Source organism: Fringilla coelebs, assembly GCF_963513975.1.
Source record: "Fringilla coelebs genome assembly, chromosome: 11".
Lineage (NCBI taxonomy): Eukaryota > Metazoa > Chordata > Aves > Passeriformes > Fringillidae > Fringilla > Fringilla coelebs.
Genome location: NC_140037.1, coordinates 13801541 through 13873629, shown reverse-complemented (window position 1 = coordinate 13873629; position 72089 = coordinate 13801541).

Here is a 72089-nt window from a genome sequence, read left to right as displayed (position 1 = left end):
TTCATATCAGGGACCAGAGTAAGAACAGGTGAAGCAAATACAGCACAGCACAGGTAGAGATGAAAACATCAACTGTTTTTATCTATTGAACTGTCAGATTGCAGCGAGTTACTTGCTCATGTGAGATGTTATCATGTCTCCTTTTAAAGGGTTCAGAGCTTAATAATAAAAATAGCTGTGAGCTAAGAAGTCAAACACAAAATTTACTATATGTTTATTTTACTTTGCCCTTATGATTTTCCCTCACAATTCTGGGTGGGAGGAAGTTTTATTTCTAAATATAGCCCAACACATGCCTTCCAAAAATGTTCATGCCCTTGAGAAGACAATAATTCACAACTAGCCTAAATTTTATTGAAGGGCAAAATTTTCTGAAGAGAAATATTGGTGTCTCTAGTTTTATAGCTACAGAAAACTCAAGTCTGAATTAGCTTACTGGTGGTCTCAAAATTTCTGGCTGATCAGATTTAAAGACACAGCACGGGACTTTAGTGAACAGTTTAATAACATGGATTACCAAGATCAATTGTGATTGTAGGGAGTAAAATAAAAAACATTTAGGCTCTAATTATCAGTGGTCTACATGAAGGGGCCTATCAAAAATTTCGAACAGCTTTTAGAAAAGAAATTATTTTCACAGGTGAAAACTAAAGACCTATTGCACAGGAAGCCCTCTGTGTCATGGGGCTGTGCTGATTTGAGGATTCACAGCCTCTTGTTGCTCTCCACACAAATTGAAGGACAGGGATGCTCATACACAAGAAATAAGGCAATGCTCTCTTTTCTCCAGTGGCCAGAGACCCAGCAAAGTGGAAGAAAGGCAAAACACCTGCTACACACACAACTCCTGGGGGCACTTTGAGGTTTGAATGTGGCAGAATTCCCCCCAAGTTCTGAGTTTCTGTCACTAATATTCAATATTCAGTTTCTTTCTTGTGTAGTAACTGCAGAGAGGAAAAAAAAAATAACAGCAACACCTGATCCCAGCCAGCCAGGCAAACAAAGATTTGAAACTGGTCACAGAAAAGGAAAATCTGAACCAAAGAGCACATCCATGAAGAAGAAAAGGGTCATTTCCCGGGTACACCAGATCCTTTCCCATGCAAAGATGAACAGCACTGCTTGTGCTGTGCTTTTAACACCGTGCTTCAAATGCCAAGCAGGTGATGGTCAGCAATGGCTTGGTTATGTTGCTAATTTTATGATGAGCTTTGTGGAGAAAAAGAATGACTCTCACTAGTCTTGACTTTTTCAGTCTGTTCATAATCTGTGCACCCATTTCCAAAGCCCTTGGTTCAGTTGCTTTGCTCTTCCCAAATTTAACACACACAAAGCTCTCTGTGCCATATGAAGCCATGCAAATGGGGATGCTGCCAACAGAAACTGCAGACAGACCAACAGAACTGTGCTTCATCAGCATCCCTGCCATTTGTTCAATCCCAGCTGATAAAACAGTATAATTGATTTAAACCATTATAACAGATAGTGCACTTCATTTGAAATTAGCAAACAAGAGTCTGGTACACTGGAAATTAAAATAGGCATGCTGCCTAGAATAGAGAGACTGAAACATAATATTTTTTAAATCTCATACTCTCCAGATAAGGAGCATTTAAAATTTAATTTATAACACTTCTATTTTTCCTAATGTGTCCATATTTAATTTTTTATTAAATTTTTAATAATAAGCTTATTAACCTAGGAATTATTTACTTTTATCTACCTTCTTATTGGCAAAAGAAGTGACTGTGATTGGGACAAGGAACCACAATAGAGTGGTAAATAATAAAGAAAGATGTGAACCTATTTTCAAAGTATCTTCACACCTGTTTTCTAACATTTTAATTAATTTTCATATTTTGCACATCATGATTTTATCTTCACCTTCACAGCATCATGTATTTATTACAGTTAAACAATCAGTGTCTTTATTTTCTAATCTACTGGGCTGTAATGTTTTAGTCTGTATATAAAGTGAAGGGACTATCAAGTTAAAATCTGATTATTAGAGTACATTAGATATTCTGCATAATTATGGGCCCAGTGGAAGGCTAAGAAGATAATGCATTACAAACCTCATTTACTAGGGGTTATTTTTTTATTACATAAATGAAGCTTTCCTTATCTTAAATTGTATCTCACTAGAATTCTTGCTGAGCTTAAGAACAGTTGTCCTTTTTTTTTAATGAATGTTGTTGCACTTTGCCATGTGTCAGCAAAAGGGTTCTGAAATGTAAGGACTGTAGAAAAAAAATAGCAGCAAGACCTTCGCCACTAAGGACCTAATACTTTATTACTTGTCAAGAAACATAAAAGCAAAATAAATAAATTAAAATGATGCACCACTTTAGTGAGAATGGCAGCCTGTCATATAAATTTAATCCCAAAGATTTAAATTGTGTTCCACAGTAGCATTAGAAAAAGATAGAATCCAATTAAAACCATGCTGGATTTCAAGGACATTGCGATATTCACTCTGCTTCTGTCATGTAAAATAAATTTAGTCCTGATTCAGTGCTGAGTACAAGGAATTAGATTTTGTAATGATCTATTTCCTCAGGTATTTTGCAGTACTACCTTAAAATACTGGAAAAGAGTCAACAAATCTGCTGAGCCAAGAGATATATTTATAAAGAGGCATATTTACAAAGTAGATCCCACCATTAGGCAAATAACTTTCAGACCCAGATTGAAGTCCCCAAAACCACAAGCAAAATTGAGCATTAAACAGTTTTCAGTAGGTGGGACACAGAAAACAGAGAAAGCAAAACTGCATGGGATAAACAAAGTACTGCACATTTTGTTAAGGGCAGGGACAGCTGCACAGCAGAAGGAGCTCACTTTGCCCCTTTGTCCTGGCTGCCACTCTGCACCAGAGCAAACAAGAGCAGGAAGAGAAGATGTCACCTTGTCCCAGCCCAGCTGGGCAGGCACAGCAGTGCCAGGCAGAACTCTGGGCAGAATTGGGGCAGAACCTGTCGGCTGCAGCACAGGCACAGCTCAGGAGAGAGGGCCCAAAGCAGCATCCCTGCAGAGGAGGGAGGAGGGCAGAGCCAGCATGGGGACTTACAAAAGGAGCAAAAGTCAAGGAGAGCCCCAGAGATGCTGAATGGAGGAAAGGCCATTCCACCATCCTATCTACACCCATTCCACCATCCCACCCACACCCATTCCACCATCCCACCTACAGCCATTCCACCATCCCACCCACGGCCATTCCACCATCCCACCCACAAGGCAATGGAGGGGGCACACATCCTGACCTTGAAGGAGTCATTGATCTCCATAACTTGACGTGAGAATTCTGTCAGGTTGGGTTTTTTTTATAAACGGGTTATTTCTCACCAAAGTCACTCTTATGACAAACACAATTAAAATGTATGCACAAATTCAGTTAGGAAAAACTTAAACTAATTATTTGTAGAAACCTCATTATAGGAAAGGTATTAAAATAATTTTCTCTGCATGTATTTTAAAAAGGATATTCATACAGCATGAACTACAACTACTGTTTGGCAGGGAGTATATATTTTACTAGACAATTAGGGATATACCTATAATATCAGGGCAATATTGCACCATAACCCAGTCTTCAACAGCCACAGGGCTGTGCTTCTTTGTTTTAAAAGAATTTAACACAGTTGTACCATGAAAAAAATCTGTAGCTTGTGTGTGCCTCTATGCATCTCTTAGAAGGAATGAAATAAATGCACTTTGTTTCCTATACATAGATCCTATTACAAATCTGTTTTCACAAATTGCAAAATCTCTACAGCTCTGCTGTATTTTAATTAGGTCACAAGAGGGAAAAAAAAAATCTACAGACACATTTCTAATCTCAAATAATGCACGCAACATGTTTTCAATAGAAATTCTCTTTTCAGATGTGATTGCTTTTTTATCTTTAAAGTAATTTATTATTTAATTCTTGGACAACACACATAGTATACACTCCACACACATGTTCACTTAATGAATTGGTTTATGAAGAATAACTAATAGTGCCAAAAGTGTTTTAGCACAATGAACAGTGGAATGTCTCAAACTATAAACTAGGATAGAGAATGCACCAAAGCAATATATTTTAATAACACTTTCATTACCAGAGATTAATATTTTTTTTCTACGGTGTAATAAATGTATTTGTTGCTGAAAAATTATATTCTAATAGTTGCTTTTTAGTACAAATATTATCTGATCAGGTCTGGAGACAAATCCTTGCATAGCACATTACTGAATTCAAATGCAACATAATTTTTGAGATTTAGAAGCACTACTATGGTTACAAAAATCTCTTATAAAAGTGCAACTTATCCAGCAACTTAAAAAGGAGAAATATATGTTCTGTGTCTTCAGTTCAGCATAAAGAAGATTCTAGTTTTTATCATGCCAATCTACTACTGTCAAAGTGAAAAACCACTTTTCTTCAAGTCAGTCTTTTCCTTTTATCCTCAGTGACCTTTTTAGTAGTCTCAGGTCACAAACCATACAGCCTGGTGACCTAAGATTAGCCATCAGTGAAAAATAGGCTACATCTCTACTCTGGCCCCAGAGAGCAGGGAGTGCTTAATAGAATCTCCAGGGTAAATGACACAGTTTTCTATTCTGTGTGGGGAGGAGGGAAAGTCCACCTTGCAGGGCTCAGACTTGGGTTGCCAGGTCAGATCCAAACTGCTAAGGGGAAGCACGTGGCCAAGTGGAGCATAGTTAAATAACAAAAATTCAGATCAATTGTATCTACCAAAAATCCATGCAGAGTTTGGCATTTTACACAAAGCTACATAAAGGTATCTGAAATATGCTCTTATGCTGAATTGAAAGGTTATAATGGGTATAACACTGCTCTTCTCACACAATCAGGACATACAAGAGGCATCAGAAGGCCATCCAACATTTTCTATGTACTTGTCCAAGTGAATTGCAAAGGATGAAAAAAAACCCCTGCAGTCAATGAACTGGGTGCAACCCAAGCCCAACCAGAGAATAAGAACAAGATGCATCTTCTGCATCTCTAGAGCTGTTCAAGACTACAGATCAAGACTTTGCATTTTTCTGCTTTTGAGGAAACATAAAGAGCAGTTAGGCATCTCATGGTGTGACTCCTATCCCACATTGTTAATTGTGTGCCTTATTTGTAAATGAAAATTTGGGTTTAGAGTTATTACAATACTACATTTCCTTTTAAGCAGTGCTACAATTTGCTCTCTTGCTGAATATTCCCGCATTTTACTGGACAATCTATGTAAAGGAAGGCCTTTAATAAAGTAGATACTGAGAACTAATCCTTGCATTTTCTCTTCTGGGAGAAGTCAGGAAAGAGGTCAAAAAGTAGCATCCTTCTCATCTATTATATCTATTATTAGTTTAATTTCCTGAACCTAAATGAAATAGGCTTCTCAATTTCCACAGTGATCAAGACGAGAGTCACGTTCATATGACTTTTATCTGTAACACTTTGTTTTCTCATCTGTGACAATAACAGCCTGATAAACTCTTAAATTGCTCTGCACCACTGAAGCCTTGTGACAGGAGACACGTTTTCAGAAAAGCACATATTTGAACAACATTAATAGATTTGAAGACAACTTATTTTTCAAAGCACCAAAGACAGCTCACCAATTATCTTGTTGAAAACCAAAGTCTGATGACAATTAAACAGAACACCAGATGTACAAAATGACATTCTATCCTGAAAGTCATTCAGCAGCACAGTCAAACTTAGGTACTTTCCATAAGGAAACTATATACAAACTGTGAATAATGTACAGAACTTTGACATTTACCAGTACAAAATTTCTGAGCGACTTGTGCCCTGTGGAGGGTCAAGTTTTAAAATGCAGAGTTACTGAACATGAGGGCAGAATCTATTAACACCAAAAACATCAAGAGGCTTTCCAAACAAACATTTCAGCAACTGTTCAAAGCTACGCATTCCACATCACAGTGAAGTGTTCATCAAAGGGAAAATGGAACAGCCTGTAAGAAGTGATCACTTCTGGTTCTTTATTGTTCACAATATAACCTCGTGCCGTTGCTCCATTTAAATAGCTGCACATTTTGTCTCTGCAGACCTCAGGAAGAGTTATATGGCACCAGCAGTCAGTAAACAAAGCCTGCATTGAATACTGACTAAATTGCAAGCTAGAAACCAATATCCCTTTTCCCTGCTTCCCCAAACCTTAGGGGCAAGCTGCAGTGGGGAATGAGGTGCCTCCAGCTGCAGGATGAGCGGTGCAGCTCTCACACTCCTGCTGAAACGTGTCCACATGTTTGTATCACACACAGCCAGGGAACAAGTCACTCAAACCACACTGGAGTACTGTTGAGAGAGAGACACTTTCTCTTCCTGTTTTGTTGCTGCTGGAAAGAGAAAATTATTTCTATTCCAGCAGAAGGAGCACAATACTGTATTTTAGACTTCAGGTCTGCCGGTATTGCTGAGTTACCAGGTCAGGTCACAATGAAGGCAGTAAGACCAGCTTACTAAACCCAAGAATTTTAGAGGTCAAGACTTTAGAACAATAATACTTTTGAAATACTTTGAAACATATTGCAGCTTCAAATTTTTTTTTTTTCATAACCAGGATGATTAGCTTGTCATAACAGTGTTATTTGCTAGGTTTAACATCTAAAAAGATACAGATATGTTCACAGTAATTCAAGAGATGAGGCTTTAAGGTAAAAGAAACAACCTGGGTCTTAGGATGAAATGACCGGCTGTGTTGGCAATTACAGCTCTATTCCAAATCCTATTGCTCTTGAATCCTTTTTTTTTTTTACAATACACCACTTTATATCAGGTATCACTTTAGTTTCCTCTAATTTTCCTTCAATCACTTATCTTTAAAGTGATTTAAAATGCTCCTGGCATTGCCACTCACAGGTGCAATGAATTTGCAAAATATTGCAATTCTCTTACAAATTGTCACATTAGGGCTTATGACCTGTTCCTATAAATGTGTTGGCTGGTGACTGGTTTTTTTGCAGTGGGGTTGAGGCAGGGAGCATTCAAACCTGTTTTCTTCCAACAAGGGTGTGAACATAAAGCACCATCTTTTCCTTTTAGTCTCTTCCAAATAATCAAGAACCACTTCTTTGGTCCTAGTTTGCACCTCTGGAATTACTTCATAAAAAATTAGACACAAAAATATTTTAATATAAATAGAAAACAAGTCCCACTGAACAACACAATAGGACTCAGAAAGCTTCCAGGATACCAAGTTTATTTGTCCATAGCAGTGGCTCATTTGGTAATGAACTGGGAAACTGATAATTCATGCTAAAGGCAGAATTTTAATAAAGCTATTACAAGTTTATCATTTGCTACTTTTCAGCTCTAAGTAAATAAAACACTTTTGCTCCATGAAATATCCTTATCTGTGGAAGCACAGAGAACTAATCCTCTCTTTGATCTCTGACAGATGCCTCTACCAGAAGAAAATTTGAAGTGGGATGCACATGAAAGAAAATCCATCTGGGGAAAAATGTCATAACTACCCAAAACAAGTGTGCCAGGTACAGAAACCCATTGTAGAGACATGAAAAAATTAAATTAACATTAAGAAATGGATGTAAGGAAGACAATGTTTGGAACCATAACATAGATGACCCCTTCAAGAAATTACAGAAAACAACAGGGTTCTTTTCAAACTGAAAAGAGACTCTCAGTAAGTTCAGAAGATGTACCTCCAGAAATGAGTGTGTCAAAATGTGATCTTCCTCTTCAGATCAGCAGCTAAAGGTTACCCTTGTTATTTTTAACAGCTAGCCCAAAGATCTGTAATCTTCTATGAAACATGTCCCAAGATCAGAGAAAGATGTTTATAGGATTCACTAAATATATGAAGAATATGTATAATACAGGTGTGAAGTCATATCCAAGAAGAAAGGAAAATATGGACAGGAACTCTTTTTCACATATTGTATTTCCTTGTTGAAAGGGCAGTCTTGATTGCACCAAGATCTTGGAATAAGCAACAATTAAATATGAATTTGAGTAGTTATTAACATTCAAAACATTATGCTGGAAGTACTCTTGCTTAAATACACACACTAGAATAGGGCATTAAATATAAAAGATGAGTAGCCCACATTACCTCTTGTTCTAATTACAACATGTATATTTTCTGCCATTAAGAGAAGTCAGATCTGGTATGAATGAAGGTGATTATCACCAATCTGAGATAGCTGAAAAGCTAAAAAAGCACTGCTAAACAATGAAGGTCCCAAGAACTCTGACCAACCAATATTTGCTGCAATTATGAATTTGAAAGCAACTTTGGCTTCAGGTCATTGCAGAACACACTGTTTTTCAGCTGCAAATCTGCTGGCTCCTAGGAATGGGGAATGTTACAGAAAGCAGAGGAGCAGAGCAAAAGCATCTACAAGAAAGTCAGCACTCAGAAAATGCTGCAACTGTTAAGTGGCTTTTTATTCTTGGTGTATCTTTTGGTACAAAAGCTACATCCTTCCAGGTGAGGACGAAGATTTAAGGAAATGTTCTCAGAATTTTACATTTAGTCTTACTTTCTTATTAGAAAGAATTCCTTGAATATTAAATTCACTTAAAAATACCCAAACCCTAGCACAATACCCACATCCCTCCTCACCAAAAAAACCCCCAAACCTAGCACAAAACAATGAAAGAAAAAACAAATCAACAACAAAAACAACAGCAAAAAAACCCACCCAACCAAAAAACTCCAGAACCCCACAAAAAACCAAATACATGCTGAAAGAGAACCTTGTTCTCCAAGAACACCTTGTTCTGGATTAGGAAAATATTTTGTAAATAATTAAAAACCAGGTAATGTATCACTCATTTTTTATGCATTTTTTATAAATAAGCAACACTGCAGTGATGCCTCACTTTCATGAGTGCAAGAAAAGATTACCACAGAGTTGGGAGTTTTTTTTTAATTCATAGCCCTCTTTTACAGAGCACCCAACCAAAAAGCCTCTCTAGAATTTTCTTGGAACTAATTTTTTTCGAAACTTTCTGATTTTCCCTGGCTTACAGTGATGTGTCTGTGATAATCTCTCATGTTCACAGTCTCTCCCCCTTGCACATCTAGTCAATCACCTTTTTGAGCTTCCTCATATTAAAAAGCATGTCCTCATTTAGGATGGGGAAGTAGATCTGAGCTTGGGAGCGAAGCCAACAGAAGTTCATAAAAGAAGCAGACCCGTCTTTTGGGTTTTTAGAAAAATGCAGTGCTTACATTAAATTTATTGGCATTCCATCAAAATTCCACCACCACAAATGAAATAAAACATTCTTGAATTTTAAGTCCACAGAAGTTTCATACTGAGCTCAGAGAACAGTACATTAGCATAGTTATGAAGCAGGTACCAATTCAACCCTTATTGTTATGTTTAATTTAACACCCTATAACTTCCAGCAAATATTACACAGCCTTAAATTCATAACCTAATCTAATTCATGGCAAAATTTCATCTATTTCTTAACTACTTTTGAAACATGTATGCATTGCATTGTGGATCTGATCCTTTCTAGCTTTGCTCAGCCCAGATACTGCTACTCCCTTTTTTGTCAGCTGAAAATATTTGGGAAAAAATCAGTAGATGGTTAAATGAATGACCATGCTGAGACAGAATGAAGTCCACTTAGTCTGCAGTTCCTAATCCCACAACAGCCAGAAACTTGTGCTGAGAAAGAACTTAGGAGAAAAGCAATCCCATAATGACTCTTTTCAGGTACAGCCCCCCAGGCTCCAGGGCAGCTCAGGAGCCTCCTAAGCCAGAGGTGTTTTGTGTGCCAAGGAACCACAAGTGCCAGAATCTAGCTCAAAGCTAAGTCCTGCAGCTAGTAATCTAAAGTTCAGAAAACTTCAAACTGATAAAGAAAAACAATGTACATTAGAGAAGGGAATAAAAAGTAGAAGTTGTATTTAAAAACAAAAAAAAAAGGAAAAACATCTTCTTTCATGGAAGTCTTTTAATAAAAATCTTTGGAGAGTTAACTCTCCAAGGGCACTTTTTATTTTTCTTAAAGTGTAAATCCACAGCTCAGTCCTGCTCCCCTGTGTGTGTGTATGCACTCTCTCAACTCAGAAGGGAGGGAGGCTCCCTTAACTCCACAGCCAAATGTGTCAATCATGTACACACAGAAATATTTATCCCTATCCCTGTTAAAAAATCACAGAGATGTTTAGCTCTCCACATTTGCTGTATAGTGGTACCTTTGTAAAGTGAGATTTTTTTACCTAACTGCCCATCAGAAAAATCCTCCTTTAGCTGTTAGGTGTTATGCTTTCTATGCTGCATTACAGAACTACCATATTATCTAAGCTGGTTCCATGCATTGCTCCTTATCAGTGCTTAAAGCCACAGAAGTGCTGTCAGAACCCCATATTTCACTTCTCTTTAGCTGATTCTGTACTTCAGGATCTGTGCACTTCAAGCTCCTAGACTGCCATCTTCTTAACCATTCATGCTCAAGTCTACCTTTCAGTGTTGCAAATTCTCCTTTGCTGCTTTTTCTCAAGAGTTTGTAATAATGTCCCATCTTGAATTACATCACTGAAATTCTGGGTATTTCACTGAAACACAACAGATTATTATAATGCAGTTATGTTAACAACACTTGGGTGAAATTAGGGGGCTGTCAGAAAGTCATCTGGTGAGGGCTTAGCCAGGGATTGCATCCAGAGATTATTCTGATTTAACAATTACTGGAAATCTTTCTTCAAGAACTCTTTCAAAGCTCAGTTTAGTGACAAAAATAACTCAATTTTTAGTTATCATTAGAACTTTAACAGCTGATACCCTACTATCACTCCTGTCAGCTCAATTTATTGGTTAGTTTTGATCAGCAGGTGGCTCTGATTAAAAGAGTGATATCAGGAATCACTCCAAGGCCAACCAAAATCAGTGGAAGCTCAGGATGCTGCTGAGTGGATTCTGAATTGGACCATGCCTACCCTGAAAAAGCTCAAGTGGAGCTGCCCTTGCTGGTGGCATCACGGTCACTTAAGGACGTGACAAGGTAACTTAAGGACATCCCATCAGACAGACAGTACAAATGCACACAGCACTCATCTAGAAACACTTAGAAAAGAGCAACAGTTGGTGCTAAAGGTAGAAAATGATCTTTGAGAAAGCAGAAGCCATAAAAATAAAAAAACCCAGACAGCATCAGAACCAGACAAAATCAAAATCTGGCTGGAGCAGTATGAAAGGATAGACAGGCTAAAAAATGTTTAAAGCTGGAGAGTCTTTGGGTCCAGTTTTAGGTGTAAGAGAAGCCCTTAAAGAAGATAAGGTGATAGAATGAAAAGCTAGAATACATCCAGCAAGTGCATCTATAAACTCACTTCAGAGTAGTTAGGCATGAGCTCAAGTTGTCAGATACTCTGACATTGAGAACTGCATGTTTGAACCTCAGCATTTACAGAGTGTATATGCACATTGAAAACTTGTTACCTACCAGTGAAACACAAAAAGTAGGTGTTTTTTAATTTCAGCTTTAATAAATTTCCCTCTTTTCTCTCTTCCTTCTTTTTTTTTTTTTTTTTCCCTTTCTTTCTTCTTTCTTCCAAGGGAAAACCAGAGAAGCTCAAATATTTTACCTAAGGGTTTTTTTCCCTTCCAAAATACTAGAATGAAAGACATTAGCAGCCAAGAGAACCTGACAATACTGGAACTTTCTGAAACAAGGTTTTTGCATATCTCTCTTGGCAGCTGGCACAGAATGTGACAAATGAGAATTCTCACTCCAAGCTGCTGGCTGCCAGTCATGAGTTATCTTATTCCTTGCAGTGAGAGCAGACCACAGAAAAAACAGGGAAGCAAATAGGCCAGAGACACAGGGAAAGGACAACAGAAGGAAAAAAAAGAGGGGAAAAAAACCCCACAACAAAGAAAGCAATCAGATGATGAACACATTCATACTCTTGATGCTTTATTTAGCATCCAGAATTCTTGTGTCACATTATCATAGGCTCTAATGAAGGTTATATAAAATGAAAAACATGGTCCTTGCTACAGGCATGTTTTAATTTGTTCTTGAGTTCATTTGAAGTGTGTCAACTTTTAATTGTTCTTTTAGAGGAACTCGTGGCTTGCTGAAACTGCTTATTACAATACAAGGCCTACAGCTAAGCCCAAGTGGCACCCATCAGACTGTCTGCTTGTCACATTACCAACTTCAGAGCACATCCTGGCCAAATAAACACTTTTTCTGCAACCCCTAAGCTCCCATCAAAAGGGGAACTCAAGGGAGGAACAACATTTCTCTTACTCATTTCCTCCTGCTCAACACGCCATGTGTGCTTTTACTCCAATGTTTTTCGCATTGTCACTTACCTACTGTAATGTTCATTTTTTGTATGTGTGAATCTCATAATCTTTGAGTGATGCACTTGGGTTCAGCTTCAGATGTGACCTCCATTTCTCTCAGTATTTTGTTCCCTGCCTGGAAAAAGAGCCCTCTCTTTCCCAGCCTTTAATCCATTCATAGACCACTGTTTTGTTCCTGGAACCCAAGCATTTGCTCTGTGCACTCACAAACCCTGCTCCTCCCACCTCATCAGCTGGCAACTGGGAGCCAGGGCAGAGCCCAGGTGACATGGCATCATTTCCAGAAGATTGTTTCTGCATCTTCCCCAGCACCACAGCACTGCTCATCCTTCCACAGGGGCTGCATCTCCTCCTGCAGCCATGGCACCCTGGCTCCAAGCCTCTCAAATCACCCATGTCTAGTTTTTGTTTTTTAATGCCAGAAATATGCAGATGTTTCTACAGTAAGTTGCCCTGAAGTTTGAAGAAGTAACAGATAAAGAACCAGCTAGCACCACCACCTATTGGTGAAAACAGGGAATTTTGGGTTATTGATTTGTATTATATTATGTAAATATGTAGTTATTAATACTTCAGATTTAAAGGGCAGATACAATTTATTGTAAACACTAGGTGAGGATGTTTAAGAGTAAAAAAAGTCCTGAAAATGACAGGTAGCTTGTAAAAAGTCCTTAAAAAAACTAAGGAAAATAAGTCCCAAAGCTTTCTATAATCTTTTTCTGCATCAGTAACGAACACTGGGAGTGTGATACCACATACATGTGTTTTTCCCATTGTTTTGATTTATTAAAGTTTAGGAAGACTTAATAAGGGTTACTTACTGCCAGAGATGACCATAATTACAATCCCTGAAAGGGATTTGTGACTTTTCAGGCATGTCATGACAATACACAGGAACTTCTCAGAATAGCATTAGATTTTAAAGAGCAGAATAAAAATAGATGGCATCCAGTATCTTCTTAATATCTTGATTTTGTGAGGATTCTACAAAGATTTACTCCAATATAATTCAGGAAAAAAAATTAATCTTGTGGATGATTACTTTTTCCTTCTTAGATTCTAGAACTAGGATATTCTTACTTACTGAGTCTTATTGGGTATTAGCCCCTGAAATAAATATTTTTATCAGGATTAAAAGAGTATGAGATTTTTTTCAGTGACACTATTATCTCCTGCTTATCTCTTTCTCCTTACCTAGCACTGTCTCTGAGAGCAGAAAGTGCAGATTAAGAGACACCCCAGGATTGCACAGATAACTTTAGACTGCATATCATAGGATAACATGCTATTTAGTTAAGCACCAAATTTTGCTAAATGCTATTTATTGAAAACAGGGATTCCTCTGGTATTTCCTAACAGCATGAGATAAAAATAAAGAACCTTAACATCTTCAAATAGTTATGTGAAAAGCTGATTTTCCTTTGGACTGACATCTAAGATAATATTTGAAGACATTCTTTAAGATGGAATAGGCATTCCTGGAAATGGATCTTACCAGTACATGGAATAATAAGACCTGAGATAGCACACTTACCTAAACATGCACTAGTTCAGGAGTGTAATAAATGAAGAGAGGCTTATAAATATTGTTTTGAAAGATTAGTTAATTTTCTAGATCATTAATAAATAACAGGTTCTTTTGAAGCACCTGAAGAAAGAAATTTTGACTGATAACACTCATCTAGGATCCAACTGCTTAGAATAAAAAATGCTGTTGCTGATTAAAGCCTTGCTGATGTCTACTGAAGACTCTTTGTATGTTTCCCTACATAGGAAATGCCTGAAAAAATCTCAGATAAAGACACAGAACAAATAGTGGAGCTACTTATGCTCACTGGCAATAAAACAAAGGAAGCTTTAAGGTGCATTCCTCAGATAACCTTTTTCACAGGAGATCAGTTTCCTTTTGGAAGAAAGCTATTTCAAAGAGACAAAACACCAGATTATAAAAAATTTCCAGGAGTAATCAAAAATCAATCAATGTACAAAAAGCAGGTGAGAGCTTTAAACAAGGAGAGTATGGCTTGGCCATTGAAAGAGCAAGGGACTTAAGACCCTTCTACCTTGCCCAGAAGATGAAAAGCCATGTGACCATTCCCATGGTGTTCCTTCCCATCATGTGTCTGCATACAAACTGCATGACCCTGAGAAAGGTGAGGATCCCAGGGCTGTGTGAGCATATGGCTGAATCCATTAACTGTGCTACTGGCACAGCTTAAAACAGCCATTACACAAGTGTTCAAATTTTCTTGGACATCATCCATTTAATAAAATTCTGAAGACACCAGCACAGTCAGATGGTCGTGCTGCATGCAGAAACTGATTTCTGATGGCAACTCAGCCCCCTGACCTGGGAGCTCACATCCCCTGGAGGAGAGGCTCTCCCAAGGGGCAGCACAAACACCTTTTTTTAGTGTCCCACTCCTTCACCTCCCATTGCCATTAAGCCATCATTGCTCCTTGGCCCCAAGTGGGCATGGTGAGTTTAAATGACACCATCTTACAGGCAAATAAGGAATAATTCCCCACCCCCATGTCATTTTACACATATATACAGCAAAACCCATTTGCTGTTTCTTTGTTCAGTCTCATGTCCTGTTAATCCCAATAGGGAGATGCAGAAAATTTAATTCTCTGATGTGGAATCATCCCTGTCAAAACCAACTGCACCCTCAAATCAGCCTGCTCCTGTCTGCATACAGATAATAATTGCAGAAACACAAACCTCAGCATCCAGTGCCCCCCTTCACAGACTGCACAAACACAACCACACAGCCACAGCTCACGTGCAGGTTTATATATCCTAATCAATCAGGCTGATTTTAATTAATCCTAATTGTCCTATTAAGGTTCCTGGCTAACAACAACACAGCAAAAAGGATTCCCTAAGCAGCATAATTGACTTAATCAGCTCCTTAATAATTCTTCTTCAGGCCTTTAAAATGAACTAACCTCTGGTTCATTTTAATAAGCATATTGAGGAGGAGTATAAAGCCAAGTGCTTGACTCCAGGAGTCAGATCTCATCTCTGCAATGAAGAGCATGGCAGGCAACAGACTTGTTCAGGCCCACAGGCAGAGAAGGACTGCATCAGAAATTTGTGACCAGCTATCCTCCAGGCAATGGAAAAAGTTTAAGGAGACCTAGCTGCATTTTCCTACAGGGAAACACGGGATTTAATATTGGACTGCAATTACAGTTATTGATGAGTCTTCAAATGCTAATTGAAAGTACTGTAGGTATCAATATAGCCATGAAGTGAAAACCCTACAAATTAAAAACACCCAAGTTAAACTAAGGTGTAAAAAAATAGTTAGCTACTTTTACAGTATTTTTAATTCTGAACTTCTGCATTATATACATTTAAACTGTGCACATTAGTTATGTGTTGGAGGCCTACAAGTTCAAGCCAAAGTAATGAAAGGTCAATTGCAAAAGCAATTCTTTTGTACTGGCCTTCTGATTTATTAAACCTTTTAAACTATGGGAATACAGTAGCATGATATGAAGTAATAAAACAATATTTTGAAGCATTGATTTTGTTAAAGTTCCTCATGTTAAAGTGTCAGAGCATCTTTATGAAGCCAAGTTTGGCTGATTTCAGCTCACACAGTGATACCTTTTCTGCAGGCTGCTCAAAGTGCTCTCTGTAAAGATTTAATTTATGTGAAGGCCAAATGCGACTTGGGAAAGCAGAATTTGGAATTAAAAAAGAAAAAAGCTGAAACACTGTACTTTCAGCAGACAACCTTCTGCTGATGCTTAGCTTCTCTTTCTCAGGGAGAGCAAGAGGCTGGAGGTACCTGCAGATACAATTCCAAAATGTGACCAGTGGGTGGTTTAGCCAAAATACCCCACCCAAGCTGCAGGACCAGAATACTCCTGCTTGGGGGCTGAGGATGAGCTTCTCAGCAGAAGTCACAGCAGTAAAGAGATGGCAATGCTCCATTCCTAAGAGTCCCTACTTACATAAGAGGTTTATTCTAATGTTTGGAAATCCACGATTTCAGAAGGTTATGCAATTCTGGCCTCTCTGTGACATTTTATTCCCCAAAATGAAAGCCAGAGAATGGGTAATGATTATAAAGGGATTCCAGTCTGTTAAATTCAGTAGAGAGCAGTTTCCTTTAAAATAGTTACAAGCCTCAAGACTGAAAGTACTGTCCATTCAAAAATTAGTTTTCTAACAGTTCTTTTATAAATCAACTGAAGTATTTTTTTCTGTGACTTAATGGAGACTTACTATGAGCATTATTTTAAATTAAGTTCTACTAGATGGCAAGAAACCTCTTCTTCATCTTCATTGTCACACTAAAGGAATATGCAAGAGTAAAAAATGCTTTGAGTCAGAGCATTTGTCTTCCTAGCCCAGGAGTCTGTCTTGGATACAAGAAACAGAAAAGGACAAACAGGGATAATTCCTGGATTGCTGCCCATAAAATGAGTTTGTTTTTTGAACTTGCTGCTGCTGCCCACTTGCACAGGCTCCTGGAACACCAAATTCCTGGTACCAGAATCACTAACCCTACCTATCCCTGAAGAAACCTTGTCCCCCCATCTGCTTTATGCTGTTCTACTGGCATCTGGAATATCTGGAATTCTATTACAGCAACCAACCACTGCTCTGTATTGAGCTTACCAAACCCCTCTGCAGTTTGTAGATCTCTATTCTATAGTGCTCTCAGCTTTTCCCCCTCCAAAGTGGAGAGTTTCAGGTTTTTTTGGCTCTCTCTGCAGAGGGCCTGGCCTGCTCTGTGCTGCTGGGCTGGAACCATGTCCAGGAAGATTGGAAGCACCCAAGGTGTCCATGCACCAAGGCTGTGTTTTCTCTGTGCTTTCTGGTCTCAACAGCTGCATCAGCACTCCTGCAATATTCCATTTTCATTGATTTACTTTGACATGGCATTCAAGCTTATGAAAATACCTGAAAGGTCTTTGTGTTCCTAGAGGAAGTGCCTATGTCATCTCAACCAAGAATATTGAATAAAGACTATTCACATACTTTTTCTTGAGAGACTGTCTCTCAAACTAGGTGCAAAAAAGCAACCCAAACAACTACAAAATAACCAAACACCAACCCAAATTGTGCAAATGATTCCTGTAACTGTCTCCTTACACCTTACAACCACATTCTCGACAATTTCATCAAGTAAGGTAAGGTATCTTAATGTTTGTCTATGTACCACTGTTCTGAACTAGCAATAGCTATTTAAAACTAACCTCCTACAGAAAATAATTGCTTTGCCATGTTCTAAATCATCACAAAGGACCCAGTGACATTCAAATATTATTTGTCCTTCTACTGTATGTTTGAGCAAAACATCTCAGTTAAGCATTTTGAAAGTATTTAATCTTAATCTTTCAAACTCACTTTTATAATTATTTCAAACTGCTGTGACAGTATGATTAATTCCTCTATGAAAGGCAGGAAAAAAATAACACAGTGTTTAGGCTTTGCACACACATACAAATTATTGAACTGCTGATTAACATAAAGATTTTGGATATGGTAATAGCCAATTTGCATATACCCCTTCTAATATTTTTAGGAAGTTGAGATATTTCACATTTAATTTGCAACAAGATTATCAAAATAGAATTACAGAATCTGAAGGTGACTGCTCTTTAAATCCTCTGTTATTCAGTTGTGCAGGACTTATTTAATGGAAATAATACATTTCCAGGCTCCAGATGAATTTCAGAGTGCTCACTGTACATTAATAGCCCAAAGAAATTCAACATTAGGTTGCTGTTGAAATGAAACTCCTGTAAGTGTGCTACCAGTCTTCCATTCAATAAAGGTCAAGCTGTTAGTTGACTGTCATTAGGCATAGTCTCTTGACTGCTTAAAGGTTATATAAATATTAAAGTTTATGAAGTCAGCCAGGAAACTTTCTTTTCAAATATCTGGCCACATTATTTTTATCTTTTACCAGAAACAATTACACATCACGTATAATAGGGTGATGTGCTTTGCTTTTGAGACAAACAACTGGTTTTCCATAAATAATGGCTTTGTCTGAAATCACAGTGAGCAAATAAAAGGAGACAAATCTAAGTTAAAAGTTTCTTATTCTTATTAAAAAAAACCCAAAACACCCTATGACTTTATTTCATTTATCTAGACTCTGAAAGAGTGGCTTTCATTATTAGGTTACAATAGATCAAGATTTATGTCCACACTAACATTGCTCTCATTTCCATTTATATTAAACTGGTATTTGTTTTTTAAAAGAGGCACATGAATGAGCAGAAATTTGCCCAATCTCTGTTTGTTCAGCTTGCAACTTGCACAATAGCAAATTCAATCTTGTTAAGAGGCTTATTCTTCCATTGTAGAAGTTACCTGAATTGTAAGCAAGGTGGAATCTGCATAGGCTATAGGTTTATGTCAAAGGAAAATGACAAATTGGGGAAAGGCAGTTTTGCCTTGCACTAATAAATTTCGTATAACTGGTTCATTTCAAATATCCTTTTGCAAATTTTATTTCAGAGGTGGAGAAATGCCTTCATCTGACAATGGCAAATGGAAGGGCCTCTCACAACACTGCAGGAATAACAATGAAATTGCATTTCAGCTGCCAAGGCAATGAGTACCTGTTCTTGTCCACTGCTCAGGGAGGTAGGAACAAGCCCACAGTCCTGGTGTGAAACCCTGGCCACAAGCAGTTCTTGAAAAGCTGATCACTGATCTTAATTGTTCACCTGAACTACTTCCAAGCCTGGCTCCTCCTGGCTTTCTATTGTCCTCAGCAAAACAATTAAACTCTGTCCAACTGCACAGCTTGCACCAAGAAAGAAATAAAGCAGATTATCTCCTAAGGATAAAGGGGGTCTTGTTTGTGCAAGGTTCCTAAGCAGGAACTGGCAGTAACATTTACCTGAACAGTTATGGGGGAAAAATATCTGCTGAAACAAGTTTAGTATCTTGTAAACCACACTGATCTTCTTGAACTAAGATTCCAGTGGGAAAATCAAAAGCTTCTGATCTTTTGTTCTATTTTCTTCAGTACAAAGGGAAAAAAAAAATAATTCTTTAGCAATGCTGACTTATTTGAGAGCAAAAAATGTAGGAGCAGGTAACTCCACGAAGGTACGGGAAACCTAGGTTTTTTGTGCCATTTCCTGTACTAAATATTTATTTAATATTATAATTATGCTATTTAGCATTTCCACCCTGGACATGGCAAAACTTGGACTATACCAAAAATTCGTTGTTCAGCTGTGGAAAACTGGCATTATATTTATGACTCTTCAGGACCTCTGGCAAAACAATAACCAACCAAACAAAAAGAATGTCAGTCAGCTGTAAGATTGCAAACAAAGACTGCAACAAAAAGCAATTCAATTGTAATCCTTAAACATCACTTTCAATATACTGCAAAACACTGGATTAATTATCAAAGTTGTTACACACTCCACATCTTTCAGAGCTACAAAAATAATTGAATTTTCATGTGGAAATATCAGCTGCAAAGAATATCATCACTAGATATTGAAAAAGAAAATTAATTATTTAAATGCACAAGACCAACATGCTTAGACAGACAACAAAAGACTTGAGCGAAAAACACATTATAGCATTTCAATGTTTCATTTTTATACCATATTTAATGAGAAAAAATACATTGCAAGATATCAGCTGTGAAAAAATGTTACAAATTAATGGCTATTTAATGGGCCTGGAGAAGAAAACAGAAGTGGTAACAACATTATGAACAGCAGCAAGTCTCTGTGAAACCTTTCCTAAATATGCCAGCTCACTGCAAGGGAGAAACTGTTATACAGCACAGATAACTTGCTCCCTGAAGTCATCCTGATGACTAAAGCCAATCAAAATAAAATTAGATGGATAATCCCTCTCAGGTAAAGGGCAGTGATCTTTGGAAAAGCCAAATATTTAGATTAGTAATTTACTGCATCAGTGTTGCAGACTGTGATTGGTTGAAGGAGGAGAAGAATGGATCCTACAAACGTCCCTTTCTATTAAGCTTTCATTGTTTTGGGAGCAATGCAAAGACAAACCCTTTCCCAAGCTCAGGCATTATTTGCCTCTATAAATCTGCTGAGTTAACCTGGTTACATTTCCTATCACTGGTCTTTGCTGGTTTAGGGGTGTTTTTTGGTTGTTGGTTTTTTTTTTTTTCCCTGTTAATGGTGTTTACAATAACTGATGTGAGATTATTTGAAATAATGAGATAGAGTGCAACAAAAATTAAACTACACAAAATGTAACTGGGGCCAGTCCTGGATCTTCAACTTGCATCTTCAAGAAGTGCACAAGCACCTCACTTCTGTGTTGGACAGACCAGAACCAAGCATGTTTAGATCTTACATAATTTCTGAGTCTGGAAGATTTCAGGGACTCCTGCTGACATTTTAAAATGTCATCATTTATTTATTAAACAACTTGAAAATAGTTTAATGGTTTAATAAATAGTGCAGACTGACAAGCTTAGGACCTATTATATCCTCCAAAATGATTCCCCTGTGTGCTAGAACAAAACCTAAGGGGCAGGTAAAACTCCCAAACTTTTTAATATTGCCTAGAAGTCCACCACAACCTTAAAGAATAAAATCTTTACACAAGCATTCAGATCAATATAGACTGTGGACATTTCCCTCTCTCAGAGGAGATGGAATAGCTCAGTATAAATATCTTCTGGAGGCCAAAAGCTCATAGGGAGACTTTTTTCTTCAGAAGATTATTGGGTAGATTTTTGTATCTAGCATGAGTTTGGTACCCCTGCTGAGCTCCCATGTGGACAATCTAGTGCCCAAAAGAAAATTCTTTATAGGTGATAACTAATCAGCTTCAGATTTTTCCACATAACAAATTAATGTGGGTAGTTAACACACCATAAATTCAACATTGTTTTTTATTCCTGATTCTAGATAAACCCTAATTAAATGCTGCCAATGTAGTTATTTTAGACTATAAAGAGGCTGGCCTACTGAAATGGGTGAAAAAATTCGTGCTGATTCACATCTGTTATCACTAAGACATTCAGAGTCTATTTCCTCAGTTTGTAGTAAAAGGAGCTTTATTCTCAAAGTTGTCAGAGCTACAGATCCTAGTAAAAACATGAAGGTTAATCTCACTGCTTTATTGCTTGTTTTCACTTGTCCAGCAGGAAAGTAGAATTTCTTCCTTAACTGGAACATTTACTAGCACAAGTAGCCAAAGAGAGCCCAGCTCTAATGTACACAACCCTGCTGTCCCTGCTGTGGGACTGCCACAATTAAAAGCTGGCAGCTACCTGTTTCTTACTGAAAGGCACAGTTAAAACTCAACTACACACTGGCAGGTCCCAGCCTTAAGTGAAAATTTTCTCCTAAGAGCAAAGTTAAGAACTTTTTCCTACCCTATTTTCGAAACCATAATTCTAATGGAAGAATATACTGCTCATTACAGCAATATTTCTGATTAAGAGAGAACTGCTGCTGCCAGTGATTTCCTCTGTGATTTATTTTGTGATATGGAATATTAAAAGCAAGTGACATGTGACTGAATATTACTGTAGAACCAAACCTCCCAGAGGGTTTAATCAATACATTTTTATGTTTTCCTAACATATCTGCCTTGTTTTATTTCCTATGAGCATGCTCTGACCATGAAGGGTAGATGGATTATATTCCTGCAAATATGAAGAACTCGTGAACCCAATTATAAAATACTCTTTTACCCCACTGATATGGAAGAAAAAAAGGACCAAAAAATTCTTATTCTTGTAGCATACATGGAAAAGAAGTCAGGAATGTAAATGTAAAATCTTCTTTATATAGAACTAGCGCTGCATATTTCTATACTAGTAGCAAGTAGAAAACAGGTGTAGTCCTTGGTTAGGAGGTTCACATATTGTAGCTTTTCATTTTTTTTCCACCAGATGGCAGGTGAAAGTTTTTGATTCCATATAGAAATATGTTACAGCAAATTATACTATTTCTACATTACATAAGCGTTGTCCTGAGTCACACTAAACATTCTGTGTCACTCAGGGGAAGGTCAGTGCAAGGTTTTGGCACCTGGATTAGTGGTAACATCAATCTCAAAATTTAAACTATATCAACTTAAAGCTTAAATATGCTGAACCATTCAGATTATAATGCCTTGAGAAAAAAAAAAAAGATTAAGGAGAAAAACACACATATACATGATCTATTTCTGTACTTCACATTTTAACTACAGGCAAGAGGAACACACAGTAATTTTCTGCCTCCATTTTATTTGCTCACTTGTGGACTCTCAAGTTCATGCCCCTTCTGACTGTCCTACATCTCAAATATGGCTCTTAACCTTAGAAGCAAAGCTGTCATGGGAAAGTGCCCCCAAAATACCTCTTGCTCCTATTTTAAATGGAATTAGAAATTCAATAAAACAAATCAGAAAACTAATTATTGCAGCATCTCAGCTCCAGGGGCTAAACCCTGCAAAAATCAGTTTTCTCTGTCCACATGCAATGTCTGTCACAGAAGACAAAAAGAGTTCAGTTTTACTCTCTCCAAACAGAAGCCTCCTGGCTGGGGTAGGAGCAAGGAGCTCAAGCCAGGTTTGGGATCCCAGTGCTGTTACCCGAGGGCAGGCTCGGGCCAGGAGAGCCAAACCCTGCTTGGGTCAAGCTGCAGGAGCAAGCTGGGGGTTCTCCATCCCCAGGTGGGCACTGGGCCCCCACAGCCAGCCCAGAGCCACCTGGCAACAACCTTCCTGAGGCACTCCTAGGGCGAGTGTTGGCTCATCCCCACCAGCTCTGCCTCACCTGTGCCCAGCCTGAAGCCATTCCCTTCTGGTGACTGAAGTCAGCCACCCGTGTCCTGGTCTAGCAATCACTGCCAATTGGCCTGCCCATGTTCAAGCAGCTTAAAAAAACCATCATATTATATACTGAGCCTTTCCCATTGAAAGAATAAATGTTCATAACAAAAATGTCAGGGTTATGCTGGAATAAAGAATATTTCTTGCTGCAGTGGTGCATCTAAATTATGCTATCTTGGCTATTTTTACTGAATTTTATCACAATGCCATACAGCTTTTCAATATTTGGCCTTTATCTCCTCTAGTCTGCTACTTAAATATTTCAACAAACAGAGCCTACAAAAAACCCCAGGACACAGAGTGGAAAATTACCAGGTTGCTGAACCCTCAACCAAGCTGAGCAAGCTGTATTTATTAGATTCTAGACACAAAAACATATCTGGAAACTTAATGGTGATATTTATTAAAATTAAACATATTTTCAAAATAGATTTAAGCTGTATCTAATATTGCTTAATTAGAGTAATCCACAGAGAATATTTTTATCTCAGTGAGAAGATATGGAATTACATTCAGAAATCCCTGAGCAAGAGGATTTAAAAATACATTTTGGATTTTAGGCTGTTTTATAGTGTAAGCTATGTGTTTGATCATTTCATACATGTTATGTTCCTACCTGCAGCTCTCCTCCTACAGCTCTTGAGCTTCATCTAAAGAGTGACATTACCATAAAGACAGTGTTTATCTGGCTAAGGTGACCTAAACTAGGAACATTTAAGACCATATTTATCTTTGAAATCACATTTTATCATGACATAGTATTTACATGAGTTATATAAGGCATGTTTACAAATACACTTCAGGGAAAATGCACAACAGGATACTTAACTTCAAGGCAGATAATAATATTTATATTTGTTGAATTGTAAAGAAATATCACTGACTCATTTGTTTCTCTTTTAAACAAAATCAGCAGAAGCTGAGGTATGCTATTTTAAAGCTTGTCCTTTCAGCTGGATGTTGGACTGAATTAATCCAAGGTGCTATACAATAGGCATCTTCTATTAAACAAAGCAATCATAGCTGTTTTCATCATTATTACTCAAAAAAACACAAAAACATTGATAGGCCAGGATCGGGGGGGAGGTGGGGGGACCCCAAACCCTCACTGCAAGCATTAAAAACAAACAAAATGACTCAAATACAACCAACCAAAACTACCACCCCAAATTAGCTTGGTGGTGGCACAGTGGTGAATGCACGTGTAACAGAGTGCTCCATTTCTGATGGCAGCAGACAAACGAGGGACAGACGCCAAATTAAGCATAGAGCAAATTACTAAAGATTGATTGAGCAACTTCATTTCACCCATTGGTGATCAGGTCAAAAATAAAACTTCTGTTACCATGGCTTTTACACTCCAGCTGTTCAAAATGTCTCACTGTCCTTCCTCAATAACACTGATGCAGAGAAACACACAAGACTTTTCCATCTAAAGTCTCTTCTCACAGACATTGAGCTGTATAACACTGAAGTTCCACAGTCCTATCAGTGCCTGATGGCTTGGACTCGGGGCGTTTGGTGGTCATAAGGATGAACCCTAGTGATGAGTTTGCTCCTCTTACACTACAGGATCTTCTTTAGGGTTAACATCTCCCATCAAAGTACTCTCAGGGTGCTCCAGGAACTGAGGAACTCAATCTCAGCCTGGGGAGACAAATCTTTACCTTTTGTTCCAAGAGCAGAGCACATCCATTCATACTGACTTTCATATCAAACATATAAACACAGTTATCTAAAAACAAATAAACTCTATCATAGTCATTGTATCTCTCTGAGAAACAAAGACAAAACAAAGTCACTTTGCTTAATACACTCCTATCAGGCACAGCGTAGAGCAGAGTGAAGAAAGAATGTGTACACCATAATATAAACCATCAACACTGCAATAGAACCCCTCATCCATATGCAATTTACTTGTTATTTGGGAGGGGAAAATGTTTCTGAAGCAATACCAAATATGCTAAAGCAGTTTGTCATTGATAAAGCCTGCACTCCCCCTTCTGCCCTGTGCCCAAGCTGTCCCACACAGTTCCATTAACATCTCACAGAGGTGTCTGGCACAGCCCAAGGAGCCCCATTCCATTCCTACTTGGCCAGGCATTGCAGACTCCTGCCTGTCTCATATTTGGTCAAGCAGGTGAAAAAATGGATGAAAGGCTGGCAATGGGATGCAGAATTTATGCACTCAGTTGGATTCAGCACTGATCAAATTATTTAAGTGAATGAGCAGTTCAGACTAAGCAAAAGTATCCTGCTTATCTCCTGAAGGAAGAACGTGTGTATGCAGCTAGAATGGGGAAGGGAAGAATAGGCAACAGACCATTACAGATTTTCACTGCATCTTGCAAAAAAAATTCCAAATATTTAGCACTCTGTTGATGCCTATCAAGTGATCTTTCCCTGAGGCCTTGCTTTCCTCTAAAATTTTATCTAAATCAACATGACTCTGTATTCAAAAAAAAAGAATAAGAACATTACTGCAAAGCAAACAGGTGTTTGTCCTAAAACACCACCTTTGCATAACTCAGTGGACAGATGGGTAATTCTGTGCCTTTTGAGTGCAGGGACTAAACTGCTGCTTTGATAGTTCTCATTCCCAAATCAGAATGATTGAGGAATTCATATCACTGAACAATAATGTTCCACTCACAGTGTTTGTTGGCCTCAATCCCTCCAGTCTACATGTAGGAAGAAAATGTAAAAAGTCATACAATATCAAAATTGAGTAAATGAAGGAATGACCCTACTTGCTACTCTTTTTATGAAGAAAAAAAACCCAATATAATCCACCAATTCTTTTAGTGTCTCATTTCACACTCACAAAGTAACCCTAACCTAGGCTGACATACAGTAACATCAAAACAAACAAACAAAAAGCTCTAGTATGGTCTGTTGTAGCCTTTCAATTCTCTGGCTAAATAAAGAACCGTTTGAAATACGAACAGTTTGAATTTTGTTTATGTATTTGTTATTTCATTGGCACCTTCAAATACAAACCTCACCCCTTCTGCAAAATGTTTCCCATCTGAGCAAGCCACACACTTCAAAAGCTGCCAAATTAGATAGTCCAATCTCAAAATGAAGAAAATATATCAATAACTGCACTTACTGTAATCACACTTACTTCTGACTCTGATGAAATAAAGCTGAAGGAGGAACTGGCAGAAAGGCACGACTGGTCTTTTGCCAGGCCACATTCCCTGTAAAGTGAAAAGTGAGAGAAAGTGCTCCAGAAGGTGGACCACTGCAATGAGATACAGGCAGCAAGAAGAAATAGGAGCTGAGGGGTAAGGAAGGCAGAATGCTGCAGGTTTAAGATCCAAAGGGATTGATTTTGAACCAAAAGAGAACAAGCACTGACATCTGGAAATTTGAACTGCTGTTTCCCTGCCTTCTATCTGCAGCCCCGTGTCTGTCATGGCTGCAGCTGTGCAGGGCACAGGGTGAGCATAACGAGCTCATCAGTAACTCAGAGGGGATGAAGGTCCTTCTGCTGCTCTTGGCCCCAGAATTTAGAGGCAGCTCTGGCTGAGCCGAACAGGAAGGCAGGGATGTGGCCCCAAGGGATCCCACACACGTGGAGTGCCTGGTACCTGCATCCCTGCTCAGTAGCTCTTACCTGGGGCTATGCAATGCAGCTGGCTTTTTAACAAGCGTGCCATAAACTCAAAAATTCTGGTTCAGCTTCTTTGTTTGAGAGAAAGTCACATCCTGAACAAAGGAATCAGTCACATAGGAAGCTCTGGTAGAATTAGAGTGAGGGTGATAATGGAAAAAGAATTAAAACCCGTTGTGTTACAAAGATGCTTCATTAAGTGTGGAAAGCAGGCCTGTTGGAATCAAAGAGAATATGTTTTATTCAAGGAAAGGTTCTTAGGGAGTTTTCAAAGGAGCTGAAAGAAAATAGCTTTCTATTTCAATTTTAAATAATGCAGTTCAGGAGATAGTAATTTTTTATCAAAAATAATAAAAATTTCCTTTGATAAGAGAAGCATTTAGAAATTGGTTCTGTAAACATGGCTCACTACAGATTGAAGCCAAATCTGATGAAAATGTTTGCTGGGTCCATCAACAGCAAGAATACTTTTTATATTGATCAGATGTGGAATTCAATGCATTTAATAATTTCTCCAGAAAAAACTTTCAGCGCACAAGCTGCCTGCACAGTTTCCATTTATTATTAGCCAGCTTCACACTCTTCTGTCCTAAAGGACTAGCTACAGCAAGTATAACCCTTGTGTTTGCTCCAGATAAAGGCAAGATTTTTTGAATGCAATGAACAAGTGTCAAGAAACGTAAGAAAATTTGCTACAAACTGCATGGTCAAACACAGACTAAAGTCCAGGCCTTTTGACATAATATCACTTCTCTCTCAAACCCAGCCCCAAGGGATTCTGTGGAAGTGAGCACCAAGCAGCAAACTGCCACCTCACAATGACACAGTGGGCTCACCATCAAGATGAAGAGATTCTGAGAAATTCAATCTGAAATTTCACTTTCATTGATATGTACCAGCTCTGGTATGGAAAACAAACAAATGCTGAGTGGTGAAACATCTGACCTGTTCAAACTAGATATTTCACTTCTCTGAGAGGTAACTGATGAGACACAAAGATGTTGGGAAGTACAGGTCACAAAAGGCAGGTGACTCCATCATATAGAAATTATTAAGTTGGTTTGTTCACTGCTTTGAAATGGAAAGTTGCTACTATAGCAGAGAGAATGCAAGAGTAAACTTCAGTTTGGAAACCTGAAAAAAACTGAAAGCAAGGAATCCAGTAGAAAGTAAACACTGTTGAATAAGTTAAAGACACAAAAGCTACTTTTTCATGTTTATTTCTCAAAAACTGTCTGAAGTGAAATAGTCTATTGTTTGATTTCCATATCTGTCACTCACAATTATTGACACCTTCCCCCCATACAAAATGAAAATATATTCTCATAAACTGAAGAAAACATGAAGTGGGAAAGACAAATATTTCCTCAGTGACATTGATGGCAACAATGTACTCACACAGAATCACAGAATGAACTAACTAGCTTGGAAAAGACCTTTAAGATGATCTAGTCCAACCTATGACCTCATCATCAACCAAGCCATGGCACTGAGCGCCACATTCAGTCTTTTTTAAACACATCCAGGGACCTTGACTCCACCACCTCCCTGGGCAGATGATTCCATTGCCCAATCACTCTTTCAGTGAAAAATTTCTTTCTAACATCTCACCTAAACTTCTCCTGGCACAGCTTAAAACTGTCCTCTCATTCTGTCAGTTGTTGCCTGCTAGTAGAGAACAGCCCCCATCTGACTACAGCCACCTTTCAGGGCGTTGTAGAGACTGTAGAGACTGTAGGTCATCTCAGAGTCTCCTTTTTCCCAGGCTGAACAACCCCAGCTCCCTCAGCAGTTCCTCACAGGGCTTGTGTTCCAAGCCCCTCACCAGCCTTGTTGCCCTCCTCTGGACACATTCGAGCATCTCAACATCCTTCCTAAACTGAGGGGCCAGAACTGGACACAGCACTCAAGGTGTGGCCTCACCAGTGCAGAGAACAGGGGAAAAATGTCATCCCTGGTTCTGCTGGCCACACTATTCCTGATACAGGACATTGGCCCTTTTGGCCACCGGGGCACACAGCTGGCTCATGTTCATTCAGAGGGAGGCACTACTTTTAGAGGATCTCATGTTAAGAGGTTATATTTTAAAAATTATAATCTGTATTCTTCTCTACACAATCAGAACCAATATTCATTTAGTTCCACTAAGCTGGAACTTAACCTCATAAGGACTGAAACATAATATCTAACCTTAATTTTTATTTGGGAATAGAGAAAAGTACTGAGGAAAATTCATGAGTAATCAGAAAGCCAAAAGGATGACATAAAAAAGAAGAAATGTGAAAAACCCTGTCATTTATCTCATAACAGTTGAATGCATTGTTAATCAGTGACTTTTGTTACGGTGACAAAGGAAAATGAGAGCATCCTCCCAAACTAAGACATCTATTCAGCCTGCAGACAACTCAGTTCTTAAAAGCTGTCTGAATCTGTGAATTTGATTTCAGTGCTCTTTAGAAAAGCACACTGTACAAGCCATTATACCTCACAATCCTGGCAAATTTAGTGCATCTGTGTCTATGTTATGAAAAATTATTGCTGTAATGATATCAGAGAAGATCATTAAATACACGCATATCTTTAAGGCATTGGTATGGCTAGCTTCAACTAAAAACTAAAAATTGTTTTGGGTTACTTGAAATTCCCTGTTTCCTCACAGGGCATGTTTGTTTTTATTGATTCAAAGATCTCATTTGTGCAACCTTTTCTTGATTTTTTTTTTTTCTGTTGTTTTAAACAACTACTCTGGAATTCTTCCCATATTGCATTTCTGCTCCTCCTATACACAGGTTAGTAGAATTTATAGAAAATTAGAGAGATATGAAGATTGTCTATGGTAAATATAGAAGTTGCTGGAATTTCATCTGCTCATACCTTACTTTACAGTTTTGTGCATTAAAGACCACTGGATGAGGCACCCAGAAAAAGCTGGCTATGAGATCAGCTCCTTGGACCTGTTTTTCATTTGTTCATCCACTATCTGTATGTTATGTGATGGTGTCACTCTGATTGTTTTCGAAAGGATAAAATGAAAATGCATTTTCTTACTGCTCTCCCATTAGCTCAGAACCCTCATTCATTATCCCTCCTCCTTCAAGCTCCCAGTGTATTATTTAATATGAGTGAAGCCATACTTGGTCCATCACTCAGCTGTTGTACAGTAACCAGACCCCAAATGCACACAAATAATTTCCAGGCTGCCAGCTGGAAAAAATGTCAACAAAGGATGTAATGAACATTTGGATTCTGATGATTTAACTCTTTTCTGTCTAAAAATTGAAAGAGATAACATATTGGCAGAGGAAGAGAAAGGAAGATCCCAAGAACTTTAGTTTTAGCCCGAGTGGTAACTCAAACTTACACATGGAATAGAAGAGTTAGTGCAGCATTTCTGCCAGGCTCAGTAACACAGGTGGGTTTGCCTGCTCAAAATTTCACTCTCTCTATTTCTCTTTTCCTTCTTCATCAGCATATTAATGCTCTTCATCACCATTCTTTGGAAGTGCAACACATACCACATTTCCCATCCTTCTGAGCATATGGTCTGGAACTATTCAATAGCTGCAGTGTGATGATTCCGGGCTGCTGAGCACAACTGATAGGCACATTAAACTGCTGGGAGACTCTTATCTGGGCCAGACAGGATTCCTTCCAGTGCAGTCCTGAGGGGCCCTCAGTAATGAAAAATAGTCATTCTAAGTCTTTTCTACCTGTCTGTTGCCAGGCATTTTAAAATGCAGTTTCAATAGTTTTTCATTCCCCATAACCCTTATTAAAGCAAATCAAGTGTAAGCCAGAAGGACCTGGAGAGTTTCACTAGAGACCCTGCAGTTATCAATTTAAGAATAGGTTTTTCAATGCTTATTTTCCCTGGCTTTTAACACTGTAAAGCAATCTAATATAGAAAGGATGCTAATACCAATAGGTATAAAATTAACAAAGCAAATACAGCATTATGAGGTTTAATTATTAATTTTAAAAAATCTGTTATTTTAAAAGAGACTTTCCCCTTCATTATGAAATTAACAAAGAAAAACAGTTTATTTTGCAAATAAACAAAGTTAGCCAAAATCTAATTGAAGATATTAAGTTAACCAGATTTAAAGAGATTCTTTCATCTTTTTCAGTCTCTTCTTAGCTGTGATTATAATGATAAGTATTCATGTTCTTGCCTGTAACAACAGTGAATTAAATATTTGTTTCCAATTCCCATTTCTTCAGCTAAAGGGTAAAAAAAATCATCTTCCAAACCCATAACTCTTTACAAAATAAGAGAAGGATTTTCTGAGAACAGTGATTGCCTGAAGAATCACTGTAGGAATAGGAGACTGATATCATGATCTAAAGACAGAGCTTTTGTGGTTGACACAGTGGCAATTCAAATGGTTTACATGTGCTGCCTTTTAACTCAGTAAGGTAATGTTTTACTTCCTTTCATCTGTAAAACTAGAAAAAAACTGATTCTTTTCACCTCAGTGTAAGTTTTTTTATGCTCAGGTCCTTAAATAGTGACTCTGTTGTTCCTTTCCAGGAGATCATGGTAAATTCTGAATAGATATGAGGATGTACAGGACTTTGCAGCAGGCATACCTTCTGCAGTAGTGCACAAAATTAGATAAATTGAGCACCACTAAGAAGTCTAGGAAATCTTCTCAATTGCTTTATATTTCTAATGCACGCAACTTGTTCATGTCTACGACTTTAGTAACATTTCTTGCACTGAATGACTCACATCACTACACCCTCAATTCTAGTTTCTGTAAGGTTATAAATTTACCACTCTCTGTCAAGGTCTTTCAGTTTGGAAAATAGGGATACAGTAAGGATTTTATTCCATTGGAGTCAGCCATTCATACAACAGACAGCGTTGGAAATTAGAGTTCTTACTTATGAGATTGTAAAAAGATTTCAGAGAGAATTCCATGCTTAGGTTCTCTTCACAAGTATTGCTAAAATTTGCAATTATTCCCCATTTTAAGGGATTAAATTTTATCATTTTTTATTTAAAAACTTCTCAGAGGAGGAATAAACACTAATTTTAAGACAGCTAGAAAGAAATCACAAACAAAATTGCTTATTTTCACATAAAGAGCAATATTTAAGTTATAAGCTTGTCTTTATGCATCATATAAAAACTGCATTAATATTTGCATTCTTCGTGGAATGACAAATATTTTCCCTAGTTTCCAATGCTTATGTGTTAAAAGCTGTATTTTCCTCCAGCATCACTGTAGGTGAGGATCTGGCAATGCTGTTTGCACTCAGCTTGGTAAAACTGAATTCTTTTCAATGGTGATGCATTAAAGCGGTTGGATGCACTAACATTTGTACAACTCTCCTGCTGGATATGTGTAAAACCATTTATTTTCATGTTTACCTATGAAAGAGAAAATCACTTACTTGGAGAATTTTATGAGTGGCTTCTTGCAGAGTAATCTGCTGTGACAGACAGAGCCATGGATCTCAGAAGGACAGCTGCCTGCCATGGAATATCTTACATGCACAGCTGTACCTCAAGAAATTTTTACCCATTTTACTTATGTTTGTGGTTTTTTATTTCTATACAAGCTTCTCTTCAAATAAGAAAGAGGCAAGAACGAGTTACAAGCAGTGTAGTGACCAGCAGTGAGTACAACAAGTATTTGCAGTGGACTGAAACTTTCAAATACTGGGCACAATCTGTACTGTTTTGGGGCTCTTGGGAAAGGAGCAGCAGTTAGGTAACTCTATCAGGTATGTTTTACTACTGTTAGGTGTGTAGGACTTCTGTAACTTGGCAGGCAAGTCTTATTCTGCTGTGCATAAACTAAAATAACAGTTTATTACATTTATAGCAAACCTCTCTGTTTAGCCAGCTCTTGTATCTTGCCTACTCTGCTTTTGGAGAAAATTGTAGTACAGGTCAGAGGGTACTTTAGAATTTCAGAATTTCAGTGTGTTTCTTCCACACAAGGGCAGATGTCACATCACCAATATAATGTGTATTTTTCAAACATACTGTAAATTAGAAGTGGCTATGGTAATCCTAAGTATTCAAGACTTAGAATATTTCTGATATGTAGTTTTCAAGTGGTCTAAGCTGAATGCCTTCTTCTCTCCTGACAGATTGTTGAGGGTTGCTGGATTTTATTTAAAAATAAATAAAATATCTATTTTAGTAAAAATATTTTGCTGACAGAGTTGGAAAATTAGCATTATTAATTTTAATACCATTTTAAAAATCCTTCTACCAAAACTCAGCAGCAAAACACAAAACATTGTATCTTTTCTTCCTATGTTTTGAGAAATACCCTTTCATGAAGTAAAGCTGTACATTACTCTTGTAGTTTAATGAATATATTTAATGAAAAAAATGTTTACTTATTAGATATATTAGAATTTGGGGGATGCTTAAAGAAAATGAGAGCATGATGAAAGAAAAAGTCCTCATCTGTTTAGGTTTCTTCCCACTCAAATCTCAGACATGCTCCTTTTCCCACCTTCAGTAGGTATCATGTTCCCTGAATGACTTTAGAAGTATTTTTCCTCCAGTCAAACAGTCTGTCATTAGCACAAAGTAACCCTTACTGTAATGGTCTTTAATTGCCTCTAATTATTTTATATCTGAATTACCGTACACTGCAGGACATTCAAAGCCATAACAATAAAATATCTTATTACAGTGGCTTATTGAAGTACTACTGGGCTCAGACTTCTGGGAATCATTCTAAAGTCCAGCAGTGACTGTAAATCATTCTGATTTCTCTGTGTAAGTCAATGGGGATATTGCATAAGAAACTCCACTTGTAAACTCTAACATTAAGTCCTACTAGAACCAAAGGCATTAAATTCCTTCATTCATTGTACTTGGGTTAGGCTAAAGCTCCAAAAGCAAGGCAAACATCAACTATGGCACAAAATCAATGATTTCTTTTCTCCTAAATATCCAGTATTGGTGACCCATAAACTCCCTGAAGGGACTTGCCCAGGAATGTAAGCATTGCTCTATAGTTAATAAAGCCACCTAGACACAGGCCATGTCCTGAATTCATCACTTTAAATCCATGCTTTGAATCTGGAGAAGTTTTAAGGTAAGGTTATTTCTTGAAAGACAAAGATAAAAGGCAGCCTATCCTCAGCAAGATCTGAGATAGCAAAATGGTCATTAGAAAAGTTGTTTAATGTATTTGCTAAAGGCAAGTAAGTATTTAAAAAATAAGTCAATTATATTAACAGCAGAGGGGGGTTTTAGAAGTATTGAATGCTAGCATCAGTAAAGCCTTTAAACAAATTGACTGATACTATCTCCTAACTGGAGACACAGAGCCAGAGAATGGTTGGGAGGAACCTCAAAGATCAATTCATTTCAATCCCCAGCCATGGGCAGAGCCCCCTTCCCCTAGAGCACAGTGCTCAAATCCCAATCCAAACTGGCCCTGAGCCCTTCCAGGGATGGGGCAGCCACACCTTCCCTGGCCTGCCTGTGTTGCTCTCATTATCCTGCTGTCCCAGTGCACACACAGCTCCTCCTGGAGCCAAAATACCAACACCTAAAATATGCAGGCATTCAGCAGTACATGGGTCTGGCTGGCCTGTGCCTGCGTGGGCTCTGCACTCAGGAACAGGGGCTGTCCCCAGAGGACACAAAGGAATGAACTGGGAGACGCTGGTTTTACTGTGCAACACACCAAGCCTGGAGTTCCTGAGGTGCAGGACTGCTGAGCACCACATGCAACTGTGTGTGTGGAGAAGAAAGCTGAGCCCAGGACTTGGAGCAGCCCACTGGCAGCAGCGCAGCCACAGCAGAGATGGGGAAACAGTTCTGATTCGTGTCACACACCAGCTGCCAAGTCACATCAGCTGCCAGCGTGCTCTGCTTTGCTAACCCATCCTTCCTGCCTTGTATCTGTACAGGCTTCAGCAGCCTGTTCTGCTGGGGGACAGGACAAGGAAACAGGCAGCAGCACCACAGCACAGAGCTGAAAACAGCCCCAGCTCTGTCCTCATCACTGTCCCTCTTCCCCTGGGATTTTTCTCCCGTTTTTTGTGAACAAGCTTGCCAGTTGAAGGCATGTTGCGCTTCCAAATGACATATCACAGCTACCTTTAATGTGAAGCAAGTCAAAGCCATCTCCCTTAAAACAGCAGAACTGAATTAAAGCACAGTGGAAGCTAAAGACAGTGTTTTACAGGAGCTTCACTGGAAAACAAGACAGACATGGGAATTTCAAGAGAGGGTACTGGACATTATATCACATAACTGTCCTGTGGTTTCAGATATTCAGATAGCATTTGTAGGACTACTACAGAAAATAAAGCAATAAAACAGTCTGATTTCAAAGCATTTTTACACATCTTGAAGGAATTTACTAAACTTTTGCCTTACTCATCCTTGCATTCTTTTTCTGTCACCAGATACCTCAGGCAAATGTCAAAAATCTGCAATCCTCTCCCTCACAAGCTACTTTTACCATCAAATCTTTTCCCTTCAGATGTAATACAGCCATCATGTCAATATTGTCCCAGAGGATGCGCCCTCAGCAAGACCAATATTTTCATTTTATTGTAATGTATTGTCTTTCATTTATAGTGTGTATTAAAAATCACTTATAGAGAAGGAAGCAAACATAGACTTTGCTCTTTGGAAGACAAAATGTTTGTTAAGTTTGTTGGCACGTGCCTATCAAACCAGCACAGCTGAGACCGATAAATAAGAATTTGATTAGCATTCAAATTATAACTTCTCCATTCCTCTTCATAATGACAGCCTGACTGAAATTGTGTTTGTCCATTTTCAGAGATGAATAACTGTGGCATTTAGTAAAAAAGTGAGAAAACCATGTTTGGTTTTTAATTTGCTTTAATGACTTTCTTGGCCATGGTTAGTTGAAGGAGAGTCTAGCCAGATGCCTTTATTTCCCCTTCTGCTAGATTATGATCTCGCTCAAAACAATACTTGAAAATAGTTCATCTGAACAAAATTCAGAAAGGGCTACGGAGGAGCTGAAAGACAAAAAGAAATTGTGCCAGCATCACTAAACTAAATTCAGCAGAATGATTTATGCTAAAAAAACCCAGAGAACATTTGTCCTCAATCTTCCTTATAAATAATTTGATTTTCAAACACAGTCTAGCACTGAGCTCTTCTGTTTCTCTGACCTGAGGCACAAGGCACTGTGGTGCTAGACACATTTCAAGAGCCTGTTGCATTCTGCCTTCAGAACCCAGAGAAAAGAAGGGAATTGCTTTCTGCTGCAGCTCAGGGGTGCACCCTGCACACCTGTCCCAGGTGTGTGTGAGTCACAGGTGAAGGTGCCTCCCCAGGGAGCAGCAGTTCTGAAATGCAGGTCAGAAAGTGCCTTTCTCTAAGTGCTCTGCATATCAGCCACCCTGTACCACCCCCACTGTGTCAGAGCAGGGCAAGAAGGTGCTAGCCCATCCAGGAGGGTCCCTAAAACCTTCTCCCTCTGTTCTTCATCCCAATGAAGCAATATTTCCACATGTATCATTCTCTCACTTTCCACAGGACATTCTAGAGTTATTCCCATTTTCTTATTCCACCTGGTGAAGTAAGAGTATTTTTAAGTAGAGAACACTCTCAAGGGGCAAGATAGAAAAAGAGGAATTTACCAAAGGATTTGCAACAATTCTTAGACTATGTGTGCTAAGCAGAATAAAAATCACCCCTGCCCAGTTTTGTTGGTCTTTCCACGAAGTGTTTTAGACAATTTGTTAGTTATCACCAAAATAACTAATCAATGGATATTTCACAACTGTTCTTCAATGTCCTTCTCCCTTCTGTGCTTTAGTCATTTACATGTACAATATGGATTTTTACTCTCCTCTGTTACATACTCAATAATACGTGCCAACATAATTCAGGCTCAATTTCTCAAATGTGATTAACCCATTTAAAGACATTTGACTAGTTTGTCAAAAGGCTTACTTGAGGTGCTGCATGCAAAAATGTGCTACCTAAAAGAGAACTGATTTTGTGCAAAAAAGAAAAGTCAAAGAAGTGAGGCCATAAATCTCAGCTGTCTCTAAGGGTTTCCTCTGCTCATTACACAGAGTAGTAAGTCAGTGCATCATGCAAAATAAAGTTTATATAAACATTACACTATCCAAAGTCCATGCTTACAGGCATAAGATAGTGGCCATCTAATTAATGCAAATAGCCCTCTTGTGCAGCTACAGAAAACTCTATGCTAGTGAAAATTCCAAGATTAAATTAAATATTTGTGAGTTCCTGAGCATATTACAATTTCTTCTTGCTAAAGGAAGCAAACATCATTTCACTGAGTAAAAAAATATTCTCAAGTATGATAATTAATTAAAATGAAGAACTCCCATGTGGCACCAGATTCACAGTGGAGTAGAAAGAGCAAACAGGTTTCCTAGTCAATGGAGTATTTGTTTTACCTTCACATAAAATGCATTAATAATAAAGTAGCTAAGATTGTTCAAAAAGCACCAATTTTACACAATTTTAACCTTTGTAATGTAAATTAAGGTATTCTGTCTTTGAAAGTACAAAGCCAAGAATTTCTTATTCTAAAAATACACTTGGTTTTTTTTCCCCAAAGTAGCAGAGGTTTATGCTTGGGCAGAATAGTGTCTGTTTTTACACAAATTGCTGGCTTAGCAGGATCTCCTAATGTTACAACACATCTGGACTGATAAGTGCTAATGGGCCAAAATTCAGCACAAGTTCTGTGGCCCATTCATTGTGAGGCTTTCAAGGGGTGGGAAGCATTACATCCACAAGCAAGCTTCCTCTATATATACAGTGCAATCTCATGGAAAGATTTCTGGAGTGATTTTTTAATTATATTTTCATAATAAAATTGAATTTTATAATCAGTAAGTTCTGGAGTTTTTGAAGGAATGGGTAATTTCAAAAGAACTTGCTTCCAGATTTCATCTTACATTTCAAATTCATATGTCTGTGTATGCACCCAGAAACAAAACTGCTTTAAGATCTGTTACATTTGAATAGAATATTTGTTATTTGGATATTTACTGTGTTCAATTGATCATTTCTTCTTTTATATCTTTTTGACATATTCACACTTCATTAACATTTTCTCTCTCTCCACAGTTGTGACAGGATCAGCTGAAAATTAATACTCTGAATAGTTTGCTGAATTCTCTTTCCTTATGTGAGCTACAACTAATTTTGCATGCATTCTGTTAATGCTTCATAATTATCTTATCTCACCAACTGCTGTGCCACAGCAACAATGGCTTACTGCTCCTGGTATGGATGAGGCATTTTCCCTCTATTGAAAGCAGAAGATGTGGAATCCTCACTGCTCCCAGCAGGCTCCTGGGGATGGCTAGAGACCCCTTGAATATCAGCTCTCATATGAAAAAGACTTTTCTACAAACTTAGAAGTCTGTAAACAATGAATGCATGATGAGGATGTCACAGTGGTAGATAAAAGTCATAGTGAAGACATTAAAATAGCAGCTGTCAACTATTCTCTTTGGTGAGCCTTGCTCTTACAGTTTCTCAGTGTGAGGGAAGATCAGAATTTAACAGCAGAGCCCAAAGGAGAATAAACCCCCCATCCTCAGATGAATCACCCAGCACTGGGGCACACACAGCCCCTGTGCCCCTCCTGGGAGTGCTGCCCTGTGGTGGGTGTTGGGAGAGGTAAAATCCATTCTGTTCTGCAGTGCCCAGCTCTGGGGACTCCCACAGCACCAGCTTAGACAGAGCTGAAGTTTTACAAGTGCAGCTGAGCTGTTAAACACAGCTGAACAGTTCTATTAGTGCAGATTTTAGGAAAGGCTGTTGCTGAATTTTAAATATGACTTTTCCTTGAAAAATGGGGAAAAGAAAAAAGTGCTTTCCCTGGTATACAAGATGGGATGCATTTACTGCAGGTGCTCTGCTTGTAATCCCACCTGGCTCATTCTGATGGAAAATCATTATGGTTGATGAATTTTCTTTTTTGGCATTTTTGTCCATGCTTAAAAGAAGTGTTGCAGTAGGATTTAATGAAAAACACTGAAATGGTTGGCCCTGGACAGACTCTGAAAGCATCAGTACTTCTTAATAAAGACATAAGATAAATAAATGTATTTGTAATATTAGAAACTCTAAGGATGACTACTTTTAGTGAACATATTTGCACTAATTCCTATATCGGTACAATTCAAGATGTATTCACAGCTGCTCTATAGTCCTGATCTAAATATCACTAGGGTCATTAAAAAAAAAATTGTCAGCTGATAAAAATACTGATTGTTGTATTGATTCCCTAGATCTATGCTCATTGAAACCAGTCCAGGGATACAGTTGCACAGATATCACTGTAGACTCATCTGCGTGGGCCTAAATGTGCAGCAGAGCAAAAATCACAGGTACCTGTCCTCCTCTATTTTTACATATTTCCTCCTGCCTTGGAGAACTTTTAGAAATAGAAGCTGCAGTTTCACATGTCATATTTTGAAAGGGAACATCAGAGTGAGTCAAGAAAAAGGATTTTTCTGATCCAGATCCTGACACTTCACCATTACAGGATGTAAAGGCATCTCAGTGTCACCGTGGAGCTGTCTGCACTCATCAGACACACTGGATTGACTTCTCCCCTCTCTGCAGATTCAGCTCACCAAGGGGATTCAAAATCAGGGTGAGAGAAAAGGAGGAAAGAGAGAGGAGGAACCGAAGCACCACTTCAGAGCCTCTCTGTCAGCAAGACAGCCCAGTAACTCCAGTGTTATTAACAGATGAATGCAGAGCACCCAGCAATGATGCAGGGTTCAATGCCACCTGATCCAAGATCCAGCACTGCCCCAGCAGAGAATCCAAGCAGCTCACACAAACTGAATGGCAGGTATACTGCATGAACAAAAGAATAATCACTTGCTGAATACTGCTGAAGGGAGAACTTCCTATCTGCTCTCTTCAAGAATCACCCTGCCTCTGATCACTTTTTTCAAACTCTTGTTAAAATTTCCCTTTGCTTTCGAGAAAGATGAATTGTATCTGAAGCCACTGATAAATATACATATAAATTGTAGTACATAGTCAGAGACACAAGTGCACCTTGACATGAATTTATTAGCAATACAGAACTCTCATCACACCACTTACAATTCCATTTTCATCTGCCTAAGGGGATATTGGCATTAATGTTACCTACTGCTTATAAGCACTCCCAGGCTGTAGGTAATCCTTAATATTTTCATTATCTCAACCCAGTATTTTGTTATTTCAATCTAATCCCACTTCATATGAAGAGTTTATGAAATCACACAGATTTGGATAGAAGCTGGGGATAGCTGAACTAGGACTATTTTATACCCAGAATTTTTTAACCCATAGTAATTTTTTTAAACCACAATTTTATGCACTTGCTGGTGTGGTTGACCAAACACAAGAAAATAAAATCTGGAGATCTTTAAACTCAAAAATGGCTGTATCTTCCTTTATAAAAAACCCCAAAACCTCCACAGCATTTTTTATCTGCATATTGTGAAGTCCTTTTACAAAACTCTAATCATCCAATTTTCACAATTGGGAGAAACAGTGATAAAGATAGGTTCATTTGCTGTTAAGTACATAATGTAGTTGAGACTAAACACTTAGACTTGGTTTTGTTCTGCAAGACCAGAACAACCTTTCCTGTTCTAGAAGTCCTCCATGTACTATCTTTTGGCACAAAAGATTTCAGATAAGACATCCAGGAGAAGCAGGAAGCTTCTAGCAGCACCATTAAAGTCTGTATTGTCTTCTTTTATCTTAGGTGAGACATCATTCAGCATTCCTTTATTCACTTCTCATGTGTTTATTAATTTCTTGCCCTGGTTCTGTCCTGGTTACACTTAAATCCTTACAACTCCCAGTCGTGGAATTGTCTACTTACACCACAGTTTATTGAGTGTTACATTACATATATTATCCAATTACTTCTATCTTTGTTTCCACTGCAGTGAGATAATGAATTTCAACACCTGGAAAGCAATTTTCATTTAGAATGGAGCTCATTGCAGTTGATGATCCAGTTCAAAACAGTGTTTGTTGCGGGGTGGGAGAGCCATAACAGAATGCATCATTATCTTATTAATGAGAAAGAAACTAAGCAGGTGTGGAAAACTCACTGCCCTTAAAAAGGGATATGTAATGAGTGGCCACCAGGTGTAAAATCCTAGAGCACAGCACTAACCTTACCTATCCCAAAAGATGGAAAACAAACATGAGAGAGGTATCATTAGAAACCAGTATTTTAAAGGTGAATGATTGATAAGGATAGGTGGATGAATATTGAAGCCTAATTTGACCTGCTTAGAAAGTGATACCTGATAATAGCTAAAGGATACCAGTCATCTCACATGGATTTTTAAGTTCAGTTCTCAGTATTAAATTGAGTCATAGAAAAATACAGACATGTAATTGCTTCTCTAGCCTTTCTGAGAGGAAAAAAAATGGGAATCTTATAATCCATCACAAGTTCAGACACTGCTATCCTTGAAAAAGTCATTAAGGACCAGTTAAATGAAATAACCAGTTTTGAAATGCCTTCCTCTTTAACTTGATTTGCAAAAGACACAGCAGGTGACAAGGAGACTGTTAACAAGAGATTCTACTCATGAGTGTTTTGCATTTCAGTACAAAACAAAAGGGCAGAAAAGCCGTGAAGCCTGAGCTGTGACACATCTGTCCACATCTGTCCTGACAAACCCTCCCTGGCAGCCTGGCCAGTGCAGCCCTGCAGTGTCAGCCAGGCTTCACTCAGAGCAGCCTTGTTAGTGAGGCAGGAGGCTGACAGAGCTGCTTGGGTTCACTTGCTGTGCCAGGGAGCAGGGCTGAGCATGTTCCTTATTTTTTAAAGAGACTGTGAATTCCATCAAGTGAATTACATGCATTTCTTCTTTACCCTGTCAGGTCACCTCTTCTCTTGATTGTAGAAAAGATAATCCAGGAGCACCAGGCTGCTGCATTTCAATAAGAACACGGGTTTACCTCTTTTCCCTGCCTTGCTGTAAGAGACAGACCAGGTCCCTCATGCAGCATTTCTTCAAATGGAATTTATCACCTGCCCTAAGAGCACTTCACATCCAGCACTATCATTTGCCTCCCCACTCCATTTCCAGATGTGTCTGTTGGGAATTTACATTTGGAAATAGCGAGTGTACACAGCACTTGTGTGTGTGAGCAACAGCCCAAGGTGAGCACAGTGACTTCTCTGGAGTAAGGCAAGGCCACGGGAAGGATGTTGGGTCAGCACTGAGGGGATGTGCATCAGGCAGGAGGATTTTCCTTCTCTGCACAAAAGAAATGCAGCAATTTTTTATTACACTTCACCTGTCATTCCGTGACAAATAAAGGTTGAAGTTTAATTTTAAAGGGTAAGAAAGACACAAATCCTTCCTGGTGATCATAAGACATTATGGCAATTTGTATGCAGAGTGTCGTTGCCTCAGTGCATTTTTAGAGAGTTGGAGCCCTCAGTTTCCATCTGTCAGGAATGAGGTGTGTGGATAGGTGCTGGTTTCAGGGGAATTCAGGATTCAGAAGAATTCATCCTAAGAACAGGTGTCATTGTTAGGCTGTGGAGATGTTTGCTAATTTAAGAGACCCATAACCTACTTAGAACTCATTAGATTCCAGCAGCCATGAACAGGGTCCTCTGGGCTCATGTTTGGGCTTAACCTTCCAAACAGAATAAAGCAAAAAAACTAAGCTCAGAGCCTGCACTGAAGTTAGAGCTATCTAATACCACCAGCAGTATTTTATAAGGAAAGGGGTGAAACAGGGCTAATGTCCAGTCATAAAACATGATTTCAGTTTGAATGGTTGCCATGTTTGAGTGAAATTTTCACTCTGGCTTCAGCACACAAAATACAATTATATATATATTTTTTTTTTGATGAAACTAACAATATTGCTCCAAGTAAAAGGGATTAAAAAAAAAGGATTAGTAAGTGGTTTCTGTTCTCAAGTTTTCTCCCTGTATTTAGCAAAATATGTGCATAGCAGCAAAAATGTTGTTTCCCCTGTTGTCAATAAAACACAATAACAAGGTAAACATTAAAAAGGATTAATGATCCAAAAGCATCACAGTTTCACAAGCTAATCATTTGTGACAAGTGTAATGTATTGACCAGTAAAATGCCCCAAGGTTTCATATTCAATCTGAAGTTTAATATATTTATTAAATGGCAGTGCAGGTGAAGAACAAAGCAGCAGTATTTGCAAACAACAGATTAAATTCAGGGAAAGCTGTGGGAATTTTGCCATACTGGGTGAATAGACAACAGGTAGAAGTGCAAGGGGAAGGAAAGAATTTAAACTACTTGCTCTCCTGCCAGGTTTGGCTGCTGTGGCACAGGAGGCTCTGTGAGAGCCCCTGCTCAGGCTGAGATCACGTTAAGATGTGCTAGCTATGAGGGGAAGATGATGTGCAATCCATTCTAATTCAGCCTGCTCTGGAATGCTACAGGCTGCACCAAAGGAGGACAATAAAAGCAATACAAGCATAGAGAAACTATCACGGAGAGAGAGACTGCGAGACTCAAACAGTTTGTCTTGGAAAAGAGACAAATAACAAAGGACACAAAAAGGGCATATTCCATACTAAAATGACAGGGAAGATAGATCTGACATTATCATTCCACACACATCATAAAGCAAGAGCAAAAGGAAAGCTAATGAAAGATGGTGGAATTGAAAACACTGAATAAATGCCTTCACTGTGACAATTACCCTGTGAAACTCCCTGCAGTGCCACCAGGTGCTGCAGATGTGCATATAGGGGTCCATCCTGTGACATTTGGGATTGGACATTTATACATGTACAGGAAGGATATACTGAACTGAATCATAGGAAAGAACACTAAAAAAGGAAAATTCTTTCTCATCCTCTAAATTGATATCTAAGTAGGGCAGTTTAAAATCTGACCTCAGGAAGAAGAAGAGTATGAAAAGTTTATTTTACATGTATCTACTGGCAGTTCCTCAGTGTCTGCCATAAGCTACCATCAAAAGCAAAATTCTGAATAAGATGGACAAATTCAGTACAGCAATTCCTGTCATGATTAGCTTTCTCAAACAAATGATGATTTTATACATTTTTAAACAGCATATTGTTCAGTCACTGCTCTAGCAGACACTTTCTGTATCAGAAATTACTGCAGAGAGGAGCCAGAATGTCTGACTTCTCACACACATGGACCTGCCAGACTCAGAAAGCAAAACAGGGAGGCTTCACTGCTTATGGGTTTGCAAATCTGTTTAGGCCAGCACAGCTATGTTTATCCTGGTGTCTATCTGGGCTGTCTAGAAACTGTCTTAACATATACTCTGATCCTTCTGCAAATAGGTACATAGTAGAACATGCACAGACAGAGGTCTGAAGCTAGAAAATTGAAAGATGCCATACTGTGAAGAGTTGCAGTATAATTGTAAATTACACATGCCAAAACCCACATCAGGTATATCAAGCTTGCTTAAAGTTGCTCATTAAAGCAAACAAAGGAACATGTTCTGATTCTGATTGTTTCCCTGGTCTAACAAATTTAAATCAATAAGACTGAAGGGAGTTTGCTGTTGCTGTTTTGATCCATTACAGAAATGATACAGAAATCCCCATTCCCCTTAAGCAATCTCAAAAACAAGAAGACACATCTTTCCTGTATCTTTTATGTTTCCACAGTTCACTTGCTATGATGCAAGACCACTTTCTTTTCTTCTTTTTTTTTTTCATACTGCAGCATAATACAGAGGAAAATGTGACTGCAGAAAAACAGTAAGTCTAATAACCCCACTGCTTGGTGCCTGAAATTACTTTCCAAGAGAAAAGGCTTTCACTGGAAACACATAATTTCAAACTCCTTCTTCTTCAATGACTTTGAGAACACCTCTTGCTCAAAGGGACTGTGGCCAAGATGTACACAACAATAATGTTATCATCTTTACCTACATATAGATGCTGGATATTCTTGCGTTACCAACAACTTTCCATTTCAGCAAAAGGCAACAGAGTAAGGAAAAAGAAAGGAAAAAGCCAATCCCAACACCCCCAAAACCCCTCAAATCTTCTTTGCCAGGTTCAAAGATGACCCAGTCTAACACTGATTTCCAGAATGCTGTTAAGGGATCAGTGAGATTATGATCTTCCCTTTCATAGCTGCCACAAACCTGTCATAAACAGATGTGCCACCTTTTCCATCTGCACACAGACCAGCACAATTTCCTGCACTTTCAGGGAATAACTAAGCCCAACCTATTACTTCTAAGGGACTGTGAATCTGCCTACCCAAATTAAAAAACCTTCTTGCTTTCCTGGTATGATTTAGCACTCACCTGGTCATTGCAAGAGGGTTTCATTAGGAGAAGAAACAGCTCTCCAAGAAAACCAATATTTTTGAAATGACCCCCAAATCCATGCTGAATTAGGGTTTTTATGTTGGAAAAGCTGAATTCATAATTTTCAATTAATTTTCATGAAAGTGACTACAGAGATGAATTATCACACAGCATGATCAAAACTGAGCTTGGCACCTTGGCCAATACAGCTTAGGTTTATTAGTGCAGCAACTAAACTTTAAACAGCAGCACGTTTGGGATGGATAGTCATCATTATCTATTCAACTGGACACAAAATAATTTGTTACAGCCACTTGGTTTTATCATTACTTGATATTGAAAACTGACAAGCATCATAATTCACTGGCATTTTGAAATCTCTTAATACTTTGATCCTTCAGAAGATTTGTTTTCAGTAAGTAATCTAGGTCTGGCCTGCTAGGCTTATAGTAATTAGTTTCCTAAGTGTATATACTACCTCAATGTGGCTTATGGCAGGAATGAAAATGATGAAAAGGCCTGTCATGGTTCAAACTAATAGTTTCTCCAACCTCTTTGTGAATTCCCCAAGCATATCCTCCTCAGCTGCTACACTTCAAGGCTTTTATCTCAGGTAAATCACATGAAGCTTTCAGACCAGAAAATGTCCTCCTGATTAACCGTTCTTATCATGAGGGCAGCTCTCTAACCTTATTTATTTTTTTTCCACCATCTACTGCCTCCTCTGCATGCTATATTTCTCTCTCCTTCTTTACTGGTGCAGAACTCCTCCTCAAACAGGGACTCCCTGATTCCCTCTGTCCCTGGGCTCTCTGCTGCCAAAATCCTCCGTCCCCCATTCCTGTCTCCTCTCCCTCTGCTGTCCTGTGGTCTGGCTCCATCCACATTCAATTTCTTCAGTGCACCTGCACCCCTCACTGCTCATTCCTGCCCTGGTGCTGCCTCTCACTCTCTGCTGGCACAACTTTCCTGTGGGACCAAGAAGGGACTAAACATGGGAACTGCTCCAGAAAAAAACTGGAAGCTCCTTTACAAGCTGGATCAGTTCCTTGATGTAACACACCAGCTAATGAACATGAAAACTGAGAATAGAAGCTGGTGCTGCTTCAGGTGGATGAAATTGCTCTTGCCAAATGAGACACCACAGCCCTGGTGTTTTTCATCTCAGTATTTAAAACAAGGGAGGCCTGAAGACACCTGACAAATGTGCCTTGGTCCCAATTCCTGGAGAACCTCATTTTTAAATAAAGTCCTTTTTCCACTGTGTCCACCTAATTGGGCTTTCAAATTACCAAACTTACATGTAAAATCACAGAAGACAAAGGCAAGTATTTTATGAGTGCTGATATAGCCACCTTGCTCCCTTTCCCTTCTAGAATTGTTAGAATTATTCTAGAGTTTCCCAACATTCCATAAACACCTTCTGACCATTCAGAGAAGTCAATAATTAGAGTATTCATAATCCCACCTAAAATTCATCACATACAGATTAAAATCTAAAGAAATCATACACTAGCTTATCACATCAGAACTTAGACTTTCCTTCCATTTTGAATTCAAGCAGCTGTGACAATGCAAATTTCACTTACCAGAAAGATTCCCAAAATGATATGTTCTGTGTTGGATGTTACTTCCTTCCAGTGTGCAGCCCTGGCAAAGCCCCAGTGACACCAAAGTTCATGACCTGTCACAGCACACATTGCAGTTGAGATGGCCACAATACACAGAGAATCACCACACAATTTCAGAAGGCTGCAGGCACCTGCCCTTCTTGTTCTTTAGCCCAGCCTTTTATGCCCCTCCTGTTGCTGCCCTGCCCCTGTGTGCCCTCTGCTCCCCTGGTGGTTGGTCAGTGCCCCTGGGCACTGCAGGGCTCCTTGTGTCAGTGCTGCTCACCTGCTCTCACAGCTGCACCCACTGGGGATGGGGCTCAGCCCCACTCCCAATCACCAAAACTGTGTGCCCACAGTAATCTTTAAAATTTACTTCAAAACAATACCAGCTGCAAAGCTGTTGAGTCTTTAAAGAACACCACCTTGCAACATCACCTCTTTTCTTTGCAGGCTACAATCAGAATGTAGCCTAGCATCTTTTCCATCTTCTGAGTACAGCCAGAATTCCTAAATATGATAAAGCAGATGGGAAGCTCAGGCAGAAACCTAAAACCAGAAGTTACCTTTATGACACTGCAGAAAACCCTGACTAATGTATCTGCTAGTACTTGTATGTGGTGGTCAGCAATAAGGAACTGATTATTCCTTGGATTCACTCATCAGACATTTGTAATAAAGTACTTTGTCAAAGGAAATTTAAAAAACCTGTCAGAATTTGTTACAGTCTCACTCAAAAGAGGTGATTGTTTTGAGTGCATTTGCCACCAGCTCATAGTTAATGCAAAAATCAGTAGTAAACTAACAAAATCATTTTGAGTGTTATTTGAATCAATCTAACACATTTATCATGCTGACAATTTCACTTTTGCCTAAATTGTAGATAATTGACAATAAGCATTAGAGGAAAGATCTATTCCTGTCATTTCAAAGCACAATTGGGTTTCTGCCCTTCCTCTGACTGTTATTACAGGGCATTACAGGGCACACTTTCAGAAACAGTTACTTAAACTGAGCATTTGAGTCCCCCATTCAAATGCAGAAAATGAACATCCAACTTTTCTTTTTTTTGACAGCCTCTCAAAGTTATCTTTGAATTTCTTTTTCCTCCCATTTCAAAAATCAATCATTAATGCCCTATATGAACCTGCCACTGGCCATAAGAGAGTGAGAGACAGGGAGTGTGCAGCCAAAACTAATAGTCCCTGCTTCCCTGATCAAAGGTGACACTACCTTCAGGAATGTTATCAGCTGCCCATACTGGACCACTGTCAGGTACCTAAACAGAAACAGAACAATCTCTTCCTTTTCTCAGTCTGCTTTCATTGGCAACTCACACATTCTCTGAAGAGAAGTCCCATGACTTCTCTTTAGCTCCTCTTCCACTACCTTGTCAATAACCAGCTGCATCTGCCGCAGCAGGTCTTGAGCAGGAGAGGAGCTGTGCAGCTGTACTGTTATAATACTAACATAACACTAACATAACACTAACATAAAAGAGGAGGGCATGCACAGTTTCATGGCAAGTGTTCAGGGAAAAGGGAGAGAAATTTTTCAGGCCACAATGCCTGGTATAACACAACCCCAGTCACCCATGGGTTCTTGGGTATTATACTACAAATAATTAAAAACTAAAAGCAACTTCACTGTTTTAATCTTCAGGGTTTCTTTCCTGTTAGGTTCCTTTTTACTTCAGCTGGTTCACCTCCAAGAAACTTGGATTACTGAATCCCTAACTAAATTTTTAGCAGTGTAGCAGAAACATTTAATGCTTGTTGCACATTAAATATTGAAAATACTTATTAATAGAACATAAAACATAATAGAATATAAGCCTTAACACAATAGACCTGTTTGAATGGGTGTATTAAATTCAGCCTCATTTTTGAAATTAAGAAAAATATCTTTTTTCATTTCTCATTAAAACCCCAAGGTCTTTTGGGGTTATTTCTGAAAATAGGTAGTTTAAAAAAATAATAACTCTGTAATGAGGGAAACTCTTCAAAAGTCATTATACCTTACTTCACACACTTATATTTAAAATCCATTATCACAATTGTATTCTGATGTATTTTTTTTGCACCAGTTTCTGATAAAGAGCCATGCTCAGGCTTGTAATGGTATTGAACTTACAGATGTCCATCTGTCTCCTTTTTTATCCATTCAAAGTGTTTCCAGCCTGTGGCTGTGCCTGAGGCAAAGTTAGATCATCTTGACACAAAGAAATACCAAGTCTTGCCTTGGAGATTCCCTTGCTTGAAAGCAGCAGTACTGTAAAAGCTCCATGGTGTTACAATTAAAAACTTATCAATTAGTTATACTAAAAAAAAAAAATTAGTCAACTAATAAAAAATTGTTCAGAATTATTTTCATCCATACAGCAAATGTTTCATTGTTCCTCTGCATTTGTACTTTTAAATTACTGATTAAAATGCTGTGTTCCTTGCAGAAAAATCCTTCCAAGTGTGTCTTAAATGCCCCCACGGACTACTAATCTATGAGCCTTGTTATGTATATATTAAACATATATATGAAAAGATATCAATTGAGATGCAGATTTTCTGACCACTGCTTTGGGCAGCTGAATACAATCTCTCTCTCTAGAAATGCTAATATAATTTTTGATGCCACACAAGAAATTGCACCTTTAATTAAAGAATGCTTTTTTTCATTACTTGATCCTTTTTGGGTATGTATACAAATGTGGAATATAATTAGACACATTGTAATTAAAGAAATAATTAGCACTGCAGGCTGCTAGCACAAACATTTAGGGCAATTTCAAGCTTTTACCACCATGTCACACCAGCAAATTCCCTCCCTCATGCAAAGTTTGCTCAACAAAATCACCATCTCTTTAGTAATTTAAAATGAATAAGGTACATTACAAGAAAATGAAAATGTTATCTTTTTGGGAAGGGGAATAAAATGATTCCTGCCTAAATTAAACCACAGAATCAGTTCTACTTGGGCAAAAAAGAGCAAACAAGTTGCTTTTTATGGAGAGCCTTATTTTATTTTAATTAAACAAAAGACTCAACCCACTACAAATAATTGTGGTGTTAATCTCACTACATTAATTTGAGCAGAAACTGAAGAAAAACTGGTCAATGTTAATCAGGTGCCTTGGAAAAAGGCAGCACTTTTTGACACACTTGCATAATGGATGAAGCACAAAATGAGATAATTGGGAGGTGTTTGTCCTAGAGGGTGCAAAGTTTGTAATTACAAGTAAAAAGATTCATTATATTCTTACATTAAGTTCTTTTCATGCATGATCAGGGTGTGTTCAGAGAAATACTCAGCAAGGAGGGGGGGCTGGTATAATTGTATCAGATATTTAAAACTGTGCATTCTTTATTATGCTAATGAAGGCCTTAGTCAACAGACTCTCACCTTAGGCAATCTTCAGCAAACTAAATTCATACAACAAAAGAAGAATGTTTAAAATTTGCCTCTTACTTTGCTTGTAATATATAAAAACCTGCATAAATTGATGTTTGCTTAAATCTAACTAAGAAATTCCAAATCCCAGTATTTACTTTTTTTTTCCCTTTACAATGAGGGCTACCATTACTGCCAAAATACATAACAATAAAAACTGAGCTGTAGAAAACAGCATCATAGAGACAGCATTTTCACAGGAAAGTAAATTTCTTGGATTACCTGTTGGTAAAAGTCGGGATAGTCGTTTAACAGAAGCAAGAAAGTAGAAAAGCAGACCCTTTGGAGATGGTCTAAAGATACAGGCTGAAAAGGAAAAATTTCTGCAGGAGAGTATGAAAGTCCTTCTCCTTTCCTAAAGAGGTTTTGATCACACTCATCACCAACAGATTCTGAGTAACACTGAGATATTTGCCCTATTTTCACCTTCTCTATTCATAGAACAAGACAATCATTAAGAAAACCCTAGTGTGTTATCTCATGTATAATTATAACAAGGCTTTGGAACCATTTTCCTATTACAAAATCATAATGCACTCATCCTTTCAATTGTAATATTCTGTTTTCCAATCTCATGTTATAATACTAACATAAGAAAAAATGATACATAAATCATAACACCAAATGTCCCAGGGGAACTTTGCATTTCTGACCATGAGTTTCAGCAATATAAAACTGGAATTAAGTTTTATTAAATAAAACTGAAATATAAAACTAGAATTAAGTACTGAAAAGCAACATGTCAGAGGGCAGCACTTGTTCCAACCACTTGTTGGATTCAGTAATTTAAATGATTTGTCTGAAGCTGCAGAGCAGCTTGTTAAATTTTGGAAGTAATCTTGAGAAAGAAAATTCTAAAAAGCAAAGCAAATGAAACTGAGGAAAGAGATCTCTTGGTCCAGATCTGTATTAACTTTCAAGGATTCATCAAAAGTTTTGTTCATCACTATAATCTTTTAACTGATGTAAATTCAGCCCTTTCTCAGCTAATAGCAAGTAGTTCCTATCACAAGACAAAACTGTAACACCTGAGAGATTCAGAAGCCTTTTCATGGGGAGAATTCAACAAATTTTGCAAAAAGCTTGAGAAATGTTCATATGTATGGCATGTTACAAGGAACATAATCAACATAATAAAACAATCACATTTTACTAATGACTCTGCTGTGAGGAGCAACAGAGTTTTCTAATTTGCACCTAACTTTTAACAGCACAGCAAAGCAGGCCCCATCTTTCATCTTAGTACTACATTTTTCAAACTCTTTTATCAAACTTTTGGATTGCTTTGTCACTATTTTCTTGGTTTTCTGCCCATCAACAAAGGTACACATCTGTAGCCATCAACACCTAAATTGCATATCAGAGTTTCTGATGGAAAAAACACGTCATGCCAATAAGAGACTGTTTTGAAAGCAAGCCAGTTTGTCAGTAAATTATAAGCTTTATTACAATAAAGCTCTGGCAAATTGGACCCACTTCTCCTTAACTGAAAGCACAATGGCTGCAGCAATATTCCTCTCCTGGAGGAGCCCTTATCTACTGGGGGGCAAAGATGGAGCTTTTGCTGAGATGTGCCACTAATGATGACATTAAATTTACATAGTAAAGAATGTCTGAGCATTTCTGAAAATACTCATTTCCACCTTCAACTGTGCTGTTCTGATTAAATTACTGTACTAATGAATTCTATGAATTTTAACTTTTCTCTATCAGAGAACTGCACATTAATTTAAAGTCAGAAAAATGCTTTATCTTGGATTTATTTTCATTGGCTTGCAACTTTCCATTTCATCCAGTAGCATAATTTGTAAATTGAACTTGCTCTTGACCTGCTCTACACTTTGAGGAAATTTAGAAGGAATATTAAAGAAGAACTACTCTGCTGTTCTTGAGCTTGCCAGGCTTAGCTTTTATTTCTAAAGAAATTTATTGTGTTTCTATAGACTGTTGGAAAGTTAATTACAGAAAGCAGAGAGGAAAGTCTGCTCTGCAATACATGACATAAAGCATGGTAGTGATAGCAATAATTAATGAAAGCAAATATCACACATTAGGGTTTCCAATCACTTCTCACTTCTTACAAAAGCAGTCATTGGTGCTCTCAGCCAACATACCAAACTCACCCTGCTGGCAAAGTGCCTGCAGCTGTGCAAAACCAGAGTCCTGCCCCAGCACCCCTGCCCTTACGTGCTGCTGTAAGCACAGAAAATATGGTGTTAGCTCTGTCAGCCTTTCTCCTGGCCCTTTCTAGCTCATGAGCTGGCAGGGAAATGTCTGTTGCCCAAAGTCTGGGTAATTTGCTTTGATCTGGGTGTCACTCTTGCACTCTCATTTTTGCTACATATGAAACTCTCAAAAGAAATATAAGTTTCTTTGCTATGAAACTCTCAAAAGAAACTATGAGACTTAAACCACCAATAAATTGAAACAAGCCATGAAAACATGTATCCCTGGAATCTCTAAAATCACCAAATCACCCTTTTTCTAGCTGAAATGCTTTTTTTTTTTTGTGCGGAAGCTGCATGCATGAGACTGACAGTCATCACAAATAGGTGGAAGGTATAATTCTAAGGTGACAGTAGGATATAATTTCTTTTTGAAAGCACATCTATCAGAGAAAAATTTACAGACAAAATGATACTATGAATATAACTTGAAAAGAAATTACTGGTTGTGAGAGTCATATGCCTCTTCTTCCTTCATTCAGTCCAGCTTGCTTAATTTTCTCCTGTGATGGTAATATATACTTTTAAACAAAATAAACAACCCCCAAAAAATTTCTGAAATCTCCTTAAATATCACATAATACACTAAAATATTATTTTAATAGTCTTCACTTTCCAAAAGTGTTTTAGACCTCAATTTTTCATTGTAAGTTACAGAAGAGCCATAAAATACAATTTTAAAACTCAGATATCAAAGTAAATATATAATAATTATTAATTTTGAAGGGAAAAGATCAGATCCATGTAGTGATATCATAGGGGTATCAAATGGGGCTTCTTTCTAAACAATATTGGACAGTTCAAACTGGCATTTCATATAGATTCCATGAAATTTAATTATGTGTGATATTTAAATAAGTGTGATAAACCCTTCCTGCATTTTGAAATTATTTAACATTAGATGTTGCTTACTAAATGTATGAGACTAGGGAGACAGCAAAAATCTTGTTGGCCAAAGAGAGTAATAAGAAATACAACTAAAGCAAAATAGTCTGCCTGGAATAGGTTAATGGACACTTGACCAATGCAAATCAGAGCAAAATAAAATCCCTACTAAGAGATTCTTTCCTGTCTGGTGGTTCTCTCCAGACCCCTGGAGCTGACTCTACACCTGATGCTGTGGCTGTTTCTCCTGCCAAGTCACACTGCTCCATGCAACTGCTTGCCAAATCAGTTTGGTCTGATAAATAACAGTGCACCTGAAAATGTAAAATGAAGAGAAAAACAGTCTTAATTCCTGGGAAATCTTAAGCCTCATGAAAACCATGGATTCTGCTAGGACATTTAGCCTCTTGTGAGCCTTTCAGTAAATCAGGTCCCCCTGCATATGTTTCATTTCCTACAGTTTATCTCTTGCATTTATTACCCTGTATGCAGTACAGCAAAGAGACCAGCCCTCACTTCTGCTATTATTCTGCTACCCACAGATGCAGAAGTGCAGAAGGTAGAAAGATTATTTTCAAATTTATTTCTTGATCTAAATTTTGTTGAACTTTAACAGCAAGATTACAAGAGGCCCTACATCCTAACAGCATCCAGCAGCTCATTTTTCCCTTTTTTTGGTTTTTACTCCAATCTCAGAATTCACCTTGGCTCTAAATAATTTTAGTAGGCTTATACTAATTGAAGTGTTCAGTGGTGTTACAGAAGAAAACCAGGACACTCTTCCAGAGATCCAGCAGCAACTGCACTTTTCTGCCAAGTCTGCTTCAAGCCCTGGCTTGTCTCTGTGATCTGCAATCATAGCCTGACATGAAAACTCTAAATATTAATAGAATTTACATGTCATTGAAATACTTATTAAAATTTTAGAACCCCCTCCTAAAATAACTGAGCCCCTATTTTGGCACAAAAGCCACCACACTTTTAATACTTCATCATCTGTGTTACATGGGCAATTGCTCCCAGGATGGCGTGCCACATTTTGATTCCATTACCATATTGCATTAAATAGGAACAATATTTATGAACAGCCCTTCATGGATTGATACCCAAAAGAAATTAGTTTGTACCAAAAATTTTCTGCAAACCTTCCAGAATATTTTTTTCCTGTCTTCTGAAAACAGGAAGTTTTGTAAGTTAAAATCTAGACCACAGCCCAGACAAGCTCTCTATTACAATGAATAATAAATACACTGCATTGGCTCTTGTAAACTTTCCTGTAAATTAGCCTAAACACATATCTGCATTTTAGCTAGGCTAAGAAAATATAATTAGTTTTTGCTGAATAAAGTTATTGTTTGTTTAAATGTTGTAAGCTTTATACTAAATATAAGACAGAAGTTAATTTGATGGCACAAGTAAATATTTCAAAGCAGTTTCATCCAAGTTACCTAATATAGCTTTTCTTATTCTTTCCTCACGAAATTTACATTTACATAATTAGAATTCTTTACAATTTCTCCTGGTGTTTCCTACAGATTGGTTAATAGATCTTTCATGAAGAAAAAAGATGAGAACAGGAAAAAAAAGAGCAGCACTTCAGTTAATTTATGAAAGGCTTCCTGATTTCTTGGTGGGTACACAATAGATTTATATGCAGATGTGATAGAGTGAAGAGAAAAAGAAAATCATATACTGAGATTTTTGGCATTTGATTAAATTGTTTCCAAACACCCTTGTCATCCCTGGGAGATGGTTTAACCACAGCCCCTGATTCAGGTCCAGTCCATGCTGAAATCCTTGGCATTTTGAAGCCCCCCGATCTACGGAAGCTTTAGTGCTTGGCTGATGTAGAAGCAGGGGTTGATGCAGCACAGTGGAAAACCCCAGAGACTGGAGTGCTCCTTGCCAGCTGCTGTGCCAGCTCCCATCAGGCACCCTCAGCCTCCCAGCCTGGCTGAATCCATCTGTTCTCTGCCGCAGAGCACGAGGGGTCCCTGCATTTCCGAGCTGCACCGCCTCCACTGCGGGCAAAAGGCACCACTGCACAGGAGAGGGGATGGAAGAGGAAAAATGTGCCTGAAAGGTCAAAAGCAATTCACTTTCACAACTTCTGAGCTCTTGTGACGTGTTACACAGAGATTCCCGCCATGAGTCATGACCAATCCACTTTCAGCAGCAGGAAAATGAAATTTTAGCCATGCTGAATCTTCCACGACTTATTAACATCTGGCCCATTCCTTTTAGCATCTACTAACTGTGCAGGGGGAAAAAATCCTTAACTGGGGAACGTAAACATTCAGGTATTGTTAACCAAGGGTGTGAGAACCGCCTGATTTAAATGCCAATTAATATGTACCCTGGCTAGATAATCAGACTAGCACAAGAGTGAAAAGCAGAAGGCAATAAAAATTCCCTTAGGTTCTTTCCAAATATCCAGTTCTAGATTTGATTGCATTCAGAGCTCTCAGTGCTGAGGTCTAAAAATACAAACTTTATCCCAGTCACTTGGAAGGGAAATAAAAATGAAATGGAAAAGGTAAGAGTGAAATAAGAAGTGATTCACTTTCATCAGCTCATCAGCTGGGACATTCTGGCTTTTTCACCCTTTCTGAGATCTATTCCACTGGACAATAGGCTGATTCTGAATAAGCATGTCAGAGCTTTCTCTCCCTCAGAGCATTTCCAAGGGATGAAGACTGCCATATTATGCCTTCCCCTTACAATTTTGCTCCTAGTTTTGCTGGAACACCAATCCCATCTCAAGAGTGCAGAATGGAGACCTCTTTGCTGATCCCATTATTAAGGAATGGTTTTCTGCCCACTGGAATCCATCTTACACTTCATTCATTGCTTTAATTGGTCTCAGTACTAACAGCAAGTTCATATTTATGTTTCTATTACACTGTAATTTATTTATCAATTATGAATAATGTACTAAAGTGCAGAACACTGACTGGGAAGAGGCATTTATGAAATGTACAGGGAAATTATTGTTTCTTCAGAAGAACACAATGTCCTTATTCAAAGGCCTTGAAGTCAGAGTCTGAGCATTAATTTCTTTAAATAAGATCTGGTGAGTCTCTATCCCTCCAAATTAGAAAACACTTAGAAAATGGGCTGAGCTGACTGTAGCAAGGTGAAAAACAATTAAATCTGTCACTATATTATTAACTCATTAATAAGAATTTGCACAGTGCTGCTAATACAGGAAGTCAATGGTCTCTCTATTTCGAACAGACTTGCTCCAGCCTCACATAGAAGAAACGTTGCAGTAAAAGAAGGTTCTCATGCTTTGCATTTGGCAGTCAGGCATGTAATTAATCAATTTCTAAATGCTGATGTAAATGCTGGGCTTTGAGTGTGCATATTTACCATCTTCAAACACTATTTCAAAACTTAGACCACTCAAGTAAATCATCTATAATCTGCTTCTTGTCCTTTGCTGTATGTGTCTTTTAGAGCAGTTTAAATTTTACATGCTGGTTTGTACTGAATGCTTTGTTTCTTTGCATAAATAAATAAAATGCACAAAAATAACAACAATCCATTTCCATATAATAGCAAACAATTTCAAGGCAAAACAACAGCCTTCAACTGCCATTGGACCTACAATGGCACTTCAGAACCGAGGAAAAATTTCTCTGTTGTGCAGCTAAAAGCACATTAAATAAATGCATTTTTTTCCAAAGTTAAATAAATAAAACAATTTTACATCAAATGACAAGCTAAATACAGAGGCAGCAAGACAGGTCCTTAGTCCTTCACAAATGAGGAAATAGTTGTTTTACCAGTAATGATTAAAGGCATTTTTACTAAACACAGATGATAGCAAGAATCAGGAGAGCTTCTTCTGGGTGGACTTCTATCGTTATTTTAATTTTGGGCCTTGGCATATTTTCTTGCATCTTGAATTATAGGGAGTCTATTACATTTCATCTTGCAAGCTGTTTATTTGACCGTGTAAGAAAAAAAATAGTACTGCAATTTTTTAATGTATTTAAATCACTTTGTAGATCACGTAAGCCTTCTCTAAAGGAACAGGAAACAGCCATCCTGGTTCCTCCCTCATTTAACTAAACACCTGAACACTTTCAGTTGCTTTTTTTCTGTTAAATTAAACGCTCTTGCAAGATGAAATGCTGATTACCATTGGCAGTCACAAAAAGGGGAGCGCTGTGTTGCACAAAAGTAAGATATGGATACTTTCAGGCTCCTGGAGAACTCCACACGTTTTGCTGTGTATTGCAGTCACTAAATGGAAGGAATTGAAAGAGTTCCCATGTCTGGGTGAGATATTTTACTGTTTCCTTAAGTGTTCTGACCTGAAAAACAGCAGCAGCCAGTTACATAGGACTTGAGACTTCAAAAGAAAAATGCTATTTATATGCTGAGTTTTGAGAGTATTCAGCACCAGAAACATGGTCACAACTCATTAGAAGTTAAAATATGCCTTGGCAAGACTACTTTATACTTAATGTAGTGAACAATGAACAGCTGAACCTCAGATAACATTTCTTCTCTAATTTTCATTTTAATAAAGCTCCCTTTGGTTTTTTTTGGAACTAAAAACCTATCCAGGGATTTTATGCTATTCAGACTGGAAATATAATATTCTACAATATGACCTGTATTCATTTAAGGTACTAGAAAAAGTCCTGTATATTTAAATGGTTGAAAATCAAATTCTTCTTACAGCAGGCCCCAGCACACCTAGGAGTGAGGCAGGAAATCACTCCAGTGCTGTCCCTTGGTGTTCTTCTCTAGATCACTTCCTTATCTCTCCCTTTCCAAAGTTTCTCCCCGTGCTAAGGGGCAGCAGTGTGATCTTTTACTTCTGCTTTCACAATGGATTCACCAAGGACAGGCCATTATGTATAAAATGCTCTCCCTAAATCTTTTCATGCCACCTCTCACCAGCAGCTTCCCCCTGGTTCCAAATGAGCCAGACAGATTCCAGTAAGAGCAAGAAGAAAGCAGCTAACAAATATAATTATCAGTTTAAAGGGAAGCCTGGAGCTATTTGGCTGCTGAAGTGCTTGCTATTGATTTAACTAGAAACTTCTTAGCCTTGACTCAGCCCAGTATAACAGAGCTCAGTCTTTCTCCTCTTTGACCTTCTTGGCCTAATTACAGGAGAGGTTCAAGGGAGCACAGGATATCTGCTGACTGACAGCCCACTTCCACCCAATCACAATTCCAAAGCCATTCTAATATGGACAGTTTAACTTTTTTTAGACATTTATTATTTACTAATTAGAAAACGCCAATCACACAGAACCACACTCTTTCCATTCTCTGTTCCCTAGCAACACTCAGAAATTGAAGCATGTGCACTGTCTCAAAGCAGCACACTTACAGCAGAGCCACATCTGTTAGCAGACCTTTCATTTTTCAGACTTAATCTTTCAGGAAGCACAATTATGCTAGAGTTTGTGTTTTTTAGAAGCATTTTGAGACCTACATAATATACAAAATAATACAGAAAAATTTAATTGGTCCTTTCTCTATTACACTCTTCGCAAGAATAATGCATTATTTTGACAATAATGGAAATTTTAACTGCTTCAATATTATTAAGCTAGAGTAAATATGCACATGTAAGGTTTCCAGCTGGAATTTCACCTCAAACCTCAAAATAACTCAGCAACATCTCTGAAGTTCATTTCAGTTGAGAGGCCATGGATAACCCCTATAAACCAAATACTCAGATGCTTTTCAGGAAAGTTCTCAATCCAACACTTTCCAAGTCAGATATTTCATTTTCTAATTGTGTGTATTTACTCCCTTTCATGAGGGTTTAGAAATTTTAACCCACCAAAGTGACCCATGTCCCCCACCACCCTCATGGCTGGATTCAGGGTGCCTTGGGATGGAGAACTGGGTCCAGCTCCCTGACAGGCTTCTCACAACAGGCAGATTTAGATGGCATCAGAGTGCCTAACATGAGTGATCCAATAACAGGAGCACTAAAAGCCTGAAATAACAAAGAATTATTTCAAAGCTCCCAGAAGAAAACACCAAGTGACCTCAGAAATCCTTTCTCATGCCAGATAGAAGCTGCAGGAGGAATCTGATCCATAAAACCAATCTGCAAGAACACCAGTGGTGTAGGGAGAAGAGATTTAGTTTAGTAGAGTTGTGTTTATTGGGTGCTGTGGCAGGTCTGGGAGAAACATGATCTATAATCCTGTTACAGAAAGGTGAGAGTCTTGGATATGCCTAACATACAACTGGAGATGTGAAGAAAATACTGGTGGTAATAAAGCTGATTTGCAGGTCTCGATCTACCTGTAGATTGCTCAGAATTTTACAAGAAAAGTTTCTGACTGTTATATAATGTGGGAGCACTACCAAGTTTCTACCACTGAGACAGTAGTCAAGTATGGAAAGTTATTTTCTATCTCATTGGCAGTTAGCGAAGCTGTTTTCCTAGTGCCTCCTGGATTTACTTCCACCTGAAGGAATTATTTTTCATCTAACATCATTCTGTTTTGGGTTCATATATATAATTCACTAAAATATCAAAAATTCAACATTTTATATCAACAGTAAAACCTAAATGTTAATCTCAAATAGTCTTGGTAACACCTGGATGAAAACAAGCAGAATTTCTTGGGAGCACTCTAAGAGAAATCAGCAATTAGAGGATGGTGAGCTGAAATTTTGAAAATTTGTTTTGATTTCATAACAGTTTTCAGTAACTCAATCACAGGATTCCTTCAGATGAATAAATTTGTCTTTAATAAGCTATTCCTGCATAGTTATACCAATCTCAACAAATAGCAGAAAGAGATTTTGAAAGGGCACCTGGATATTGGCAGATGAACTTCCTGTAGTACTGTGTACATTGTGAAGAGGGAAATAATTCCAAAAAACAGCAGTGCCTTAAACAGAGACATTTAGCAAATCAGGTCACAAGTTCACCTTGTAAGGAGACTTGGCCACAATGGGATAAACCCTTCCTGCATTTTCAGAGCAAAGGAGTTGGGAATCCTGGTGAACATCAAAAATAATGTCTGTACTACCTGCAGTGTACAGCCTAAGTCAGATACAGACCACGTGTCAATAGCATCTGATTATCTGGGTCTGTGGATGGTTTTATAAAGGGGTGGTAATGGCTTTATTTCAGGTCTACAAACCTTCTTGCAATCTCATTTTTATTCATGTTATTGGAAGTATCCACACCTATGCACAATTGCCTTTCATGCAAAAATGTTACCTTTTAGAAGAGAGGGTCCATGGAAGAAAGTGCATTTAAGATCCTTGCTGGATCCAATTATACTTTAAAATCCCTTTCTTCTTTCTTACAATTACAGATATTTAGGACATACATCCAAGGAAACATCATCTTAATACAGTGAGAATGAGTTGAGAATTTTCTCCCTCTTATGCTGGTTACAATCATTATCACAAAAAGAGACTCATGTTGTGCTGTTTATTATTTATGGTTCTCATTATATTCTTTGTCACAAGACCACAGAATCAGAATTTTAATGCCTCATATATTCTGTTGAAGATAATAGCAAAGTGTACTGCTCTGACCTTTTCAGTGTCCTGCAGTTTGATTCATTAGCCATTCCTATTCTCTCCTATTAACAGCATCAGTAACCTGGGAAGAGGTAGCTCAGGCAACCAACCAAAAAGCAGAATATTGAAAAGGTTAAAATCTAGATTTATAAATCTATTTAGAGTTTACAATCCTTTCCAAACTATGCTTAGTATAAAAATTATTTCTTGGTCTTCTGGTGAACGCTGTCACTGCAAACAAGAGTGTAAATAAACTACTTACAGCCACTTTTGAGATTGAAAGCCTTTCCTTTTTAAAAGAGCCAAAGGTGAATGAGCTCAATATATAGTCTATTTGTCACATACCATGTCTGTCAATTTATATCCAGGTTATAGGTGCAGATTGAAGAAATACTGTAACCACTGCATTGTCATGCAGTAATGATATTATAAGTGCCAGAGAGAAGTGCTGCTTGCAAGACATTGTAAGGAAAATACATTGAAAAACAAACTTGTATTTCATTTCACAATAAAGAGGATTTCAAGTAGGAGAGCTGAAGCAGCTTATACACAATTATTTCATGATCAGCAAGTATTCTCAAATGATTTCTTAGGCAGTGTTTACTGAGCAATACAACTAGACTCTTGAGTACAATATAAATGCATTCCTATTATATCAAATATAATGATGCTAATAGCAAATGAAAACAATATCAGAGTATAGAGGAGAGGTAAGAAATGCATTTTATCACCATTCCATTATACTACTTCATGGTCAAAATTTAAAAGCAAAATTTGTTCAGATTTGGTTAAAAGTTAAACAAATGATAAAATAGTAATAGAGCCATATCCTTTATGTGCCTTTGCTTATCTTAAAATAAAATCCATTATATGCTGTTGCGCATATCGAAGATTCTACAGCTCAACAATTCCCTAAACTAATCAGGATTTTATAAAAAATTTGGTTATGCTAAATCTCCCAGAACAGACGTATTTCTCAACACAATATAGCATTCTGAATTGAACCTATAAATAAACCAATGAAGTAAACAAATTCTGTAAACTCAGAATTTCTTTGCCTAGCTCCTATGAAAATCTGGTTTTATTGTGTATCCACAGATAAATTAAATGAAACACAGGACATTTTCATTAACAAATTAGCTTTGTTATAGCAATAGGCCCGTGGAGGTTTTACTTTGAACACTTTGCCATAACAGAAACTGATGACTTTAGAATCATGCACTTTTTCCTTTTTGGTTATCTGAGAGCTCGTTGTTTCCTTTTTTCACATCCTCAGCAATTGTGTAGTTAACAATTTGCAGAGGTGAAGCTAGGAGGGAATATACATGTTTTTATTCAATGCAGTCTTCATCAAGCAGCCAATAAATGTGTTTTATTGCCCTTCCCATAGTAGGCATTATTGCCTCCTCCATGTAAAAATGGCCATATATTTTGAGTCCTTATAGTCACTCAATAGCTAATCAGGAACACATACCATTATAAATGTGCTGAAGACAATGCATAATGTCACAGCCTGAGTGTTGATTATTCCTTAAAAAGAAACTTCTACTAGTAATAGGTCACTTGTGCAGTATCATGGCTAACTCTAAGCATAAATTATTTTTTAAAGCCAAATATATTTGAATAATTGGAATTCTTTAAATATCAACAATGGAACATAATATATTTACACAAATCACATGATAAAAAGATTTTTCAGGTACTAATTTAATTCCCTGCTTTTTCTTGGACCAGTGCTGTATAATGCTGCCTCTACACGCAGCACAAGCTCAACTAGGTTAGTTTCTGTACTAAATTTGGGTTTTTTGTTAATTAGAAATAACATTTCCACATAATGCATGAGACACCTTGTTCCTATGCAGAGTACTGTGAAGATTTTAGTAGCTTCCTATGGGCACAAGCCTTTTATTTCATCTGAGCAGCCTGCACTGTGCTCACACTGCATTTGGCTTTGCCAGGTGAATTTGCCATTTTTCCCAAGGCACTGGAGCCCTTTCTTTGTCTCTCCACAGCTGGCTCTGTCCTGCCCAGCTGGTGCCCCTTGGAGAGCCCTCAGTGGGCACTGCCCAGAGCTGAGCAGCATTTCCCACACTGAGCACTTCCAGCCTGCAACCCCTCCTGAAAGGCTCAGCAGCAAGGCAGGGGCTCAGCCAGCCTAAGAACAGCCCCACCTGACAGACTCACTTCAGCACACTGAACCACTTCAGCTCCAAACAATGAACTGCAGCAGCACCACATCTGGTGAGAGATGCTGCCCCTTCCCTGCCCACCCAGCAGGCTGGAATTACCGGAGGTTATAAGGACCTTTCCTCCACATTCCATGATAGCCAGGTTCCATAGGGATGTTTCCACTCTGCAAAAGGCAACCAGTCATCAAACAAATGAGATATGTGATGAAATTTTCCTGGAGCTTGTTTAATTATAAAGTCAGGAGCAGAAATACACGTGTCCAGACTCTCACCTAATTATGAATACTGTTGTATTTTCTATTACTTTCCCTCCTCAGCGTTGTAGAGCTCCTTCTCCTATGTTTAGTAAAGTTACATTAAAACAAAATCACATGGAAGAGCCATTGGGATATCCCTAACTGCAAGTGTTATTCAGATTTCCTTCTCACCACAACCATCATTTAAGTGGAATATGGAAACCTCTGCAGATTATAACATCCAGCTTAGGTTGTATCTTTGAGAAAAGATAACATTAGCTTTTGAATTATTATAGAGGAAAGGTTTAGCTATTAACTCAACTGCTATACATTCACTATACATATATATGTTCAGAATAAGGATCAAGTGCAACAGCATTTTTAAATTTCATATTTCACCCTAGAAAGGAAGGGTAGATTTACAGTAGAAAAACAGCAAAAGGTGAAATAATTTCCCCCCCAAGGCTTCAATGGTCATCATGATATTTCTGCAGACTCATTCACATTGCACCTGTCCCTAACACAGTAGAAACAGATGTCAGAGATGCAAAGTGAAACATTTGAGGAATATTCACAGCCAGTGTGATATAGAGGGGTATATTTCAAGTATTCTTTCTGGAAAAAAAATAATTATAATGGTCCTGAAATTTTAAAGCCCTAATAAAACAATTTACATGTAATTGCAGTATCATACAATACTGCATACTGAATTTGCAGCACAAGGGCAATTAAGAACAAAGCCCTTTCCTCTTCAGTGAGGTAGCTGGAATCAAAAATGGGATAATAATAAACTTTCTGTGAACTGAACAAGTTTCTTGGCAGTTGTCCTTCATTTGCCACACTTTGAAAGACCCTGTGTGGCACACAGCTCCTTAAACACAAATCCATCAAGCACTGCAGCTCTATTCCCATTTCAAGTGAGGCAACTTATTTAACAATTTCCTAGGCAATGTCTCTTGGGTTTAGCTGTAGGCAGGAAATGAAGCATAATTAGCACTTTTATGTGGCATTAACAAACAATCTTGTTACTTCATTACTTTTTAATATTTGCACCAGTCTTCTGAAAGCAGATTAAGACCAACTGCAATTTCCATATGTGAGATTCCGTGACTGTAAAGCTCAAAGAACCTTCACTTTAATCAAAACACTATGATGTCTTCCACTAATTTTTCCCTAAAAATCTTTTTGAAAACTTAGCTTTATGTGAATAAAGTGCTAATCTGAAATGTTTATTCACTTGAGTATGATTTTACAATTCACAAACGTGGCCAGGGTCATAATGAAAGGGCATGTATACCAGCACAGAGCTAAATCAATTTTTTTATTGGGAAAAAAATACAATAATATTAACTAAGTTGGTGAAATGGGAAAAACAAGCAAACAAATCCACATACTAACACAGATATTCTGATTTAAAGATAGATCCAACCAGGGAAGTTAAATAGTTCCTTGAGGGCTCTCAGCCCTCTACCTATAGGAATACTTCAATTTTTGAGTTTTATTTATTACTGCAGCAATTGATGCTGTTGGACAGCTTAGATCCTGGAATATAGCAACTTCTACCTTAGTATGTGGATTCTGAGGAACATTCTCCCAAAACAATTGGCATCTGTGCCCTTGGGGTGCTAACTAAAAGCCAGGGATAATTAGGTTTTCTTCCCTTGCTGTAAATGAAAGAAGAGTGAATGAAGTGGTTGAACACTCTGCTGCACCATTCCCTACAAAATGCAAAGAGAAGGAATTTTGAAAAGTTCTTCAAAAGTTTAGCTCCACTCTGGTGTTAAATAAAATCTTTCCTTTATAATAGTTTGTGCTGCAAAACAAGTTCAGAACTTGTATTTAAATTGAAATCGGCAAAAGTGCATTGAAATCTTTGCCATGCTATTTTCCTGAGACTGGACATTAGAAATATTTCTTTGCCAAGGGAGTGGCCAGACACTGGAACAGGATTCCTTAAGATGGCCCAAGCCTGTCAGACACAGAGGCATTTGGACCATGCTTTAACTTTCTGTCTGCCCTGACTTGGCCAGGCAGTTGGACTCAGTGGTCACTGTCACCCCTCCAGTGAAATAGCCTGTTCTATTTTCTGTGTTTGCTTTCATCATACATTCAAATTAAACAAGGTATTCTTTGGAACATATTGTATTATCCCTGTAGTCACAGAGAAACCTAAATCAACCATTTTTTTTATTTTTCAGGACTGCCCTTTAGGCTCAGGTTTTACACTGAATCAAGGATTTTATGTTCATGACATTTTATTTATTCAGGTTTATATCTCATTATAAGGAACTCACATTTTTAGACCAGAACCTACAGCCTCGATTAGTTCCCTTTTCTTTTGAGCCACTTTGCCCCCTGCTGTACAGAGAGTTAAACTCTGCAGCAGGGATACAGCCGTGCCAGCAGGTGTTAGAGCAGCCATTCCAGGTACAGCACCTCTTTTCAGAGGCTGCTTGCTCCAGGATAATCAGGATTTGTGCTGTCCCTGCATTCCAGACCTGGTCACAGCCTGTGACTGCTCTGTGCTACCTGCTGCTGGAGTGAACACAAACACAGAGCAGCCTAGGAGGGAAAGGGAGCAGCAGGTGATAGCACCTCTGCCATCAGTGAATGAGGAAATTAGCCAGTTATGTTTGTTTATAAGTCTCCAGGCAAAAATGGTGAGGTAGAAAGTGAGGATGCATGAAAAATTTTCTTAACTGATAGAGGATTTTTTAAAGATGTGTGTAGCACAGGGGGTAAAAGTACTTGGATTTTATGTTTAGCAGGTGAGAAAAACAGCCTAAACAGTACCTAATGATAGTTAAAAATCAATCTGCCATTTCTGAGTGAGAAATTTTAGGTCGAATCTGGCAAAATGTGGAAACATTTATGCTTTGTCATGTGAGCTAGAAATATCCAATGCCACCAATGCATGGCATGGCCTGTTCATAAGAAAAGTTTTAGAAAGAGTTGGGTTGTTTTTATTTGAACAGTGTATTTCTGTTGATCCAGATATTTCTTTGTCCAGAGAAAACAGGGTTCAGTTTACTTTCTTTTTGTCTAAAGCAGAACTGTCTAAATCTTCTCCTATATTCTTAGCAAGTTTTGTTGGTGACTAGAGGCAAATTTTATCCCTTTATCAATGAGGTTTGTCTCTGAAAACTACTTGGGAAAAACAGTGTCTGAAAAACCAAAAGAGCAGCATGGTTCAGAAATATATACACACACACACATATATTCTTACACACTTTACTGTAAGAAGAAAGAAAACCATAACAAAATAAAATTAATAGAAAAAGAACCCCTAGATTCAGCAACTTAGAGGCTTCTAATCTTAGCTAAAACAAGAAGCAAGAAAAACCTGCAACATCACTCTGAACAAATAGGAATTGGAAAGAATTGTGTTTATCAACCAGAGAAAATGAAGGCACAATAATCAAAATGTGATGCCAGGGCCTATATGACAGATTTAAATGTTAAATAATTCAGATATTAAATAATTCAATGACTATTCAACAGATTTGCTGTTTGCTAGACACCCAGAGCTGCATCTCAGCAATCACAATTGCATGCAGTTGCTGCACTGTAGGGAGTGCCCAGCACATTCACCTTAGAGTGGGTTCTTTGTGAAGGGTGGTACAACACAACAGTAAATTCCAGTGAGTTACATTTACAGGATTGGCTTGAAACAGTTAAAACTGGCCAACCCAGCTCAAAAGTTCCTTCTGCTGTGGATTTGAGCTGGATTCTTAATGGCATTTCAACATTTTTATTGTGCTAACGTTATGTACTAGCAAATTAAACATTTACTGCAGGCTTTTTCTGGATGTGAGGTGAAATACTTCTCAACATCCCTGAAATGCTATAAAAAATAAACACATAGAGACTGGATATATCATAAGATCTCTAATTCCAGCCTACATGACAAATGAATTGAAACTGTATTGAAAAAATATTTTCATTTCTGACTTTCCTTTGAAACACACAACCTCCTTTGAATTTCACTTTTAATTCTACATTCTACATATCAAAGCAGGCAAAAGGACACCACTGCTTTCACGATGTCTGTAGTGAATACAAGTGGAAATTTAATTGATGACTTAGGCTACAGTCTCCAGATTTACAAAATATTTTGGGCAGATATATTGAACTCTTGACAATTGGCAACTGTATCATAATGGGAGGCACTGCTGCTATTCCAGTGCCAGCTCTTGGTTAAGTTGCTACTCAGGCACTTAGAAATAAAGCTGAACTCCTGGTCACAACTGCAGACAGTGAACTTTTGAAAATGTGGCATTGCATTAACTTTTAAAGCAGTGGCTTGGCTTCAGTGCCCACTGCACATTATAGGAACAAATAGTAACATAATCATTAATATAGCACAGTCTCAAAGCCAAATGAATACAAAAAATAATCTAAAGCCACATACTGTCTACCCTTTCTTAAAGTAGTTGAAATGTGCATATTTTTGAGCATGGCACGAGCTATTTAAAACCTATTTCATGCATCATCTTGCTCTTTCCTAATATCAGCAGATGAGCTGATTTTATAATCAGAGGCACTGTCAGCTTGTCACACTCTGCAGTTCAAAATGTCAGAGGCACTGTAAACAGGCTCAGAGTAAGCCAGGCACTTTAGAACAGAGGGGCTGCATGCTGAGCTCGGATGTAGAGAATAGATGAACCCTCTTTATATTACACAGAATAATACATGAGCCAATACTTGTTACAAGGGCAAGCTTCCTTTGAGGGATTATGATGAACAGGATAACTGTGGGCAAAGAAATACCCATCAATAGAGCCCTAGCAGTCTCATTCCTCTCCTCTCTCAATTATACTTTCAGAAATATGCCTGCTGTATCAGGATAAACGTGCTAAAAGCTGGTCCTTTCAATTAATTTTCTTTGAGTTTTGGGGGTGTTTTCCCTTTTTCTCTTCCTAACCCCCTAAATTGTTTGACACATGAATGGTGGAGTTGGCTGTGAGTAAATATTTGAAGGAGATTAGCATCTATACAGTTATGAGTGTGAAAAACAGCTATGGAGCCTTGCATGGTTTTGGAGGAATCAGGAAAAAGATAAGACCACATAGTATGTCATTTATTGAAACATAGCAATTTCCATTTTTTTTGTTTCTATTCAGTTGAAAAGGTTAGCTTCCCCTTTGCATTATATATCTGCCTAAGAGCTCCCAGATATGTGGAGGTAGTATAAAAACCAGCATTTGATTGACAGGTCCATGTGAATAGAATCATTTGTTTGAAAAGATCCCTGAGATCATCAAGTCCAACCTTTAACATAACACTGCCAGATCCACCACTAAACCATGTCCTTAAGCACCACATCTACATGTCCTTTAAATCCCTCCAGGGAAGGTGATTTAGCAGAGAAAAACCTTTTTCTAAAGCAAAGAAGATTGACTTAACCAAAGCTTGTTAGAACGAGGATAATTTTTTTAAGAAAGTGACTACATTATTATCATAACTGTATGAAGCCCAAAACATTTTAATCATATTTCCTCTGGGACCAAACAATGAAATAATAAAAGCCCCACAACTCGGCTTTAAGTATCAGAGAACACATCTAAATTAATCCTTGAGTCTTTCTACTGATGCATTGATGAATAATTATGTCCTAGAGAATAAAAGCAGGATTCCCAAAGACTGGAAAGCAGAGAAGCTGAACTACCACTACTCAAAGGTGCTTGAGCACCTTTTAATCTACAACAGCAACTCTGAAGAAAGTAGGATGGAGTCCATGAATGTGACTGCTCTGAAGTGTGTCATTCCTTAGCTGAAATGGTGGGGAGGCTACAAAGACACACAGACACATAAATAGACCAGAAAGACACTTCTCATCTGTGTCACAGAAAGGCTAATTTATACTTAATGCTTAGACAATATTCTTTAAGCCATATAATGCTCAAGTCTGCTCAAAAAACTTGCTGTGAGCAATCTCAGGCATCAATCTGTACTGAGACCACAGGGTAAAGTAAATTTTAAGAAGGAAGATGTTATTGATCACACCTCTGGCAATGTAGGTTTTTTGCTGTGTCTTTCTCAATCCCTGTAACCTTGCTCTAAAAGTATTACCATCAATATCTAACATCTTTATTCTAATGGTCAAAATCCATTTCTGTTAATACCAGCAGGTGCCACTGACTAAGGCTGAGTTAACTGAGTGCTGCTCCTCACTCTTGGCCCTGAAGTGTTGGCATCAAATATTTTCTCCTCATGAAGAATTCACAAGAAAGATAACTGTCACTGGTTTTGTCAGTTCCTGATTTAAAAGCAAAGACTTGTCAAGGTTTGGGTCATTAAGTCAAGGGAAAGTGGGGAGAAGGACTCTTAAGAGTAACATAATCTGATTAGATATTTCTTTCCATTACACATATTATTATTATTATTTGTAATATTCCTATATCATTGGTACTTTTACCAGTTTTTAAAAGGACTTTTATTCATTTAACTTGTATTTTGCTTTTTCTTGTCAATTGGTGTCATTGTGATACTTGTTCATTTCCATTCTAAAAAGACTAAGCTGCAGCTCACATAATTTCTTAAAGGCAGTTTATTTAAGTGTGCTTCCAAAAGTATGATCTTGAATCAATAGAAACATTTTTTTTCAACCTAGGCTTCCTAGGTGTGAACCCCTAAATTAATCTCTAAATGACTCTTGTCTAAAAATATTTCTTAATTTACAACGCATTTACTGTGTAGCTACAAATATAGTAATATTTAACTCTGTGAAGAAAATGAAACAGTAGTATAGAAAGAAAGATCTCTAAGTATAATGATCAGATTCTATGCAACCATAAGGTACTGGATAATTCTCTGTAAGTGCAATAATATCTGCATCTGAAAAAAGTAGTGGCCCTTAAATTATGGTTTCTGCACAGATGCAAATCTGGTAAAAGTGGGATAATAATGAAACCTCAGGTAATTGTTGCCTGACAACAAAATGCTACTCATCTTTAATGGCAATACTCAAATTTTTACTGATACTAACACTGGATTTTTTTCTTCTGTATGAAAATGTGGCAATATCCAGTTGGGTTGCCATGATTAATTAATCCGTCACCTGGCTAATGAGGAATGGCAGCTGTATGTCACAGAATTTCAAGGATAACTTCAACTTCTCAAGGATCTCAAGCTGAAATTTTTCTGCTGACAAGTGGTTTAATTGAATTTTAATGAGCTGAAAATCGAGTCTTTTTAGACTTCTTAATTTTCATAAGTAGCTTTCTTTGTGGCAATCCTATTATAATTACATATAGTTCAAATTGTTCTACATCACATATGACCCCCAGAACAAGTCTTCCCAAATGTCTCACCTTACTTTTGAAAACACATTATCTCTATTGGCCCCTTAAGGCTTGTTCTTGTTGGTTTTGGGTATTTTTTTGCTAGACCTCCAGTGGGAAACTTGGAAGAACTCCCAAGCATCCATGGCTCCGCTTCTGAACCAATTTTAATTCCACATGAAGTGAATATTGAGACTGCCTTCTAAATTCCTCCTTCTCTCCCAACCAGCACTCAGAAGAAAGAAACCTGGATGGCTGGGAGTTCATCACAATTCCCAGCTTGGTCTGCACAAATGACAGGATTCCTCTGTGCCCTAACATCCAGGTCATCTGCAGGTGTCAGGTGAAGCCTCTGCCTCTGCAATGATGGGTAGTTACCCCAGCACATCCCAAACCAAACTCAGCTACATTAATTGATTCTTTCCATGATGGCAATACCTGTAGCTAGTAGCAGTTGTTAGCACTCCAGTTTCTCTTTCAAAAAAGAGACTTTTCTTTTTGTGCATGTCCTCAGTCAGTAATAGCAAGGCTTGTTTTCCCAGACATCCTCTCTGAAGTGCATGCAGTGTATTTGGCTCTCAGGCACAGCCTGCACTCCAGTCAAACACAAGCTGTGGAGCTGCATCACATCAAATACTCCCCAGGGCTACAGGCTGTACGTGGAGAGAAGAAAAAATGTTTCTCCTACCTTTCTGTGTTCATTGGACATGTCTGCAATTGTAGCTAATACAGTATTGCCACTCAGTATGAGCTGAGTAGAGCAACCTTCTTGATGGAGTAATGCATTATTCACAAGGAGAGAAACAGTGAGCTGCCTCTGTGCTGCTGAGTTAGTTCATTCCCTTTCCAAGAACATTCCTTCAGTTTAACATCTCCCTTACTTCAAGTTTTACTGCCTTGGCCTTCTAGCTGAAAACCAAACCAAAACAAAAACCAAACCCCCCACAGTCTCAGGAAACAAGTTAAAAGAGGCAGCGTGTGGCAAGCAGAGTTTCGAGCAAGCACATCCTTTTTGGGACAGCAGCATCAGTTGGGGAGTGGATCTGAGTCAGTTTCAGCTCAAACCAAGGAGAGCTGGGTGAGCACCTGCTTTCCAAAATGCCATGTTGAAACCATCTGATTGCATGTGCAAACAGCCCTGAAAATGCTGTTCTGGGGATGAAGGAGAGGGCTGAGTTCAAAGCAAAGCTGTTAATTAGCTATGAGATACTGAAAAGCTTAGTCAGCACTAGCTCAGAGTAGCATCTCACTGATTTGGGGAATATTCAGAGCTCCTAATTTTAGAAACGTGCAGACACTAAGAAACATTTTATTTTTTTTAATGTTTGAACTTCAAATCCCCTAAGATCTGGCTTCTTAATTAGCTAAACAAGAACAGCCATTTTACTAGCACTGACAAATCAAGCAGTGTCAAATCGGTTCTTTCAGTTAAATGTACATCACTGTCCTCAAAGTCAACTAAAACTACTTCTTTATAACCTCATGCTTAACTCTTGGGAGTGGCCTAGAAACCTTTTCTAAGACAATTTCTTGAGTTTTTCAACCACTTTAAAGGCAGGGATGCCTTTATATTAGCAGCTAACAAAGATATGCAGAGCTGAGAGAAACACAGATTCTGCCCACACACAGCAAACAGAGA